The following is a 72,089-nucleotide window of genomic DNA, read 5'->3' as shown; positions in this document are numbered from 1 at the left end:
TATAGCAAATTATGCAACACTCTAAGTGCAATTTGTTATCTCTCTGATTGTGTAACCAGCCTTGCTCTGCTTTTATGGATATACCTTGATAGTAATATTGTTGGTATTCAACACATTAAAAAGAAGGAATTTTGAAGCATCTAACATTTTGGAATTATTGAAAGTCCTGGAAATCTGAAAATTATAGTCCAATCTGATCTTTTTCACTTATGAAATTCCTGGGACAGTTGAAGAATATAAAATAAAATAAAATAAAAACATTTCCTATGAAGAAATATAATTTATTTAGTATAAATTTGCATTTATCTTCTGCTTTACATTAATTTCATTTCTTATACATCTCTAAATGCTCTCTTTCAAGACAGTCACTTCTTATAACAAAGAATAAAAAAGAAGGGGTAAAGTTCAGTAAGACTAAAAAATAATTGAATTAAGAATATAATATATAATATTACATTTCCATTCTTGTCCACCTCTGCAAAAAAGGGAAGAAAATTCATTCTCATATATGCTTTACTAACATTTTATTACAATTAAACACATTTTACAATTTGCTTTTAAATAATATTAGGTATAGAACTAAAATCAGTGATCAAAATAAACCAGTCTATTTATTTAATATTAACTTTCATCTGTAGTCACAAGGATTTTGATGTCTTCCCTAGGGCTACATTGTCTCCAGTTTTAAGGACCTGAAAGCTGTATACATTGTCATTAATTTTTAAATACCTTGAAAGGTGTCTAACCAATACAAAACTAAATTAGATCTGGGGTTAGCTTCCTGGTGTTTTTATTTTCCCCATTAGAATGTTAGTAAATTGAGCACAGGGACTTTTTGTTTGTATTTGTATTCCCAATGCCTATTAAGAGTGCCTGGCACAAATAACAGCTTAATAAAGGCTTCATCTTGTTTTCCCAAAAGTTTAAATGATATATTTTGCTTCTATAATTTCAGAAGAATAAATGTTACAAACTTAGAAAGAATGTCATTTGAAAATTTCATTATTTAACTTTCTTGAAGATTTTTTTTAAACTTTTGAAGATCAAATTTTAATTTTAATTAGAAGGGACACCCTGTCATTATGTATTACATGTGCAACAATTTCTAGATGACTTCCTCATACTAATTGATAAGGAAGGAGATCTTGCTTGGCCACTTAGTTGACCAATCTCTCTCCACTAGTGTTATTCTCAGAGGGCCATGTCAAAGCATTATTGTATACATACACTTTGAATCATCTTTAATCTAAGATTATAAATGCAATACTTTCAATTCACCAAGCAGTGGATGAATAAGCATTTTTACAAAGTTTGAGAATTAACTAGAGGTGGGTTGTTGTTGTTTGTGCTTTGTTCTCAAATAGGGCCAATGACATCACAAGCATGATGTCTTCATTTGTATTAAATTCCATTTGAGTGAGGCAGAGCTACAAAAAGAAATCAGCCTTACTCTCTCCTCCAGAGTCATCAGAGTCTAGGAGTAAGACAAAGGTCATGACAATTAATTGGTTATAGTCCATATTGTAATGGGTGGCCTTGACATTGCTAAATTTAGGTCTTTTCCAGATGTCAGTTTGTCTAAGGCCACACCCACTCAATGACTTTGGGTTAGGGAAGAATTGTGTGAGAAAATAAGTATTAATAATGAATTCCTAAGGGATGTTAAGGGCTAAAATTCTAGCTAGACTGTCTAAAATCTAATGAGTGGTGGCCAATAAATTATAAGCTTTAGCAAGAGTTAGAATTTTAAGCATTTATTAAGGAGAATAAGAGTTTGGTAAAGAGAGAAGGAAAAGCTTAGATTCCTATCTATTAAAGGGAAAGCACATTTCTAGCTCCCTTCTCTGCTGGAGTCCTCAGGAAAGAGCCCCAGACCGAGTGCCAGTCTCTTCCTTCTTCTTCCCACTAGCCAACATCACTTCCTGATGCCAAAGAAAAGACTCCTGGTCTTGCCCTCAAAGACGGAATTCTTCTACAGTAAGTCTCCAGCAGGTGGCGTCATTCCAATCGTTACAGGGAGATCCACAGATCAGTTTCAATTCTTTCTCTCCCTCACCCCACAAAGTTCAGTTCCACAAAAATCTTGTTTGGGAAAATCCCAAGGAAACAAAAGGCATGTATATTGATTGTTTGTGTAGCTCAGTGAACTGATGGGATTAAACCACAGGTAGATATTGGACTTGCCTTTGCTTTCAAGAGGGTTTCTTCCATTAGGTAGCATTCATTTTACTTTGGATGACCCTCAAGGTATGGCAACTAATGGAATTGAATGATGCTAACCAATTAGCTTTGATCAATATATAATGATCTGCCTCTATGAAAAGAGGATAAAAGCCTTGACCACACAAGGTTTCCTCTTTCTTGGCTCCCCTGGCTCAGAAATCTGTTTCTTCGTGTGTGCTCTTCCTCTTAGGCCTTGAGATCACATACTGTCTCTCTGGGAGACAAAATTGGCCTGGAGCTTTTCTTCTGCCAGTGATAATTGTCACACAGTCAATTCTTTACTGTTATTTATCATATTAATTGATAATAAATACTTACAGTCAAAATGGGTATAATAGCCATTAATATATAAATATCAATTAAGTTAAAAATTAGCAAATAATTTTAGAAAACACAATAGAGACAACAAATGAATCAATTTACCATTCCAAAGGTATCAATCTAGGAGGGGAAGACCCTCAAGACAGTAGTGGTGTTGAATTTTAATAAGACACTTCAGGGGCAGCTAGATGGTGCAGTGGATAGAGCACCAGCCCTGGAATCAGGAGTACCTGAGTTCAAATCCGGCCTCAGACACTTATACTTACTAGCTGTGTGGCCCTGGGCAAGTCACTTAACCCCAATTGCCTCACTAAAAAAAAAAAAAAAAAAGAAAGAAAGAAAGAAAAAAAAAGACACTTCAGTAATTTTAAATTTGATTTAAAAACAAATTTCATTGCATTATTTTCAATTAAATTTGTTTCCAAATATCCAAAATTATATTTAGCAAAACTCGTGGAGTCTGAGTTTTATAGAAAGTTGGGAAGGGATAGAATTAAGAAACACACATACATGGGGCAGCTAGGTGGTACAGTGGATAAAGTGCTGGCCTTCGATTCAGGAGGACCTGAGTTCAAATTCAGCTTCAGACACTTGACACTAGCTGTGTGACCCTGGGCAAGTCACTTAACCCTCATTGCCCCACAAAAAAAAGAAAAAAAGAAAAAAAAAGAAATACACACACACATAGAGAGAGCTGCATTGAGAGAGAGAGAGAGAGAGAGAGAGAGAGAGAGAGAGAGAGAGAGAGAGAGAGATCCATTGCTCTGGTTGTTTCAATTACCACTAGAAAAATTTAAACATAGACAGGGGTAATTTAAATTTTGGTCAGATACAGAAGACTGTGATTAAAAACAGCACTTTAAGGTAACTGCTTCAGTAATATATTCAATTCTTTTCTTAACAGTTTAACAGAATGAGGTATATTGGAATGATCAGTGGACATGGAGCTAAGAAATCTCTGTATAGAAGGACTGAGTCTGCCACATATTAATTATGTGACTGTGGACAAGTCCTTTAGGCCTTTGGAATAGGTATCCCTCTTATAAAATAAAATTATTAGATCAAATTCATTCAAAACATATTTAACATATTAAGTACTTACATTCTACAATGCTTAGCACAGCACCTGACATATATTAAGAGCTTAATAAATGTTTATTGATTGATTCTTCAGTGTTCTTTGTAGAAACCTTTTGGGAACTTATCTGATCATACTAATTATTTGCCAAAGAATTTGTTGAGAAAAGAAAAAAAATATATAACTTCTAGTTAGGTGATGGCGCAGCATTACATTTTCAGAGACATTGGGATAGTTTTAGAATGATCAGGATGGGATATTCATTCTAAATAATGACATTCTTATTTATGTTTAATAATATGAGAGTATAATTGCTCTACTTTTTTTTTCTTAATGGAAAATGCAGAGACTGAATCAGCTCCTAAAGTAGCTTTTTTTTCACTGACAACAATATGGACACCTAATAAGTAAATACAAAAAATATACTAAGTTATTGCAACGTCAGTGGAAAAAAACATTGAGATGTTTCTAAATCAGAGGACCTGATTTCAAACTCTCTATATTATTTACTCTCTTTGTAACCTTGGGTAAGTAAGTAAATCTCTAAGATTCAGTTTCCTTATCTGTGAAATAAGTTTTTATGTTGAATGGTCTCTAAGGTCCCTTCCAGCTTTCAAAATGTAATTCTCTGTATTTAAAACTATATTTTAAAGGCAAAAACACTTTCCCTTTTTCCTAAAATATGATTGAAGCCAGTGTAATTCAGTTCAAATCAAGTCTGTTGAATTTGATTCAGTTTAGTTAAGTTCAACTAATATTTATTAAACATCAATTCAAACTATAGCACTGATAGGCTCTGGTAAAGATAAAAAGATTACATATTCCAATGTTTCTTTATGAAATCATGAAACTTATAATTTTGTGAGAAAACATACAATATGTATTGAAATAACAAAATATCTAATAAAAAATAGTGTAGATAATTTATTGTGACCTGCTGATTTTATGGGAATATCCTTAGTGATCCAATACAATTTCTATGGTCATACTAAGTTCAAGCCGAATGGTGAACATTGGAGAAACCATGTAATTTGAGTATCATTTGAAGTAATAGATGTGTTACCCAGAAGAGATATATTAAAGAGATGTGAATGGTATCTTATTTACTTGAACTATTGCTGTTGAGGGGTGGATAGAGACAGGAAGTAATTTTGTTCTTCCTGTATAACCAAAGAAAGCAGAACTAAGACCATTGGGCAGAAGTTACACAGCCACAGCTTTTGGCTCAATATGAGGAAGAATTTCATAACAAACCTGTTCATTCAAAAGGAATTGACATGGACCTAAAATCAACTGGAAGGGTTTTTTTCCTATGAAAAATAAAATTAAAGATGCAGCAGGTCCTTGGAACTCCTCCTGTAAAAAATGATTAATCTACCAGATAACAGGATAGCAGGAAGCCAAATATTAAGCACATGTGTCTCCTCCCTGACTAGAACAAGGAGACAGAAATAATACTAGAGGCCAGGATTATATCCAACCCAAAACCTGTAACCTTTGACTCCAGAGCTCAGGAAATGTAATACCAACTGTTTCAGTATCCCATGTCAAGCCCTCCTTCTCTCCCCGCTCCATCTATCCTATAAAGAAACTTTGCTTTGGGTCTGTCCTAGAAGGAAGTGCTTTTGAACCTTTCTTTCTGCAGGAGAGAATAGGTCACTGACTTTCCTCTCTGCCATTTCCCCTAGTACCAAATAAAAACTACTTACTTCTATTTGGACTGTGTGCAAAAGTGTAATTCTTTATTTAGGAATACCTAAGGACCACAACAACTCCCTCTCCCCCATATCAAAATGAATTACCTGGGGGCAGCTAGGTGGCGCAGTGGATAGAGCACCGGCCCTGGAGTCAGGAGTACCTGAGTTCAAATCCGGCCTCAGACACTTAACACTTACTAGCTGTGTGACCCTGGGCAAGTCACTTAACCCCAATTGCCTCACTAAAAAAAAAAAAAAATGAATTACCTGGCTGTAAAGGTAATCAATTTTCTGAAAAATAAAGGTTTTCAAACATAGATTGGATGACAAATTGTTCAGAACATCAATAATGCAATTAATCCATCAAAACTTGGTCAAACAAGGAGACTTATAAAGTTCTTTCTAATTCTAAGATATTAAAAGTTCTCTCCAAAATGAAAAAGAATACTCTATTAGAAAACTGACCTTCAAAATAGTAAAAACCCGGGTTCATGCCCTACCTTGAACACATATTGACTGTGACAAACACAATTGACTGAGAACTAGCTGAGCTACATCTAGCTTCCTTCCCAAGCCAATGGATTGCCTGGGCCTGACTCAACATTTTATTCTGGCTTCTCATTGAATTATAACTCCCTACTTCATCAAGAAAAATCCTCCTTTTCCTGAGAATCCCAAAGTTTCTTCCTGATCTTGAGCTTGTGCAAATGAACCTGAAAATGAACCTGTCTGGAGCTGTGAGAAACTTAATCTTCCTAAAGGCAATTTCAATGGTCTCTCTGTTCTGTGACCCCATACATATAAACCTTGTCCCCAGTACTCCTTCAGCATATCTGTCCTGATACCTATTTGGTAAATCTAAACTTTAATAGTCCCTTGATTCCTCAATATGTCTTTCCTATTATTTGGTCATCTTTGGTTTTGTTTCTCACAGGACAAATTTCTTCTGATTTCTACTACACCAATTGTCACTGCAGTCTCATAAGTCTTTGATTGGTTTCACTGTTACTGATTCCCTACATGTCTATCTTGGTTTATTTTCAGTCACTCATAGGGCAAAAGATTGTTAGTAAAGACATTTGTTCTGGTTACCTCGATAATTAGGGGGTAGAAGCAAATCAAGACATCCATTTTCACACATTGTAGATGCATGAAGAATTGCAACCAGAATTAAAAAGGAAGAGGAAAGTAGGATAAATTGCATTAGGGAAATTGATGAGTGGTTGTGAATTTTGAGATTCCTTCCAATTCTGTGATTCTATGACACTAAGCTTCGCTCATGTTTTATTTGTTGTTGTTTGTTTGTTTGTGTTTTTGTGTTGTTTTTTTGCACCAGTTTTTTTTTTTTTTGTAATTTATATGTCTGAAAAACTTTGAATCCCACATTCTCTGCATAATTAAAGTCGTAGTTTACTAATCAACGGAGAGCGGTGTGGTAGACATGAATAGGCTACAATATATTAAAAATGAACAATTGAACAGAAATAGCATTATACACACACATGCATTTTGGTCTAGACCAGGTATTCATTAGTAGATATGGAAATACCTTCTTCTGATGTAATACATGGCTTTCATTGGAGCTGTTAGTTTTAAAGGCTTAAGCAAGCTATTGTATGTCAGATGCAAGACTTTAACTCAGGTCTTCCCTGAGCTTTAGCCAACACCCTATACATTATACCACAACAAGTTACATAAAAGCATAAAATGTAATATTAGAGAAACATATGACTAGGAAAGGAGGTCACCTAGCAAGAACAAGGTCATATAGAAAGAGCAAGTAATATCATATTTTCATTGATCTATGTATCTTTAAATATTAACAGCTGGCATTTATATATTGCTGCAAAGTTTATATTTCACTTTAAAATGTTTTACATACATCATGTCATTTATTTGTCACAATAGACATAGATTCAATATTTTAATAAGCTTTTATTTAGCATTTTGTTACAATGCCAGGCATTGTGTTAAATGCTATGTATACAAAGAAAGACAAAAGAAATTGCCTGCTCTCAATTAGCTCACAGATTCTACAGACATTTTTTTCTCCTAATTTATAGGTAGAAAACTGAGACTCATAAAAGTCAAACAACTTGTCCTTGGTTATAACATATTAATAAGAGGCAAGAAATTGAGATGAGCTTTTTCAGCATTATTTATTCTATCATGTTTCCCACTATTTGTGTGGGTCAGTTTAGCCTAATTTTACTTTAATTCACATCTTTTCATTGGACAATTTGTAGGGAGAAAAAGTTACATACATGTCCACTGCATGTTGGATATATGTGTGTACTTAGTTTAAGCCTTATATAATTAAGTATATACTAATATTTAGAAGCATGTAATAATAATTTTTTTCTTTTAAAAGATAGATCAAGCTAAATTTACAGACAATGCATCATCTTAGAGTTGGATCCAAAATTAAGTGGTCATTTATTTCCATCTCTTTTTTTTTGTTGATGAAAAAACTAAGACACAAGTAAGTTGTGTCTTGTTGACATATAAACAGACTATATTTAGAAGTGACAGTCATTTTTAAATGCTTTTGAATTTTAACACTGAAAATATGTATAAAACATGGCACATTTTTTGCAAACCACGTAAAAAACCCATTGTTTAGGAGATACAAATAATAAAAACACCATAATTCAAGACCTTTGCTACAATTTAAGATACTCTTCATTAACTACTGTGATTTTTTTGAGTCAAAAATGGCTCTGTTTGCTTTGATCAGAGATACTGTAACATAATGTGAAGTAATACATTAACTTATAATGGAATTCCATTTCATCTATGTCACTGAATTGGAAAGAATAACTCATATTACAGAAACTTAGTTATCTTCATATGGGAAATGACTATGACCAATTTTATATTTAGGAAGCAGGATAATTCATTAGAAAATAATCAAATACTCTATATGATTAAGTGGGGAATAAAAAAAAAATAAATTGTTTACTCTGATTGGGGGGGGTTCTTGAATTCCTAAATTTAAGAAAGCAAAAACAGATATTAATCAAAACATTGAAAAAAAGATAAATAGCTTTCAGTCAGGAAGCAAGAAAACATCCATAAATACATAAAAAGAATAGCAATATATATTTAGCCCTTTTATACAAGTAAACAATACCTTTCATTACCCAGAGAAAGCTAGCATAAACAGTGGGCACTGAGTAGTAACCTAAAAATATGTTCAATGGAACTATATGCAGTCCAGATTTATTTGGCCAGGTGGACATTATATCATGAGCTATTAGATTGAATAAAAGAGAATTAACAAAGACATTGGTTGAGGTAAAAATCTCATTAATAGATAAAAGAGTGTATTTGGGAAAAATAAATATGACTTACAAAAGTGCTGCCACTAAAAATGTAAGTTCATTCCATATTAAGGGAAGACAAAGCTCACTATCCCAGAAGGTATAAATTATACTGCAAGACTTCTTGATTTTTTACTTTTGTATACATGATTGGCAGTTAGTGGCTTATTCAACAATGACAGAAGTTATAACTAAATAGAAATTACCCTAAGTAAAAACTATTATTAGCCATATTTGTCCCTACTATACCTCAGATATTTTTTCTTTAGTCCTCTATTCTTTTTTGTTTGTTTGTTTTTGTTTTTTTGTTTTGCTTTGTTTTGTTTTTGTTTTTGTTTTTGGTGGGACAAAGGGGGTTAAGTGACTTGCCCAGGGTTACACAGCTACTAAGTTTCAAGTGTGTGAGGCCAGATTTGAACTCAGGTATTCCTGAATCCAGGGCCAGTACTTTATCCACTGTGCCACCTAGATGCCCCCCTTTATTCTTTTTAATATTACTTCCTCTCCTTAGAGATGAAAGTATCCTGCTGTGGCAGAACCAATAAGGAAATAACTATAGAATTAACAAACAGGTTTTTAATTCCATTAAAGGCAAAGGGAGATGGAATGGGCACAGCTATAAACATCAAATGGGCTAAGAGAATATGGCACATTATGTGTATGTACCATATCTCACTTCATGTGTATGAAGACCCACCACTGTGGCACACCCTTCCCAAAGCCTGATTCTTTCTACACACCCCTGGAAAGACATGGATAAACCTGCCCATCTCTCACCATCTCTTTACTTTTCCTGATATGCCTGTACCTTGTAGTAAACTATCCTCTTCACTATCACTTTCCTACACACACACAATTTTTGTCTTAGTTGGGGCATAAATATCTGTGTGTTTGGGAGTATATTTGTGTATATGTAGATAGAAAAAGGGATAAATACACACACACATATATAATTCATACATACACATAAATATGTATTTATATATGTACATGTGTGTATATGTATGTGTGTGTACACACAGATATAGGCACATATCTAAGGGTATTGTGAGAGGACTGCTGAGACTGGGAAGGATGGAACACTAGAACAGAAGCAGGTCTCACATCAGATATGTGGTTCCATGTTTCTGTGCAGTTCTCAAGAGAGAAAATCAGGAAATGTGCATCATTTTTCTTTTTGCTTCAGTGCATTTGAAGTTCATGATCTCTCTTTCACTGTCAATTGTCCTTGATACTAAAATAGTTGTGCAAAGCATTCCCAGACTAAAATTTGCTATCTGGGCTTCAGAAGTACAGATATAAAAGTCTAGCTATTACCTGTTGTGAAAATAAAAAAGCATGGTGAAACAATAAGCTGCCAATGGTTAGTAGAGGAAATCCTGGCTCTACAAAAAAATGTAAAGAAATGACATTTCCTTATTGTCCATATCCTCTGAAGTACCACAACTACTCTTTAAGGGGTTAAAATGGTAAGAGGAAAAGGGGGGTACTGATAAAATGGAGGGTAAAAGCAGGGGAAAAAGTGGAAAGAAAAGGAAGCACTGCTTATAAAAGGGTGGGCAGATTGAGGGATGCAATGATCAGAAGCAAAACACTGGTGAGGAAGAATAGGGTGAAAGAAGAAAAAAAGAGCACAAAGGGGAAAAGAGGATGGAGGGAAATAAACAATTAATAATCTTAACTGTGAATTTTAATGGGATGAACTCTCCTATAAAATGGAAGCAAATATCAGAGTGAATTAACAATCAGAATCCTACAATAAATTGTTTACAAGAAACACATTTGAATCAGAGAGATGCATACGAAGTAAAAACAAAAGGTTGGAGCAGAATATATTATGCTTCAGCAGAAGTCAAAAAAGCAGCTGTAGCAATCCTCATGTCAGACAAAGCAAAAGCAAAAATAGATCTAATTAAAAGAGATAAGGAAGGAAACTACATCTTGCTAAAGGGTACCATAGATAATGAAGTAATATCAATACTAAAGGTATGTGCCAAGTGGTATAGCATCCAAATTCTTAGAGGAGAGGTTAAATGAGTTTAAAGAGGAAATATACAGCAAAACTATACTAGCGGGGGAACTGAACCTTCCCCTCTCAGAATTAGATAAATGTAACCACAATATAAATAACAAAGAAGTTAAAGAGCTGATTAGAATGTTAGAAAAGTTAGATATGATGGATGTCTGGAGAAAATTGAATGGAGATAGAAAGGAATATTCATTTTTCTCAGAAGTACAGAATTTCTATACATTACCAAGAAAGCTCAGCAGCAAGAGCTACTGTAGACAATATAAAATACTTTGGAGTCTATCTGCCAAGACAAAGAAGACACAATTGTGTCTATCAACACAATTACAAAACACATTTCACACAAATAAAATCAGATCTATTTGATTGCAAAAAATACCAATTATTCATGGGACTATTCCCAAAGGGCTATGGAACTGTTCATACCCTTTGACCCAGTAATACCACTACTAGGTCTGTATTTCAAAAAGATCATAGAAGAGGGAAAAGAACCCACATGTACAAAAATATTTATAGCAGCTCTCTTTGTGGTGGCAAAGAATTGGAATTCAAAGAAATACCCATCAGTTGGAGAATGGCTAAACAAGCTGTGGTATATGAATGTAATGGAATACTATTGTGCTGTAAGAAATAATGAGCAGGAGGATTTCAGAGAAACCTGCAAGGACTTACATGAGCTGATGCTGAATGAGAGGAGCAGAAGCAAAAGAACATTGTACACAGTAATGGCAAGACTGTGTGATGATCAACTCTGATAGACTTGGCTCTTCTCAGCAGTGCAATGATCTAAAACAATTCATGATAGGAAATGTTTTCCACATCCAGAAAAAAGAAGTGTTGATTCTGAATGCAGATTGAAATACCCTGTTTCTACTTTTTGGCTGATTTTTTCCTTCTTTTTTGAGTTTTTTCCCATGAGTTCTGAGTCTTTTTTCACAATAAAACTAATGCAGAAATATGTTTAATGTGAATGTGCATATATAACATATCAGATTGCTATCCATCTTGGGGAGGAGGGAGTAAAGGGATGGTGGGAGAAAAATTTGGAACTAAAAATCATATGAAAACAAATGTTGAAAACTATCCTCATACATAACCTGAAAATAATAACAAGACTTTTATTTAAAGCTTTTATTTAAAATTTTATTTAAAAATTCTTTTACTTCAACCTTCACCTGCTTCTGCTTTGCAGCTGCAAAAATATGGAAGCATATTGGGAAAAACATTAGACTTATATTACCTGTTTATCTCTTCATTAGAATATTTAAAATAGTTTAAATAGTTTGTTTATAAATATTTATTTGCATGTTGGTACTGCATTAGATTGTGAGCTCTTTGAAGGGAGGGAATGTTGTTTGCCTTTCCTCTTATCCCCAGTGCTTGGCACAATACCTCACAAATAATAGGCACTTGATAAATTATTATTTACTGACTGACTAAAATCTCAATTAAACTTAAAGAAAAACCTTCCTCATTTTCTGAAAGGAACAATTCCAGTGTAGCTCATCAATTATAATTTTATTTTTGTGAGAAAAAAACAAAACAAAACAAAACACAATCCATGTATGGATGAATTGTACCCTAACTACAATGAGTGTCTTTGTGTGTGGGGGGGAGGGGTCAAAGAATGTTTTTAAAAAAATCTATTGTACATTTGCCAGAGTATTGTCTTCTGATATGTTATCTAAAGCATGTGGGTTTTTATCTGCATTATGAGTTTCATGAACTCCTTTAGGCTAAGCTTGATACCTTATCTCTGCTTTTTAACACCAAAATTGTAAGAAAGAATAATCTGCATTTTTACCTCCAAATATGACAAGATTTGAAGTCACAAACTATTCAGTTTGAATCTCATTTTGGCTACTTCTGTGTAGCATAATATATCTATGGGATTCTTTTTTATTTATCAGTGAAATGAAAAATTTGGACAGATCGAAATCTTTCAGGATAACTTTAAAATATGTTTTTGAGAAAAACAAAATGAAACAGTTTGTAAGCTGATGACTTCTTATACTAAGAACCAGTGGAAATTAGATTAAGAACTATTTTTTTTATAAAGTATGAACTTTTAAACCTGAGCATAAAAAAGAGATAAAAATAATTTCCCTCATATTTAAAGGAAAGAAATACATCTAGGCATATCTTTAAAATTTCTGTATCAACATTCCATAACTTCACTAATAATTTGAGAACACTGATGAGTATTTATGACTGTATTAATGGCCACCTTCTCCAAAATTAATTATTCATTACTTTGAATCAGCTTTCCTGATGGGAAAAATAAATAGACTGGTCTTTTAGGTCATTTTCACATAAACATATTTCCAAAATTAATTTTGGGAATTAACCAAGTTCTTACAATCTCCAATGATAAAAACATCACTGATAATCCCTCTGGCATTTATTCTTATTCATGATAAGTATGTTGTTCAAATTAGGACTATATGGAAATAGGTGGTGGAAGTCCTTAGGTATTCCTTTGTAAAGAACTACTCTCTTGCACACAGTCCAATTGGAATTAAAATGGTCTTTTATTGGGCACTAGAGAAAGTGGCCAAGAGGGAAGTTGAAGCCTTTGCCTCAAGGAAAAGAGATGGCTTAGAAATATTCTCCAATAACTGAAGAAAGGCCAAAGCTTTTTAAAGAGGATAGATGGGGTGACCACCTGACAATGGAAAGTTCCTTTTGGGTGTGGGGTGGGAAAAGCTTGAATGAGGGGTAGTAGTCCTGACTTCTGGAGTTATCTCTGTCCCCTGGCACTGCTCCAGGTAGTAGCCATGCCTAACTGACTTTCCCGCTGTAGAATTTTATCTCAAGTGTGTCTGTCCTGATATATATTTTGCCAGTTTAAATTTTAATAGTCTCTTAATTCTTTGATTTGTCCTAAGCACCATGTCACTATATTTACTTCTTTTTGCCACACAAAGAGGTACAGATATTTTCTGTGAAACACTCTCTCTCCCTCTCTCTCTCATCTATCTACACAAAACATATTTGTATATATGTATATGTGTATGTCTGTGCTTGCACATGTACTTGTATATGTATGTGTGTGCATGTGCATGTGTATGTGAATGTGTATGTGTGTATGTGTGTGAACAGATATTTTGTGATATATATCATCAAGAATTGTAATGTTTCTATGATATATATGTATATACACATGTATGCACAAATATATATTTAAGAAATGACCAAATAGCTACATGTCCATTTAAGATTCTCTTGTAGTTTTTAAAAGCCTCTGTGCATCATTTTTTCCCTCACAAATAGATAAAGTGATATCCAGCTTTGATCATTTGTTTTTGTTGTTGTTTGCATGCATGTTTTACTTTCCACTCATACTTCAAGAAAATAAAAGCTCCATGAAGTCATTGATAATGTATTCTTTTATCTATTTTAAAATATTTTTATTTAAATTTTGAATTCCAAATTTTATCCCTCCTTCCCACCCTGCCCTGATTCCTCCTTGAGGGAGTGAGCAATCATATATAGGTTATATATTTTCAATTATGTAAAACATTATGATATTAGTCCTTTTTTATAGGAAAACTTGAATAAAAGAAAAAGAAATGAAAGAAAATGAAAAATAGCAGGCTTCAGTCTGTGTTCAATAAATATCAGTTCTTTCTTTGGAGATGAATAGAATATTTCTTCATTAGTCCTTGGGCATTGTCTTTAAGCATTGTATTGCTGAGAATAGTTGTCATTTACAGTTCTCCATCAAACAATATTGTCACTGCTCACAACATTCTCCTCATTCTTCTCAATTCACTATACATCACATTCATAAGAGTCTATCCAGGCCTTTATGAAATCATCTTGCTTTGTCATTTCTTATAGCACAATAATATTCTGTCACAATCATGTACCACAGCTTATTTAGCCATCCTCCAACTGATGGGCATTCTTTGATTTCTAGTTTTTAGGCACCACAAAAAGATCTGCTAGAAATATTTTAGTACATCTCTTTTTCAGGATGTCTTGGGGATATAATCCTAGCAGGGGTGTAGCTGAATCAAAGGGTATGCACAGTTTTATAGCCCTTTCAGCATAGTACCAAATTGCTCTCCAGAATGATTGGATAAGTTCACAACTCCACCAACTGTGGATTAACATCCCAGTTTTCCCACATACCTTCCAATATCCAATATTTTCCATTTTTGTTATATTTTACTCTCTGATAGTGTGAGCTGATACCTCAGAGTTGCTTTAATTTGTATTTCTCTGTTTAATAGTGATCTAGAGAATTTTTATCATATGACTAGAGATAAGTATGATTTCTTCATCTGAAAACTGTCCATTGATATCCCTTGACAACTTAATAATTGGGGAATGACTTGTAATTTTGTAAATTTGACTCAGTTCTCTTTATCTTTATCAGAGATTCTTATTTCAAATATTTGTTCCCAGTTTTCTGCTTCTTTTATAATATTGGTTACATTAGTTTTGTTTTTACAAAACCTTTTAAAATTTTATATAATCAAAATAAATAATTTTATATTTTGCTTTGCTCTCTATATCTCCTTTGGTCCTAAATTTTTTCTCTGTCCATAAATATGACAGATAAATTATTTCATGTTCTCTTGATATACCCATTGGTCTATACCTAGTTTCTGCCATACTGTTTTATAGTTTTCCAAGGAGTTTTTGTCAAATAATGAGTTTTTGTTCCAAAATCTTAGATTTTTAGCTTTATCATATAATATATTACTAGAGTCACTTACTATAGTGTAATTTGTACCTATTCTATTCCACTGATCCACCTATATTACTAAGATAGTACTGGGTAGTTTTGATAATTACCACTTTCTAATACAGTTTGAGATCTATTACTGTTAGACCACCATCTTTCACATTAATTTATTCATTCCCTTGATGTCCTTGAGATTTTATATTTCCAGATGAATTCTAATATTATTTTTTGTAGATCTGTAAAACATTTGTGATAGTTTGATTGGTATAGCACTAAAATAAATAAACTTAGGATTATCATTTTTATTATATTGGCTTGGCCTACCCATGAACAAGTAATATTTTTCTAATTGTTTAGCTCTAATTTTATTTGTGTGAAAATTTTTTTTATAGTTCTGGTCATAAAGTGACTGGGTTTGTCTTGACAGGTAGACCCCCAAGTATTTTATATTGTCCACAGTTATTTTATTTATTTAATTATTCAATTAATTTTATTTTTTTATTTTTTTGGTGAGTAAATTGGGGTTAAGTGACTTGCCCAGGGTCACACAGCTAGTAAGTGTTAAGTGTCTGAGGCCGGATATGAACTCAGGTCCTCCTGACTCCAGTGCTGGTGCTCTATACACTGTGCCACCTAGCTGCCCCTCACAGTTATTTCAAATGGAATTTCCCTTTCTGCCTGTTGTTGCTGGACTTTACTGGTGATAAATAGAAATGCTGATAATTTGTGTGGGTTCATTTTGTATCCTGCAACTTTGCTAAAGTTGTTAATATTTTCAAGTAATTTTTTCATTGATTATCTAGGGTTTTCTAAGTATAAAATCACATCATCTGCAAAGAGTGACTTTTGTTTCTTGATTACCTTTTCTAGTTCCTTTAATATCTTCTTCTTCTCTTATTGCCATATCTAACATTTCTAGCACAATATTAAATAAGAGAGGTGATAATGGCCATGCTTGCTTTGCTCCTGATTGTATTGGGAAGACTTCTATCATATCCCCATTAGAGATAATGCTTACTGATGATTTTAGTTAAATATTACTTATCATTTTAATGTAAGCTCTATTTATCCCTACATTCTCTAGTGTTTTTTTAATAGAAATGGGTGCTCTATTTTGTCAAAGGCCTTTTCTGCATCTTTTCAGAAAATCATATAATTTCTGTTGGGTTTGTTATTGGTATGGTCAATTATATTCATTGTTTTCCTAATATTGAACCAGCCCTGCGTTCCTGATATAAATCCTAACTGGTCATAGTATATGATCCCTGTGATATATTGCTGTGATCTTTTTGCTAACATTTTATTCTAAAATTTTGCAGCAATATTCATTTGGGAGCTTGGTTTATAATATTATCTCTCTATTTTGGCTCTTTCTTGCATGGGTATCACCACCATATTTGTCTCATAAGAGGAATTTGGTAGGATGCCTTCTTCATCTATTTTCTCAAAAAATTTATATAGTATTGGGATTAAATATTCTTTAATTGTTTATTAGAATTCACTTGGGAATCCATTTGGTCCTGGGTAGATTTCAAAGGAATTTTATTGATGGCTTGTTGAATTTCTTTTTCTAAAATTGGGTTACTTAAGTATTTTATATCTTCTTCTATTAATTTGGATAATTTATATTTTTGTAGATATTCATGCATCTCATTTAGATAGTCAAATTTATTGACATATATTTGGGCAAAATAATTCTTGAAAATGGTCTTACTTCTCTCTTCTTTGGTGGTGAGTTCAGCTCTTCCATGTTTGAAAATAATAATTTGTTTTTCTTCTTTCCTTTTTTCCATCAAATTCATAGTTTATTTATTTTATTGTTTTATTCATAAGATCAACTTCATTTTTATTAATTCAATGGTTGTCTTACATTAAATTTTGCTAATTTTTCCTTTGATTTTAATGATTTCCAATTTGGTGTTTAATTAGGGATTTTTAATTGATTAATTTCATAGTTTTATTTTAGTTGCATGCCTAATTCATTGGTCTGCTTTTTCTTCATTTTATTGATGCAAACAGTTATGGATATGAATTTTCCCCTAAGTACAGATTTGGTTGCATTCCATAAAATTTGATATGTTGTCTTATCATTTTCATTTTCTTGAATAAAATCATTGATTGTTTCTAGGATTTGTTCTTTGACTCCCTTGTTTTTTAGGACCAGATTATTTAAATTACAGTTGAATTTTAATCTCATTTACAATTGTCCATTATTGAATGTAATTTTTATTGAATTATGATCTGAAAAAAATGTGTTTACTATTGCTATTTTTCTGCATCTGGTTGTGAAGTTTCCATGCCCTAATACATGTTCAATTTTTGTTTAGGTTCCATGTATTACTGAGAGGAATGTATATTCCTTTCTATTCCCATTCAAATGTTTCCAGAGATCTATCATATTTAGCTTTTCCAGAATTTTCTTCATTTCCTTAACTTCTTTCTTGTTTATTTTTTGGTTAGATTTATCTAATTCTGAGAGGGGAAGGTTAAAGACCCCATGAGCATACTTTTATTATCTACTTCCTCTTGTAACTCATTCAACTTCTCCTTCAAAAATTTAAATTCTATGCTATTTTGTTCATATATGTTAAGTATTGAGATGTGTGAGAAAATAATTATTAACAATGATTTTCTAGGAGAAACCCAGACTTGTTAGTGTTAGCCACTCTCTTCCCTTCCCTGGAAACCAACCTGGGATGAACTTTCAGCTTAACAAAAGGATCACAGTTTGACATTTCTAGTTAGGGGAAGAAGCATACTCCTTGGTTGGAATTTGATATCTAGACACCCCCCAAAACCCATTCCCCAATCATGTCAATCAGTGGAGCTAAATGATAATAACCAAGTAGCTTTAGATCAATGTGGGGTAATCCATCTCTAGCAGAAAGAGGATAAAATCCCAGGGGACATGATGGTCATACTCTTACTCTCTTACCCTGGGCTCTCTCTCCCTGGTCCCCTTCCTGAGAATCTTTCTCTCTCCATGATGGGTATGTAATTAAGGGGAATTCAGGCAGACACATAGTCCATACTTTAGTAATATGTAATCTTAATTAATAAAAAAATGCTTACTGCTAAATCTGGTGAAATAGTCTTTAATTTATAAGTAGCAATATTTAAAAAATCCCTAGCCTAGACCCAAAATATTTTAAATAACACATATGACTTCATTGTTGATGGTACCTTGCAGCAAGATATAGTTTCCTTCTTTACCTCTTTTAATTAGAACTAATTTTGCTTTTGCTTTGTCTGAAATCATGATGGCTACCCCTGCTTTCTTTGCTTTGGCATAATAGATTTTGTTCCACTCCCTTATGTTTACCCTGTGTGTATCTCTCTGCTTCAAATATGTTTCTTATAAATGAAATGTTGTAGGAGTTGGGATTTTAATCCATTCTGCTGTCCACTTCTGTTTAATGGGTGAGTTCATCCCATTCACATTTATAGTTATGATAACTGTTTATTTCCCTCCATGCTAATTTTTGCCTTCCCCCCCCCACACACAGTTGCCCTCACAATTTCCCTCCTCATAAGTGTTTTACTTCCAATAACTGCCTTCCCCAATACCCCCTCCCTTGTGTCAGTCCTCAGTCTCCTTCTATGGTTTCCATTCCCTTTTTACTTCCTTATATTTTAAGATAGATTTCTATATTTTCTCCTTGATCTGTGAGCTTTGATGTTCAGTTATGATGTACTGGGGAGTTTTCATTTTGGGATCTCTTTCAGGTGGTGATCATTGGATTCTTTCAATTTCTTTTTTGCCCTTTGGTTCTAATATATCAGGGCAATCCAGTCTTTTTTTTTAATCATGACTTTCAGGTAGCCCAGTAATTCTTATATTATCTCTCCTGAATGTATTTTCTAGGTCAGTTGTTTTTCCAATGGGAAATTTCACATTTTCTTCTCTCTCTCTCTCTCTCTCTCTCTCTCTCTCTCTCTCTCTCTCTCCTTTTTGATTTGATTTGATTTTTAGTTTTGTCGATTCTTGATGTCTCAAAGAGTCATTAGTTTCCATGTGATTAATTCTAATTTTGACAGAATTATTTTCTTCAGTGATCTTCTTTACTTCCTTTTTCATTTGGCTAATTCTGTTTTTTTAGGGAGTTATTTTCCTCAGTAAATTTTTATATATCTTTTCCTCATGTTATTGACTCTTTTTTCATGGTTCTCTTGAATTAATCTCATTGTTTTTTTTTTTCCAATTTTCCTTCCAGTTTTCTAATTTGCTTAAAAAAATTAAATTTTTCCAAGAATTCTCTTCTATCCTGAGACCAATTTACATTTTTCTCTGAAGCTTCACCTGTAACTATTTTTTTTTTATTATTGTCTTCTTCTAAGTTTATGCATTGGTCTGCCCTATCACTAGAATAACTTTCTTTGGTCACAACTTTGTTGTTGGTGGTGGTGGTGATGTCCTATTTTTATGTCATTTTCATCAATTGGTGTTTTTATGAGAGAATTGGGCTTTATGCCTGCATTGTCCCAAGTTTTTGTGATGAGGCTCTGGCTCTTAATGGTGGCTTTCATTGGTCTTCAGGGCTTAGCCCATTGCTTTTTCTGTAGAGTAAGCTTTTATTCTGGCTGTTATTGGAGGGTTGGTCCTTCCTTTTGGCCTCCCATTTGTATGGACTAGCCTTTTCCAGGGATGACACTCTCCTGCTGGATTGCTATAGTTAACAGAGTCTTTCAGGTGGATGGCCCTAGAGGAAGGATCATGTTGCTCATATGTCCCAGGGTTGGTGACCTGCTGCTGGGTTGCTCTGTTAACAGTGCTTCCCTGTTAGCTGGCCCTGGAAGAATAATTTCATTGCAAATCTTTCCTTGGTTTGAGACCCTGTTGCTGGGTTTATATGGTAACAGAGTTACTCTGCTAGCAGACCTTGGACATATAATTTTGTTGTAGATCTACCTGAGAGTTGGAGCCCACTTTTGCTGATTTGCTATGGAAAAAGAGTCTCTCTGTTGGTACACCCCAGAGGCAGGAACTTTCTACTGCTCAGCTTTGGGTGTGGTCAGCACTGGGGACAAGGCCTCCCTTGTGGTCTGTCTTAGAGGGGGGTGGCATGTGAGGGTCCCTGCTATGCTGTCCAGACTGCTCAATTGCCTAGGGGGATGCTGGTTTTCAGGAAGAGGCACCCACTGGTAGATTGCTCCAAGCTCAGAGCCCTGCTTCAGCTTCCCTGCTGTGAGACTGGGTAGCTGCTGATGCTGCTGCTCTTGGACTTCACTTCCCTTCCATCCAGGGAAGACAGACTTTTCCAGCTAGATTGGTAGGCTGCTTCCCTGTTTCTGGAAGGATTCAGAGGCAGTTTTCTATTGATTTGGAGGGAAATTTTAGAAGAGCTTCAGAGGGTTCCTTCCTCCCTCTGCTACCTTTGCACCTAAAGTCTTACAAGTTTGATCATTTGTAACCTAATTGGATATGTCTAGTATATATTTGACTCAAGGAATTTATCTTCTGGTTGTTCCATTCTATCCTTCTTTGACTTTGAAAGCAATGAATGCTAAGCAAAGATACCTTCAGAATGAATAGCATATATTGCATCGTTGATGTGATTTCCTTGGCCTATGTATCTCCTGGCTGAAGCTGTTATGAGACCTCATGTTAAAAGACCTCATGATATCCATAAATAGGACCTAAATTTCATCATCCAAATTCTAAAGTTTCGAGAGTGTATGTCAACTTCTTGATATAGAAGCATTATAGAGAGAAATTCTACTAGCCAAAGCACAGTTTTGTATGAGATCCTCTCTTGTCAGGTTTAATAAATATACATCTGAGAAATGAGGGAATGGGTCAAGGAGCTTCCTATAAGTAGAATTATCTGTTTTTTAAGAAAAATGGTTGTTTTTGAACAGCTATTGCTCTTTTCTGGATCATGGCTCATAAATAAAATTGTGCACCAGAGCTTTGGACAATATTGTGTCTTTGATAATTTTGGGAAGATGAATGGCTGTCAAGGACACTGTAGGTGTCGTACTGAGAAGTGAAAGCAGGTGCAACAAAGGGACTGTTATTGTTTCATGCTGCCCTTATGACAGTCCACAGGAAGCAAATGCTTAACTTCTTTTTTTTTGTTCTTTTGGTTTTTTGGTTTTTGTTTTTTTGTTTTGCGGGGCAATGGGGGTTAAGTAACTTGCCCAGGGTCATACAGCTACTAAGTGTCAAGTGTCTGAGGCCGGATTTGAATTCAGGTACTCCTGAATCCAGGGCTGGCACTTTAACCACTGAGCCATCTAGCTGCCCCAAATGCTTAACTCCTTTACAAAATTTCCTTAGTCTACTAGAAATGTCCACTTACTGAACTTTTTCTGCCCATGTTTCACTACATCTTCAATTACAGGTTAAACTTCATATGAATGAGGACTATGATAGCAAATGAAAAATGTTTTGCTTTGTTTTGTTTTGTTTTTTCCATGGGCTTGCTTCTCCATATTTTAAAAGTCCCTTTTCTGTGTTCTCCCTTGGGCTAAAAATATTAATTTCATAGGTGACTGAAGGTAGATGGTTTGTGTAAAACCTCATTTTCATTTCTTTAAACTCGTCAGTCTAAATTCTCAAAAGATTCACTCTCAGTGCCACCCTTCCTTCCCGCCTATGTATGTTAAGAAAATGTAGCTACAGTGCCTCAGCCTCTAAAGCTAGGTCTACCACTAGTTCCCTTAGACTAGAATTATTCAAAATATTTGTTATTATGAGTTTAGTTGTATTTTATATCCTCATATATTAATGCGTGGGGTATTAACTCTTTTTGGAATACTATAGGGGTAAAATAAATAGATTTTATATATATATATATATATATATATCACATACTCTTGAAAGTTATTTGTGCATAAAATTCTATTGCTAATAGAAATTTTCTTTATGAGGCAACAATCAACTATACACAAAATCAATAATCCTGAAGGGCATTCATGAGCTATTATTATAATACTGCTGCTTATTAGCAATTAAGCTATAAATTCTGTAATAATATAACAAGTCCATGACTTTCATTGGTTGAATGGTAGAATCAGTTCTCATTCCCTAACCATTGCTAACCACCGAAGCATTCTTGCTTTAGCATGTCTCAGCATATGATACTAGTAAGCCATGTTGAGTACAGAATTAGCCTAATAATCATGGGATAAGTGAGAGGATAAGACTAAATTAGAATTTTTAGTATATTCAAGTTCTAAATAGTTCAATGTTCCATATAGAAGGTTTAGTATAAGGAAGGGTAGAATATCTTAAGAACTAGCATTTATATCATGTTTTGTGGTTTGCAAAGTGGTTTCTAAATTTTATATTGTTTGACCCACAGAACAATCTTGAGAGGTAGATGATATTATTTCTCTCATTTTAAAAATGAGGAAACAAACAGAAAAGCCAAGCAACTTGTCAAAGTTTGCATGACGAGTAAGAAACTAAGGCTGAATTTTAAATCAAGTATTCCTAACTCCATTGTTCTTTTCACTAGGCCACCTAGTTGCTCCATATCATTTATTATGTTTTTAGACGGTGAGGCAATATGTTTATCATGGATAGAAACTGTAGAATTCAGTAATTTGTACTTGAGACAATATATCCTTTCTAATTAATCAGATAATTTCAGATAATCATTTATAGAAAAACAAATGAATGAATGAATAAATAACTCTCATTTTCAATTTCCTACTATACAAAGCTATGAGTAGGGTAAGATAAGAAGGGTTTCATCAATATGACTGATATTTAGAGGGTAATGAACATTTTTATACTTCTTCCACAGTTGTAAACTGAGCTTAGAACATAGGTAGCTAGTTAGATACCTAGTTTGTTTATGTAGTTAGTTTTCTGGTTGAAGACCTCTAATTTCATTATAATAAGTATTTTCTAGTCAGAAAATCCCCTCTGCCTTTGCAGATCAGCAAATATTGCGTAACTTATAATTTTAGAGTACTACCATGTACACTGATAGGATAAGTGATTTGACCAGGCCCACATACACTATATGAAATATTGCAGACATGAATCTTACTTTGCCTAATTCTGAGATTGGCTTTCTAACTGCTAGACCATAATCCCTAACTTGTACCTTGTTAGCAACCACAATAATCAAGGGATCATTCTGATCTAATCATTTGGACTATTAGCAAATGTGGTAGATCAGGCTTGACTCAGGCCACTTTGGTAGGTTGGACTGAAGATTGGAATGAATTAAGAGACTATTCAACAATTAACAAAAAAAGTTTACTCAATGATAGCATGGAAAGGATACTCAGGAAATAAATTATACTTTTTTAAGTAGATATAATCCTTACATCATCTGATTTATTTGATTTAATGTGTTTAATCATAAGGGTGTGTTAAATCAAAAGAGTATAATAACTAGATGGAGGTGGTATAGCCATCAAATCCTAAGGGACACAGATTCCTCAAGTGTTTGCTATCTCTTGCCATAGTCAAAATATTTGGCCCTAGTTCCCTGGAACATTCAAGTTGATGAGGCAGATGACCTATTTTGTAAGATAAAATGAGACCTTTCCTCAGTGTCAAGATGTTAGGGTTGGGCCTGAAAGCACCTGTTACTATTAGATATTTGGACAAAATGAAATATTTGTTAGTCATTGAATAGATTTTTAAGGAATTTACATAGATGTCACATGGAAAGAATAAAAATAAGGATATGCTAGCACTAAGAATCAACTTTGATAGCTGAGGTCTTACTAAAACTCTTATGGCAATATGGCCAGTAGATTAGAAATATGGTAACTTGTGTAGGCTCAAGAAACCTACCAAGTCTGTTAGTACTAGATTGCATGTAGATGTAAATATTCATGCCTTAAGAGGAAAAGGAAACTGTATCAAGGGAGGAAGGAGCTAATTAGGCATGAGGGACAATTTTAAATACATATCAGGGAGCAAGATGTAAGAAGCATGGAAAAGGAAAAAAGAGCTAAGTTAGGAAGGGATTTCAGTGCAAAATTAGAGGATTTTGTATTTGTTCCTAGAGATTATGGGGAGTCCCTGAAGTTTATTTGGCACAGGGTGATTAGGGGAACTGAGAGTGTAGGTGTGAGCCATAGTTGAACCTGAATTTTGGGAAAATCTCATTGGTGGATAAATGGTCGAGGGGATGAAGTGAGTAGAGACTTGGTAAGCAGCAGGTTCTTTAAATAGTCCAAGTAAGACATTATATATGCCTGCCACTAGTAATGGCAGTGTCTGAAGAGAGAAAGGAGAGTATTTGAAAAATGTTGCAATAGTGAAATTGAAAGGACTTGTCAAGAGACAGAATATGGGTTAGAGGGGTGTGAAAAATAGTGAACAGTCAAGGGTGGTGTTTAAATTATGATCCTGATGGACAGAAAGAATGGTATTTTTCTCAACAGTAATAGGGCTTTTAGTATGAGGGGAGGATTTAGAGGGAAAAATTACAAGTTCAGTTTTAGACGTGTTGAGTACAATATATCTACTGAACATTGAATTCAAGATGTTGAAAAGTGGTTGGATATGTTAGATTGAAGGTTAGCAAAATGTTAGTATGGAATAGACAGATTTAAGCATCATCAACACTAAGATAGTACAAGGGAACTGATGAGATCACCAAGTGAAATAGCATAGAGGGAAAAGAGAAGAAGGCCCAGGGTAGAATACTGTGGAACACCTATGATTGCAGAGTGAAATCTGGATGAGGAGTCAGTAAAGGAGAGTGGGAAGGAGTAGCCAGACAGGTAAGAGAGCCAGAAGAGAGTGATGCCCTGGAAATCTAGAGAGAAGAAATTAAAAAAGGAGAGGGTGATCCACATTGTCAAAGACTGGAGAATTAAAGGAGAGTGAGTATTGAGAAAAGGCCTTTGGATTTGGCAACTAAGAAATCATTGGTAACTTTGGAGAAAAAAGAATTGGTAGAATGGTAAAGTCAGAAGCCAGACCAAAAGGGGCAAAGGAGAAAGTGAGAGGAGAGAAAGAGGAAGGACTTTTATAAATGAACTTTGCAAGGAGTTAAGTGGAAAAGGGCATAAGAGATAGGGGATATTAGTTAATGAGGATAGAAGGATCAAGTGAAGGCTTTTTGGGGATGGGTGAGACATGGTTATATTTGTAGGGAGTAGGGAACGAGACAGCAAACAAGAAATGTTTAAATGGTTGGTGGGTTGGTTGTTGTCCTTTGTTCTCAAAGAGGACCAAATGACACCACTGAATTGGGATCAAGGTACAATGTGTCTGACTATAGCTGATCAGACAAATATGATCTTAGAAGGCTCCACTACTGCTTGGCCACAAATAGAGCACATGAACATTTGGAATGCTGATGTCTTTAAGTGTGCACATTTCTTTTTAGCTTTTGCAATTCTCTTTTGTTCATAGAATACATTGCCTTCTTTGAAGCATACAAGCCATGCTTCGCCAAAGAACCATTTAATTTCCAATTAAATATGTGTATATGTAATATATATAAATGTATATATGTGTATAGTGTGTGTACATATGTATATATTTGTTCGAAACAATTTTTATTATTTGCAGTTTTTGCTTAGATCTTCAGCAGCTTATCTTCTAGGAGCAGACTCATGAATTTATTATAACACCAACTCTTATGGTTCCCTCTGCCTAAAACTGGGTAGGTTACATCTCATATTTCTTCTAGGAGTCTCCAGTACCTTTAACACATTTGGAAGTGTTTAGTCTCTCTGTTATTGGCTCTAGCCACCAAGCCTGGTTTTTCCCTCAATTTTAGGGGGTGTCCCACTATGCCCTTGTTCTATTTAGCCACTTAACAATTGAATTAGCTTTTATAAAGATACATTTAAATAAAAAGTATAATTATAAAAGTATGTGGAGCTTAATGTTTCCCTAAATATAAATTTAAGCTCTGTAAAGAGGCATGGCATTGGGGACAGCTAGGTAGCGCAGTGGATAAAGCACCAGCCCTGGATTCAGGAGTACCTGAGTTCAAATCCGGCCTCAGACACTTGACACTTACTAGCTGTGTGACCCTGGGCAAGTCACTTAACCCCCATAGCCCCGCAAAAAAGAAAAAAAAGGCATGACAGTAACTTCATAGATGAATTCAGTCCCCTAGAGCATAGTCCCAAGCTCCAAGTTCAAAACTCCCCTCAGTCTCAAGTTCTATGCAACCTCATGGAACACGACACCTTCTTTGTTATGGAGTAAGCCATGCTGGGTAGTCCTGTGCCAGTATTTCCCATGTCTCAGAAATGATTCCAAAATTCTTCAGAGAGACCTTGAGAGTATCCTTGTATCACTTCTTATGAGTCCCATGTGAGTTCTACATGAAATTGTCTTGCAGACAGACAAATGTTTGACATTTGAACAGCTTGGAAAGCCCATTGTAGTTGCACTCCCTGCACTAGAGTTTGGATGCTTAGCAGTTCAGCTCAAGAAAGGACATTGGTGTCTATACCTTAATTTGTCAAGTGATCTTCAGAATCTTCCTAAGAAAATTCAAATGGATTCAGTTTCCTGGCATGACACTGCTTTACTTTCCAAGTTTCATAAGTATACATCAGTGAGTTCAGTAAAATGGCTCATTAGGACCTTAGTTTGGCAGGCAGTATAATAACTCTTATCTCTTTCATTTTTCTTTGAAGGCTGCCAAACTAGCTAGCTAGCTCTGGTGATTTGTGTGTAAACCTCATCATCTACGTGTACATCCCTGGAAAGTATATTGCCAGGGTAAGAGAACTTATCCACAGCATTCAAAGTTTTTTCATTTGCCATAATACATGGTTCCACATATGGGTGGTGTGGTGCTGGCTCGTGGAGAACCTCTGTTTTCATCATGTTAGTTTTAGGTCAAAATTAACAGAAGCAACAGAGAACTGATCCATGCTTTGTTGCTTGTTAGTATCAGAGAGTGCATTGAATGCACAATCATTTCTGAACAAAAAGTCACACATCAAAACTCTTTATACTTTCATCTTAGTTTGCAGTATTTAAATAATTTTCTCTCAGTATTGTAGCTGATCTTAATGCCTTTTTCATTTCTGTTAAAAACACCCAACTTGGGACAGCTAGGTGGTAAAATTGATAGAGCACTCGTCCTGGAGTCAGGAGGACCTGAGTTCAAATCCAGCCTCAGACACTTGACACTTACTAGCTGTGTGACCCCAGGCAAGTCACTTAACCCCATTTGCTTCACCCCCAAAAAGAAAAGAAATGAAAAGCACCCCAACAACATTGCTAAAAACATCATGCCAAAATCATAGGAGCAAACACACAGTACTGTTTCCCTCCACTGATGACTGGGAAAGCAAGAGAACATTATCCATTATCCAGAATATTCCTGAGCATGTAGTCATGAAATTAGCATACAATAATGACAGACTTCTCCAGACAAACAAATTCCACCATGATCTTCCACAAGCCCCCAAAACTGAGAGTATCAAAGTCCTTGTTCAGGTAGATAACCATTGTGAACAGAGTTTTGTTTTAACCCTGGCAGTTCTCCTTGAGTTGTTGAGCACAAAAAACTATTTCAATCATCCCTTGGCCCTTTCTAAGTCACCATGTCTCTTAGGTAGATGAATATCTTCCCGGTGAAGGATCAGACTATTAAGGAGAACTTTTGCAAGAATCTTGCTGGCTATGACTATGAGAGAATCCCTTCACCCCATGATCATCAAAGGACAACCTATTTTCCCTTCCTTTATAGATATGAACAAAGCAGGTATCTTTGATCTCCTGAGGAATAACTTCTTCTTGCCATATAATTAGGAAGATTTAAGTTAGCTTTTATATGAGCAATGGACCACCTATTTTGTAAATCTCACCTGGAATAGAATTAGAGTAACAAATTTTTTATAGGAGAGAAATTTAATGACATTCAAAATTTCTTCTTCAGTTGCAATTGATAGGGTAGTGATGACATAGGAGGTAATGTGTTGAACAAAAGAGGATGGAATGGTTTTGCTTGAGCAGGTAGAGGCATTAGTCTTAGTAAAGAGTAAAGCAACCTCATCATGGGAGAAAGGAGTAAAGGAGGAGATTGTGGCAGAAGAGATGAATGATGTGAGATATGTTGTTTGTCCTCCATTCTAAATAGGACCATTACATCAGAGTGATACCATGACTTGCAGTGAATTGAATTTAAGTGAGGGAGGGCTGTGCAAAGCCATCAGACTCTCTCCTCTAGAATGTTCTGGTTCTAGTGGCAAGATATTTATCAGGATGACTAGACATGGCCATGAATATTTAAGGCAATTGGGGTTAAGTGACTTGGCCAGGGTAACAAGCTAGTAATTGTCTGAGGTGAGAGTTAACTCAGGTCCTCTCAACTTCAGGGACAGTGTTCTACACTCTACACCACTTTGCTGCCCCCAATGTGATGTGACATAAGGAAGAAGAGAAGAAGCTCACAGTTAATGGCTATAAAATTTACTGTAAAATATGAGACAAGTTTCATAGCTGAGAGAGTGAAAGAAGAGAAAGACATGAGTTTTTGAAGAGGAAAGAAAAAGTTTAAAAGAATCTCTTTAAACAATAGGACGCAGATAATATGTCAGGAATAGTAGAATTGGTGGGAGCAGTAAGTAGCTAATTGTGGTGATGTAACATAAATTTCTTGTGGACCAGTCAGAATATGTGTGTAACTTTCTAAGTTTTTATTCAGTAGCATATGTGTAGGAATGAAAGTAGAGAATAGTAAGAAGGATCTTAGTCATTACAATGCACAATCAATCAAATAAGGATGCTAAGGATGCAAGAAGGGAGAGTATAATAGTCTCTTGTTTTGCGCAAAAATCAAAGGGATTAGGGAAAGGAAGAAAGAGCATTGAGTGCTGGGAAAATGGTCTGGGGAGAATTGAGGGGTCAAGAGATTGGATATCATGGTATAGATGAAGAGTAGATTTAGGTAAGACAAGACAGAGGGAGATGGGAAGACCCATTAGATAATGGTTGCGTAAGGGGATTTTGGAATTCTGGAATATAGAAGGTGGTACCTTTGTGGGGGATATCAATATCAAGGGTATGACCACCTTTGGTTGTGGCTAAGGTGGTGTTGAGGAGTAGCTCATGGGAAGTGAAGGTATTTGAGTAAGAAAAAATATATATGTTGAAGTTCTCTAGTATGAGGTCAGGAGTTGGGGAAAGAGAAAAATTATGAACCATGTAGAGAACTTATTTAGGAAGCAAAGGATCTGTAGATAATAGCTACAAGGAATGTGATTGGGTGGTAGATATTAATATCATGATCCTCAAGGAAAGAGAAATTACTGCATGATAGAGAGAATTTAGAAGTCATAATGGAAAGCAAGACGTAATCAACTCCCCTACTTTGACCACTACCAATATAAAAACCAATAGCATCACCAGCACCAATTTCATTACTAATGAGGTATTCAGCACTGATACAAATACCAATACAAACAACAACACTGATAGCAACACCAACATAAGCATTAATAATATGAGTAACAGAAATCCCAGAAATAACACCGACCAACACTATCACCAATACTATCATTTTCACTCTCACTACCACTAGCCCCAGATTTAATGCTAACAGGATGCTCAGGGGATGAATTCACTGCCAGGATACTCATACTACCTCACAGAATTATTATATCCCCCACCAACATTTAAGACTTTAAAACACCTTGAGGTTGAAATATACTTTTAAATACTCCCCCTACCCCCCTAAAAAGTCAATGAAGTCCTCACAAACAAAGCATTTACTTTAGCTAAAATATTCCACGGAGTAGTCAGAGAATTTTAAAGCTGTGTTTTCCTCTGTCAGGAGTTGCATTTACATAAACTGCCTCTACCCCAGCCTGCTGAAGTGTCTCATTGTTATTCTTCAACTTTTATTCTTCTTTAACCATCTTTAATAACTTCCTTGCTACATCTTCTGCTGAATCCCTCTGCTTTTGCTCTAGCCTATGTACTTCTGTCTAGAACTATCCATTCTAATTCAAGTGCAAGCCTTTTAGATAAATGAGGTTTATTTAGCCCTGCCTTCTCTTAAGTCCAATCTCCTTTCATGCTTCAGCAATAGCCATATGTTTTCTTCATTATGATTCTTTGCCAAGGTTCCTCTCACATGAACTTTAGCATTTGAACATTTTTTATTTTCTTTAAATTCATTAGCCTAAATCTCAGGTAGATGCTAATCAAGTGCTATATTGTTACCACAACCTCAAATAAGCAAGAATTATGGAGATAGAAGAGTAAGTCTCATAATTACATTAATGTCTCTAGGTAAGATTTCACACTTAATGTCTTTGGACCTGAATTGGTTGTTGGCTAGCCCTTCTTCAGTCACCAGGCCTCCAACCACTTTAATCTTTTGGCTAACACATTAGAGATGAATTTCTCAATTTGTTATCTTATTTATTTATTTATTATCAAACTATAGAAAATTTTCCAAATGAGTAGAAAAAGAACATTATTGATTGAAAAGAAAATAATTTATTATAGAAATCTTGAGAATATCACTCAAATAATTTGCATAATAATTTGTATACTATTTTGCCTAAAATACTGAAATAAACTCCATGTATTATTCAAGCATTAAGACAACATTATATTTTTTGGTTCCATACCTTGAATTCACTTATATTTTCTTCATTTATGTCCAATTATTTTATCTTACCTTTATTCCTTTCATTTTCCATACTCAACTTTCGAGGTGGAGTTAAATAATAGCAATAAAATAATGAGAAAAAATTTTAAAATGAGATCTAACTTGGAGGAGGAAAAAAATGTCATGGCTAAAAATCATTTCAAAAATTTCATAAGACTGGTCATAAAAAGAAACCACCTCGGCCTCTTGTTATTTAAAACAATGACTAAACTTGACTGTGCCCCAAATAGTAATGCCTCCTTTATCCAATATCATCAGGAAGAGAGATATTCCATATAAGTTAATCTTTAATTAAAGGAAACTTATTCATTTTTGCTTTGTTGTGATGCCCTTTAAAATTCACTATTAATGATATTTTTCCTAATATGATTTGTACTATCATTTGACTTTTTGTAGAGAATGATGTATATTACAAATTTTGTTGACTCATGGTCATCATTCAATCAATAGTTATACCATTCTATAATTTAATTCATGGCCCTCACTAATTTAATTCATAGCCCTAGGTTTTAGAGACTTTGAAAGATGTCCAAAATTCATAGAGGTTATTAAACCCTAGGCTACACTTCTCACAATCATTAAGCACTGCTTAGGTTTGGAAATGTGAGTTGTTCTAGTACTTTTGAGAAAGGCACTTCCACTAAATTTTGGTAATCTAGATTGGAGAAGTACAAAGACATAAGTAAGATATTGGGGCAGCTAGGTGGTACAGTGGGTAGAGCACTGGCCCTGAAGTCAGGAGAACCTGACACCTCAGACATTTACTAGATGTATGAACTTGGGCAATACATTTCACCCCAATTGCCTTAAACATCCGGGGCTATCTCTACTCATATTTCTATATATCTTGCCACTGGACCCAGATGGCTCTGAAGAAGGGACTGACCTGGTGACCTTACACAGCCCTCCCTCACTTAAATCCAATTCAGTGCAAGTTATAATACCTCTCCAATTACATGGTTCTCTTCAAGAATGAAGGACAAGCAACAAGCATGATATAAACAGATGTGTGTGAGAGAATGGAAATTAAAAGGAGAAAAGATAGGTGAATGGCTTGAATGGATAGCCACTGAGACCACATCATATTTGGAGTAGTGACAGAGGTGATATCCATAATAGCTCTGTTCTTAGTTTCTGAGGGCCTGATCATGGAGAAATTCCTACCATAAGTTTAAATCTCAAACCTAGTTAAGATCAGCTTAGAATAAAGTGAAGGCCAGAGAAAGAGTCAAGCTTGTCAATGAACATGATTGAAACTTTTCTCTCCTGTGTTTGAATGCTTGTCTTCATTTAAATTTTAGCTAATGCTGCTTATAAATTATATGACCATTAGTAGTGATTTTTTCTAAGCCTACAGATTCATGATTTGAGATTATGAGGGATAATAGCATTCCATGGTAAAAGAGATTTTCTTAGTTTTGTTCCAGATTTGAGGTCAAGTTGATTGGAGAAAGAGTTTCTGTAATTTTGTTAACTTACTAATAATATTCCAAAACATACACACTAAATTGAAATTGGAGAGAAATAAATGCATTGCAAAAAGGTGATATGTATCTTTTCCTCACAAAGATATAAATTATATTTTAGGATAACGAATTAATATTTGGAAATTAATTTAGAGGCCTTGACCTACAACTTCCTTATTTTATGGAAAAGGAACTGAGGAGCAAAGTGTCATAAAAGAAGTAATTTAGTAAAGCCATAATTTAAATCCATGTCTTCTGAATCCAGTCTCAGAAATCATTGGAGATATCATTCTAATCCTATTAAGTGGCTATAAACTTACACATTTCTGTTCATGTGCCTGCTTTGTAAAATAATTCTACTTATTCCTACATAATTGACCTGATATCACTCTGGCTGTCATCTGCCATAGTGTCTGCAATAAAGACCCCTTTCAACTTTGTTGTTTCAAAGCTGCTGTCTACTAAAAACTGGATCTATCAATTTTGTTGGAATTCTTTGTAAAATAAGAATGAAGTTTCCTTTTGGGGTCTCTTTCAGGAGGTGATCAGTGGATTCTTTCAATGATGATTTTATCCTCTGATTCTACAATATCAGGGTAGTTCTCCTTGATAATTTCCTGGAATATAGTGGCTAGACTCTTTTCTTGATCATGGCTTTCAGGTATTCCAATAATTCTTATATTATCTCTCCTAGATCTATTTTCCAGGTCAGGTGTTTTTCCAATGAATGATTTCACATTCAATCTTTTGATTCTGCTTGACACATTGGTGTCTCATGGAGTCATTAGCTTCTATCTGCCCAATTTTACTTTTTAAAGCTTTATTTTCCTCAGTAAGCTTTTGCTTTTGCTATTCCATTTGGCCATTTTTTCTTCCATTTGACCAATTGTAATTTTTAAGGAATGGTTTTCTTCAGTCAATTTTTGTGTTTCTTTTTCCTGCGAAATTAATTTCTCTCATTTCTTTTCCTATTTTTTCCTTCTACTTCTCTCATTTGGTTTTTAAATGCCTTTTTGAGCTGTTCCAAGGCTTTTTGGTCTTGAGACAAGATCATTTTCCCATGTGAGGCTTCACTTGTAGGCATTTTGACAAACTCATCTGAGTTTGCCTTTTTGTCTTTCCTCTCACCATAGAATCTATCGATGGTAAAGGTCATTTTTTGTTTCTAACATATTACAGCCTATTTTTAAACTTATAAAGTTGAAGTCTGCTGCTGTGGTGCAGGGATCACTGTTGCAAGTTTCTTACTGCTTTCAGCTGTGCAGCTCTCATCAGTGCCAAGCTGTGCTGAGCTGCTCTCCCTTTTTGGCCAAGTGAGATAGACCTTTCCTGAAGTCTTCTAAATTATCTCAAGTAAGATTTTGTCTCTCTGTCTTTTTGTAGGTTCTGTAGTTCTGGAATCTGTTTACAAGCTTGATTTAATGTTGTTTTTGAGCGAAACACAGGAGAGCTCCAGCAACTTCCTGGCTTTTCTCTGCCATCTTGTCTCTTCTCAATCAGATTTCTATTTGTCTAGAATAAAATCCTTTCCTCAGATTAGAGCTATAATTTTAATCATCTGTGTTGTTATTTCTGAACTTTAACATTATCTGATGCAATATATGCAAAATAATGTAATGAGCTATTTGAGGTAGAACTTAGTAGAAAGATAACTTTCAAGTATTTTCATCTAATACTCCTTTAAAAATATCCCATGTACCTAACTGCGAGTGAATGAGTTGTTTTATCTACATGTCTTTTGTCCTACCTCAAGTCATTAGCCAATAGCCTCTGGATTATTATTATTATTATTATTATTATTATTATTATTATTATTATTATTATTATTATATTTTGGCCAAATCATTAAGTAACAGGAGACAGACTATCATAATTGAATTACCCTGAAACAAGAAAACCTACTCCAAATTTTTGGCCTCTGTATTGAGGTCATGTGGTCAATAGACAATTACTCTAGGTTACTTGTATATATAGCAAATTCTTTATCATTTCTGTCTCTTTACTTGTGAGTTGGACTACTCAAAAGGGAAAAAAATGTTATCATTGAAGCTAGTTACATTTATTTTTAGTTAGTTGTGGGAAGATCCATGAAAAAATAAATCAAATGCCCTTATTCCTCCCAAATATATGGACGATTACTGTGAAGGCTTTAATTTATGTTCATTTGACATGGAGCATGTAATTTTAAAATCAGTGCACAGTTTAGGGACTAGATTTGAAGGCTGAAAGATCAATTTTCAACCCCCTTCTTTGACATCACTTACTATGTGACCAATGGTAACTCACTTAATTAACTTCATTGAGCCTCAGTTTCACATGCAATGGGATTAATAATATCTATAATAAATTCATGGCATGTTTGTTGTGAGCATCAAATTATTTAATCTGTGTAAAGTGCTATATAAGTGGTAGCTATCATCAATTCTGTCATTTCAATAAGTTTTATTTATAATATCAACATTTAAATAAAGTGACTGCCATTTTAAACAAATTATTCATATTTTTATAATTGGATGAACTGTAATCTCTTTGATGAGGACATTCCTTGCATTGGGGTGAACTATAACCCACCCACACTTTTTCCAAGATCCATATGTTCAACACATATCTCAAACTTATGATACCTAAGAGTAGTCCCATCTCATTTGCCCCAAAACACATCTATCTTTCTGTTTTTCCTAGTTCTGGAATATGCATTACTATCCTTATAGTCACCCAGGTTTTCTAACTTAGTGTTATCCTCAATTACTTAAGTATATCTTATAAATAAAATCAAATACCTTTTCTTGCTATTTCTGTTCACATGATATTTCTCACATCTGTTCCTCTCTATCCATATTTTTTGTAGTTGAGAGCCTTAGCACTTCAATGTTCTTTTAGAGTAGCCTCCAAATTGCCTTGTCTGAATCAAATCTATTCCCACTCCAATCTGTCTTCTATGCAGATGCTGAAGTGATTTTCCAAAAATGCATTTTTGAATCTTTTACTCCTCTAATCAATAATCTCATATGCCCTGTATTAATTTAGAGTCAAATATAAATTCATCTGTTTGATGTTTAACAACATCATCTGAATCTTATAGTCATTATTCATTATTCTTTTTACCTCACTTGAGCTTCCAGTCAAACAGATCTTCTTTCTGTTCTTCACTAAAAATACTCTATATTATCTTATCTCTGTATGTATTAACTGGATCTCACTCATGCTTGGAATGTATTTCTTCTTCATTAGGTTCCTATGTTACCTTCAGAACTCTTACACAGCATTTCCTACATGAACTCTTTCCACACATACCACAACTTGCTAATTCCCCACTCACCCAAAATTACTTTCATTAGTGAATATATCATGTACGTATGTTTGTATGCAAGCATCCATTTATATGCTATAATATTGTGTATATATTTGTGTGTTCATATAGGTATACATCTATATTTATAGATTTATGCATTTATGAGTATAAATATATGCATAATGAAATGTGCATATGTTAACATATAGATATTTAAATGTGCATATATGCATCTGTGTTGTTTAAATCATGTGTCTCCTACAGTTCTTGAAAAATAGATTATTAATAAATGCTTATTGATTGATTCTACCTCAATACTTCTCAATCTGCACTTTTCCTCCACTCATTTAGTTTAGGCCTTCATCCCTTTTGATCTGGCTTATTAAAATAGCCTCCTACTGGGACTCCCTGACTCAAATTTCTCCATAAATAAAGCATTCATAAAGGAAATATCAAATCATATCCATTGCTCAATAAATAGTAATTGCTCCCTATTACTTCTAGAATGAAATATAAATACCTTTTTTTCCCATTTGGCATTCAAAACCCTTTACACTGAACCTTTATAAGCTACCTTTTTATTCTTGTTATAGCCTTCATGCCCCTTCGTGAATTCTCATGTCTAGCCACACTGTCTTTTTGGCTATTCCCCACACAGCACACTTCTATTCCCCATTTCAGTGTCTTTGCTTAGTTAGGTATTTCTCCATGCCTGAATATATTCTTTTCTCTCTTCTACAGCTTAAAAACCTTGAATTCTGTCAAAGCTCAACCCATATGCCAGTTCTTACATGCAGTCTTTCCTGATTCTCCAAAATGCTAGTACTTAACCCCAAATTTACTTTGAATTTATTATGTATATATTTTTGTATTTTATTATATTTGTATTTTTTCTATTGATAGAATGTAATTTCCTTTAGGGCAACAATAATTTTATTGCTTCTTCCATTGCATCTTTTGTGCTTTAAATAGTTTGACAAATAATAGAAGCTCAGTAACGGTTTGTTCCTGGATTGATTATAATTTGACTAGAGATAATAAATCTGCATTTGCTTGATTTGTTCCTGAATAGCTTTGTAACCTTTTTTCTGAGTTTTTTTATTGCAGAGGGCTCTAGTATTTCAAAAATTCACAAGTTATTAACATAATTTCAAATACAAATAATAACATATGGATGACCATAATATCTATAATATATCCATCTTCAATTTGGAGTTTGCATAAAAGACACTCCATGATAAGGACATAAATAAATATACATCACCCTCTTATACATCTCATTTTATATTTATTATCAAAAGATTATGGGACAACGTTAATTCTATCCTTTGTTTTGATTCAAGAACTTTATATGGTCTTAACAGATTTAAGGAAAACATTTTTTCTCTTTTAAAGTGAAACCTGAATGCTATATTTTGCTCGATAGACAAACTCATACATACATAAATATTTATATTCAAATTTATATTTATATGAATACTCATGTTAGTATATATAATCATGTACTTTTATGTATGCACATAAAACAATTTATTAACTTGCAAATATTTTGCATTTTCTCTACCTTTTAATTTTCATCCTTTATGCTCGCAATACTTCTATAGATACTTTTGTTTTATGATATAAATATATAAACTGCCTTGCAAAAATTATAGCAATATATAAGTGCTAGATATTATTATTGTGGAAATAAGAAAACAGGTTAATTTACATTATATTGATCATTTATTTTGTTAGTAATACCATCTGTTTTTTTTTATTTCAGGCATTTATTATCATTTCCCATTTCAAATATAATGAGAATTTACTTAATTCCCTCAAAATTATTCTGCCCTCACACAGATTTCCTACATGCATACTAAGTCTGACACAATTAACCTTCTTTTTCACTTCTTTAATGTTATTACCACTTCATAAGATAATAAGATCATAGATTAACAGTTGGAATTGGCTAATAGCATCATAGATTTACAGTTGGAAATGACCTTAGACTCAAGTACAATTCCCTAATTTTACTGATGAGAAAACTAAGGACCAATGAAATTAATGGACTTGCCCATGGTCAAAAGGTCTTAATTGTCTAAGGTAGTAATTGAATCTATGTGTTCCCAATTACAAGTCCAGCACCATGCCCACTTAACCTGACTTCCCCTAAAAACCCTAGAGTAAGTCACATTGAAATCAATTTCCTCTTGCTGTACAGTCAAGTAATCTACCACTAATCTATAATTCCCTCTCCCCCATTTAGAACAATGTGGACAGTGATATTACAATCCAAATGCACCTGTTGTACTTTCATTGATGAAGGTCCCCCCCCCCATAGATTCCATGTACTTATTGTTCTCTTCCAGATTTGCTATTTAAATAATCTTTAGATGATCTGCATTAATTGGGTTTTATGTTAAGCTCTTTGCAAAATTCTTCATCCCTCCAAGATTTCTTTCCACTTTATGAAATAATGTTAAAGACTATAATCTTCCACCCCACTAATTTTGCAAATTAATTTGTATTGTAAACTGGTATTTCCCATTTATGCCACGTCTCTATTCTTGACAAGGGAATCACATCTAAAACTTCTCTTTCTGTCTCTGTCTCTGTCTCTGTCTCTGTCTCTGTCTCTATCTCTGTCTTTCTGTCTCTGTCTCTGGCTCTGTCTTTGTCTCTCTCTCTCTCTCTCTCTGGCTGTCTGTCTGTTTCTATGTCTCTCTGTCTGTGTGTATGTGTCTCTGTCTCTGTCTCTCTGCATATATGTTTGTGCTCTTTTGTCTTTTTGTTGGCTGTTCCTTAATATCATTTAACTTCTATAGAGAATGGGAGTAGTATAGATTATCTTTTATTCATTATTATATATTTATTAAGTTTTTGAATTTGTAATATGAAACTTTTGATATATCTGTCAGTATTTATAATAATAATAACTCATAATTTTATGTAACTAATTTTTTAAATGTTCAGTAGAATTCCCAGTTACCATAGTAAATTTTAATTGTATGAATTAGTTGCACCATGGCTAGAGAAGGTGAGCTTTTATATAATGTTGTTCATCATACTGTCTTATCATAGCTTTCTCATGTAGAGAATTTTAGGTTGTTCTAGGTGAACAGGCATATCATAAGTTGTTCTTTCAAGGACAGTCATTACTCTCCTCCAAGATCCCTCAGTATGAATTCTGTACTCTCAATAATCATTGACATTGTCTAGTTCACATCTTTCCTGTCAGACCGCAGCTATAGCTAATTAGGTTCTCTGCTACAGGCATAATTTTTCTTCTCAAATAAATAATTCCCTTTAGAATTTCTGCCTATGTGAAATGTCACAGGTAAAAGTTGTTAACTCTATGATCATTAGAATTTATTTCATCATCTTGAATACACGTAATTTAATAACTTAAAAATGAGTTTAAGTAAAATCAATCAATGAAAATGATTTAATTTTTTAAAAATAGATACAATAAAATCTTAGACTTCCAAAACTGAAAGGAACCTTGGACAGAATGTTTCATACTTAACAGAAGTTAGTGAAAACCTTGCAGTGAAATCAATAAGTCCCTAAAGAGGTGTAGAGAAGCCATCAGATGCGATTGATATAATTTCAGAGAAGCAGTGACAGCCTGAACCATGTAACTAGAATCATTATCTGATGCCACTAATATTGGAAGATAAGGCAAGTATGGAAGATTTCCCATCATCTTCAAGTACCTTTAGGGCTATTTCTAGTTACAGTGCTAAGGGCTGGGACATACAATTGCTGAGTATTTACAGAGCTGCCACATTAGATGAGAACTGATTTTGATGCTGCCTGTACTCAGGAATAAATCTCAGCTGTATTTCCAACCCTTAGAATTCCCTGAGGTTACTCAATAATGATCCAATAATTTGGGTCATTTTGGGGGGTTTCTATAACATCCATAAAAGTGGCTGAGAACACAAGATTCTAGAAAATCACATATCACTGAAGAAAAAATGGGGCCTCAGTAATGCAAGTCTTTCTTATAGTCATCGTAATGGCTTTTCCAGTTACCCAGTCTTGGGGTCATTTGCCTTCTTGAATCTCTGCTTCTAGGAATGGATAGATAGATAGATAGATAGATAGATAGATAGATAGATAGATAGATAGATAGATAGATAGATAGATAGATAGATAGATAGATGGATAGATATAATTTGAAACGATATTATGAAAATTGCAAGGGCTAAATGTGGTCAGATACAAAGAAAAATTCACATGCAGTAAATTTTAGATTCTTTAAATAAGCAATTTTACTGATATCTAATCCATGACAAAAGGAAGAAAAACCTAAGTGTAGGTCTGTGTGTGGAACAGATAAACTTCTCCATGAGTTCTTTACTTTTCAGTCCTAAATCTATCAGTTCAATATTCCATGATTCTATGTGTAAATCATTTCAATGCTAGGGAAATTCTGACCTGATTAGACATCATTTTCTACCTCTGCACAGCTTTGACCTTGTTCTGATATCACCCAAAAGTAACTTCTACTGTGTATAATGACACCACTTGAAGCATGACCTGTTGGTAACCCTGTATGTCAATGTCTGCTGCTTGTGGAGGGATATTATGTTTCCCAAATGAAATAAATATTGGATTCTCCTTTTCACTAGGGAAAATTCCAAGTACTCCCTTGAGTAAACCTTGAAAAAAAAAGTTAAAAAAAATCTCAAAAACCTATTAAATTAGTTATCTTCTCCATTATTCCCATCTAATGAGATCATTTGAGGGCCACAACTTTTCTATTTCCATATTTTTCTGCCTTGAGCCACTCTCATGAAACAGGAATGGCATAACCCACATTAACTAACAAAGTTCCCTTTTAGTCAAGGGAATGGGAAAGTAACATGGAATCTCCAATAGTAATGGTCTATCATAGATGCCAGATAACTGGTGCTTGTTTTGCATACCCAGGCTTAAAAACCTTCTGTTTTGGAAGTCCTTTCTATTTATAGAAGGAAATAGGTAAAATTTCAAGAGAGTAAGAAATCATATTTCAGTTTTGATCTGTACTGGTTGAAGGTTTCTCAAATTGATGAATTAACAGATTGGATTAGCAGACTATAAATGTAAAGTCCCAAATGGACTTAAAAGTATATTGCACCAAGTACAAGATGGAGAATATTTGACTGGGCAAGTTTTGTGGGAAAAAGATATATGACTTTTAGGATACTCTAGAATATATACCTCTTCTCTTTGTATTCTTTTCCTTTCATTTAGTGGGGGGAAAGACACATGGTTTTGTTTACATGCTCTCCCCCTGGGCAGCTAGGAACACAGAAATGTATTTCTATTTGGTTTCTCTCCTTTTTCCTTTCCATTCCCTTTTTTGAGTTGAGGGGAGAAATTTTTCAATCAAGCCACAGGCATATTTAAGCACCTACTCTCTTCTAGACTTTTAACAAAGTGCTAGTATAAAAGGACAATAAGGAAACTGTTATTGATCTGACGGAGATTACATTCTACTGTGGTAAACTCAAGGTATACAGAGGAATGTGTACAAAACACATATAATGGAAATAATTTGTCATAAACATAAATTAAATTGCTAGCTACTGTTAAGGCCTATTTGCTAAGAATCTAGCTTTATACTGAGGAAGACCTAGATTCAAGTGCAACCTCTGAGAAAGACTGACAGTGTGGTTCAGAACAAGGTATGATGAGGCATAGTTCAGAGAAAACTAGCTCTTGAATCAGAGAACCTGCATTCAAATCCTGCCTCTGATGCTTACTACTTTGTGAACTCAGGCAAGTGACTGAATCTCCCTAAATCTCATTTTGCACATATGTAAAATGGGAGGGAAAGGAGAGTTTACTAGTCTTTGAAGTCCCATCTACCTCTAATCCTATGACACCACTTCACCCCTTTGTGCCCCCAGGATAACTTTTTAAGACTAAATTGCAGAATAGTGGTAAATCTGTATGGGCAGAGGGAATTTCCTCACCATGAATTTCCTCCACAAATGAAATAATAGGTCTGGGCTGTCCCCACTAAACATGTATGTGCACATGTATGTGCACGTACATGTATATTGTGTGTATTATGTGTATATATTCACATATTTAAATGGAAATCTTGATGAAACTGCTACATATGATCTTGAGAAATGGAAAAGAAAGCTGAATAAAACCTAACATAACTCACATTTATATATGCACCTTATTTTTGACCTAATTAGGTTTTCTTGATGGACTTAAATTTATTTTGATATCATCAGTATTTAAAAATTCTGTGTTGTGCCAGCTGGCTCAAATTAGACCTATTCCTTCCCTTAGCTTGAAATGTTGGTAGCATAGTAGTTATCTCCTCCACAATAAGAGATACAATACACGTGGGCATTTTATCAGAGGTGAAGAATTTTCAGAAGTAGTAGGAACTGGAATAAAAATTATAAATTAAGCTCACAGGAGAAGGAGCTTATTAAAGAGTTAATATTGCTTTCTCTTCAACTGTCTGTAAGGTGCTCAGTTCTTCTTTGGAAGCTAAGGCCACGTTGGGGTGAATCCTCACTTCAGCCAGCAACTAGCACCACTACAAACAAGTCTCTCCTCATTGATCTCCCAAAATGGCCATCTCTGAGCTCACTTGCCTCTGCTCTCCTCCTTCATGATGATGAGGTTACAGTCACGGAGGATAAAATTAATGCCCTCATTAAAACAACAGGTGTAAATGTTGAACCATTCTGACCTGGATTATTTGCAAAGGCCCTGAACAATGTAAACATTTCAAGTCTCATCCACAATGTAGGAGTTGGTGGATCTGCCCCAGCAGCTAGTGGTGCTGCCCCTGTTGGAGGTACTGTTCCTGCTAGCACAGCTGCCCCAGCTGAGTAGAGGAAGTAAGAGGAAGCAAAAAAAGGAGAATCCGAGGAGACTGTTGATGGCATGGGCTTTGGTCTGTTTGACTAAATATATATTTTTTGAAACATTAAATAAAAAGCTTAACTAAAAAAAGAGTTAATATTTTGCATGAGGTCATTAAGCAAGAGGAAGGTATGAAAAGGGAAAAATTACTCCTATGAAAATATTCAAAATTATTAGATATTTCCTTCCTCTTCTCATCTCAATTTCAAATGTGGTGGGGCATATTTGTTTCCTTTTTTCTCTTGGTCTAATGCATTTATTTTTTAAATTTATATTCAATAGATATTTATGAATAGAATTTTTCCAAAATAAATGTAAAAACAAAATTTTAACATCATTTTTTTAAAAACTTCGTGTTCCAATTTCTCTTCCCCCTCTTCATTCACATCCCCCACCCACAAGAACTCAAGCAATTCAAAATAAGTTATATATGAGTAGTCATGGAAAAATTCCCATATTAGCTAGTTGTGAGAGAAAACAATCAAAAAAATCCAAAACTTCAGATTAAGGAATTCCCCCAAAAAATAAATGTGTTTTCATCTGTTTTCAGATACTATCAGTTCTTTCTCTGCAGATGGGCTGCAATCTTCATAAGTCCTTCAGGGTCATATTGGATCATTGCCTTGCTGAAAATAACCACATGCTTCCCAGCAGATCATCCCCCACTATTGCTGTTATTTTGTATACAGTACATTTCATTCTGCTTCAGTTCATGTAGGTCTTTTCAGGTTTTTCTTATAGTATCCCGTTCATCATAACCTGTATATAGTACCTTCAGCTTGATAGATAATTTTCTTCATAAAAGCCCAGCAAAGTAGGTGCCATATGTTTTGCCATTATAATCAATCATCATAACTATTTCCCTCCATCCCACTCCCTTGCCATGGCATTTACTCTCTCTTCTTTTTACCTATTCCTCCTCAGAAGTGTTTTACTTCTGCCTATCCTCTCCCTCACTCTGCACTCCCTTTTTTTCCCTTTCCTTCCTTATCCTCTTTCCCTCCTATTTTCCTGAAGGGTTAAATAGATTGCTCCTCCCAATTGGTTATGATAGCTATTACCTCCATGAGCCCAATCCAATGAGATCAGAGTCCCTGAGCTAATTCTGTGTTCTAAATTGTTCTTCCTCCCTCCCTCTTCAACCCTCCCTATGAGATCAAGCAATTCAATATGTCATACTGGTGCAGTAATTCAGAACATCTTCATCTTCCTTGAAAGTGTTTTGCTTTTTACTCCTCTCTCCCCCAATCTGTCCTTTCTTCCTTCTCTTCTTCCCTCCTCCCCTTTTATCCCTCCCCCTTCCCCTCAGGGCAAAAATATATTACTATACCTAATTGAGCACGTATATTAGTCCTTCTTTGAGCCAATTCTGATGATATTAAGGTTCACTCACTCCCTAACTCCTTCCCCCTCTTCTACTCTCCTCCATAAGATTTTTCTCATTTCCTTCATGTGGACTACCTCTCCCCAGACCATCTCTCCCCTCCTCCCTCCCCCAGTTTATTCCTCCTACACCTCAACCCTATTTTAATGATGTCATCATGGATTAGTTAGGTGGCATAGTGGACAAAGCATTAGCCCTGGACCCAGGAGGCTCCAAGCCCAAATCTAAACCCAGACATAAGACACCCCACCCTGTCTGCCCTACAAAGAACAAGATATCATCCCTTCATATTCAGTTCAGCCCTGTCTTCTGTGAATTTCTTACTGAGATAGTTCTTATGATTTCAAAGTATTATCTTCCCATGTAGGAATGTAAATGGTTTGATCTTTTAATATCCCTCATGAAGTCTTTTTCCTGTTTACCTTTTTATGCTTCTCCAGGGTCTTGTATTTGAAAGTCAAATTTTCTATTCAGTTCAGGTCTTTTCATCACAAATGCTTGAAATACCTCTTTCTCATTGAAATCCCATTTTTGCCTCTGAAAGATTATATGCAGTTTTTCTGGGTACATGATTTTTGCCTGAAGTCCCAGTTCCTATGCCCTCTGAAATATCATATTCCATGCCCTTCAGTCCTTTAATGTAGAAGCTGCTAGATCTTGGTTTATCCTTATTGGAATTCCACAGTATTTGAATTCCTTTTTTCTAGCTGCTTGCAGTATTTTCTCCTTCGCTTGTTAGGTATGGAATTTGGCTATAATATTCCTGGAGGTTTTCCTTTTGGCATCTATTTCAGGAAGTGATTGGTGGATTCTTTCAATTTCTATTTTAGCTTCTGCTTCGAGAATATCAGGGCAATTTTCCCTCACAATCTCTTGGAGGATGGTGTCTAAGCTTTTGTTTTGGTCATGGTTTTCAGGCAATTCAATGATTTTCAAATTATCTCTCCTTGATTTATTTCTAGGTCAGCTGTTTTTCCAATGAGATATTTCACATTGCCCTCTATTTTTTCAATCAATTGGATTTTCTTTATTGAGTCGTGGTTTCTCATGAGTTCACTAGCTTCCATTTGTTCATTCCTAATTCTTAGGCAGTTATTTTCATCAGACAGTTTTTTAATCTCCTTTTCCACTTGGCTTTTCAAACTGTTGACTTTTTTCTCATGACTCTCCTGCATTGCTCTCATTTCCCTTTCCATTCTTTCCTCCTTTTCTCTACATCTTCTTTCTATTTCTCCTACTTTCTCTTCAAAGTCCCTTTTGAGAGCTTCCATGGCCTGAGACCAGTTCATATTTTTCTTGGAAGCTTTGGATGTTGGAGCTTTGAACCTGTTATTAGCTTCTTCTTCTGAGGTTGTATTCTGGTCTACCTTACCTCCAAAGAAGTCTTCAATGGTCTTCTGCTTTCTCTGCCTACTCATCCTGGCTTACTATTTCTTGCCTTTTAACTCCTTCTTAAAGTGTGGTTCTGCTTCCAGAACACACTCTTAAAGCTACAGCATGGCCTGGGGGATGTTTGAGCTTCTTCTCAGCCTGCCTGGCCTCACTTTCATTTGATTTTAAACTCTCCACTGTGGGAGGGGGGGCTGCTTCTTGACTCCACTCCTGTTCTCAGCTTCAGAGGGTTCAAGGTGTTTTGGGTTGAGGGGGGTCAGGTTTTAGTCTCACCTGGCCTGTTCTCAGGTCCGGAGATAACCTCAGGCCTATTTCCTAAGCAACCAACCAGCAACGCTTTATGTGGTGTGGTTCTCAGCTTCTGATGAGACAGTTCCCTTGCTCCCCTCCCACACCTGGGCTTTCCACCCATCAGGATTACTTCCTGGTTCCCCACTGGGGTGGGACAGTCAAATCCTTCCACCCAGTACACTGGAACCACTGCACTAACCGCCCCACCCCTTGGGCCATCCGTTCAGCCCAACTGTGTGCTCGGTTCCAGAAGACGCCGGTGATGCAGAGGATTCAGAGGAACTGGGGCAAATTCCTCGAGCGAGTGCCTGGTGTTTCAGCCAGACTGCAGGGTTAGGCTTTATTTGTGGCCCAGCACAGGCCCCTGAAATCTATCTATGGCTGGAGAAAACTCTCAGCCCATATTTTTGTGTTTTTTACCCTGAGGGTTTTTATTGCTATTTTGGGGGCGATTGTATCAGGAGTCCTGTGCATTTAATGTCTTTCCTCTGCCATCTTGGCTCTGCCTCATATTTGTTTCTTTTTTAACTAAAAATTAAAATTAATTTTTTCTTGGCAGACAAAAAAATTATACATATGTGAATAGGGTATTTTGCACATGGTTAATTGTGCTCTCTTTGTTAACTTACCCCTAATTCTTTTTTTAAAAATTGTATAAGTCAATAAAGGCAGCATGGTATCATGGAAAAGACTTTCAGTCAAAAGACTTTAATTTCAATATCATCTCTGCTAATTGTGTACCTTTTGACTGAGTAAATATAGTCACCTCTTAAAATCTTAGCATACTCATATGTAAAATGGGTTTAATAATAATGCTTGAGCTATTCACTTTATAGGGTAGTTGTGCAGGTAAAATGATGTGATATATTTAAACAAGTTTGCAACTCTTTAAGGGTTAAATAAATGAAAGAAGCATAGAACTTCATTAGACATCTAGTTCAACCCATAACAGGAAAAAAAGAGATACTCATTACAACACACCCAAAACATAATCATTTGTCCTTTGCTTGAAGATGTACAGTGAAGATGAATTCAATCTTCCCTGAAACCCATTACACTTTTGAATAGCTCTAATTGTTATAATAGATTAGATTAATTGAAGATAGGTAGGTAGCACAGTATATAGAGTGCTGGATCTGCATTCAGGAAAATATGACTTCACATGCACTGTTAAGTATTTGCTATGTAACCTTGGGCAAGTCACTTAATCTATTTCTGTCTCAGATTCCTCAAATATAAAATGGGCATAATAATAACATCTACATGACAGAGTGGTTGGAAGATAAAAATTCAATTAAATCAAATATTTATAAATTGTTTTTCACAGAGTTTGGCAGATTTCATTGTTCTTCAGTTGTTCTTAGTCATGTCTGACTCTTTTTGACCCCATTTGGGTTTTCTTGGCAAAGATACTGGAGTCGTTTGTTTGAGGCCAATTTTGAACACAGGAAGATGAATTTTTCTGGTTGTAGGCCAGGCACTCTATCCACTGAACCATCTAGCTGCCCCTATCTGGCACACAGTAGACATTTAAAAATGCTTGTTTTCTTACTTACCTAAGAGCTTTTCATTGATATACATACCCCAATCACAAGCCAACAATTTTTTCTTTCCAAAATCCAACTGTTACTCCTAATTTTGACCTCTGAGGTCAACCAGAAAAACAATTAGCCCTTGTCCATATAATGAACTTTCAAATAATTAAAGAAGTTATCAAATACATCCCTATATTTTCTCTTTTGGAAGATAAATAACACTGTCATTCTTTTTTGGAATATAGCAGCTTATATATTCACCCAAAGAATATTGGTGGAGTAACCAGTTACATATGCTTATAGCATTCAGATATTTTACTATCCATACTTAGTTTTTCTGTTTTTCTTCAGATGAGGTGAGAAGGGAGGTCAGTGAGCTTAAGTGACTTTTGTGAGCCTACACAGTAGAAATCAAAATATATACCTTTTTCTAAACAACACCTAGATAATGGAATTCAATTATTTTTAATGGGATAAGAGAAAATTAAAAACAAACAGTTCAGTCCTGTTTCTTAAATAACTTAACCAATCATTAAATTAAAATAATGTGGAGATTGAAAAATTTAAGTTTAGTTACTAAAACCAAGGTTATTAAGAATGTGAATGGGCCAAGATGGGAGAGGAAAGGCAGTAAAAGCTCAGACTTCCTGATACAATTACTCCAAAAAAACTCCAAATATACCCAGAAAAAAACTCCATGTGGAGCAGAACCCATAAAAAGATGGCTGAGATAATTTTCATAATAGAGGGAGAAAGGCAGGAAGTAGAGTCCCCACAATCATGCTGACACAAGCAGGTTGCTCCAGAGAAACTTACCCCTGAGCCTCCAAACCAGCTGCAGTGCTTACATGTTTTGGAACCAAGCTCATGGTCTGGCAAGAGGGCTGAAAGGCTGGATGGACAAGTCTATAGGGGTATATGCAGAAGCGAAGGTGGGATTTGGATATTCTACCTCAGCAGGGAACCAGGAAGAAATGTTGAGTGGTGGTAGCCCAGGTGTGGGAGGGGTACAGGCTTGTCTGAGCTAACAACCAACAGCACACAAAGTTTTGCATCCTGGTTAATTAGCAAGTGGGCATGGGGTTTATTTAGACCAGAGAAAAGGCCAGGCATGTGAAGAAACTGCCCCTCATTAAATCATAACTCCTGGGACCCCCTGAGGCTTGGGACAGTATAACTTGGAAGCAGAACCCCATGCTAAGAAGCACTTAAAAGTCAAGTAAAAGACAGTCAAGAGAAGCAGGCAGAGAAAGTTGTGAAGCATAGAAAGCTTCCTTAGTGACAAGTTGGATTAAGGTACACCCTCAGAAGAGGAGAGCAATGTCAGGGCCCCTACATATAAAGATTCCAAGAAAAATATGAATTGGTCTCAGGTCATAGAAGAGCTCAAAAAGCAATTAGAAGATAAAGTTAGAGGGAGGAGGAAAAAATGGAAAGAGAAATGAGGGTGATGCAGTAAAGTCATGAGAAAAAAGTAAACAGCTTGAAAAGCCAAATGTAAAAGGAGATACAAAAGCTCTTGGGTGAAAATAATTGCCTAAGAATCAGGATTGAACAAATGGAAGCTAGTGACTTTGTGAGAAACCAAGATACAATTAAACAAATGCATATGAATAAAAAAAGTAGAAGGCGATGTGAAAAATATTCTTGGAAAAAACTACTGACCTGGAAAATAGATCCAGGAGAGATCATTTGAAAATTATTAGTCTATCTGAAAACCTTGATCAAAATAAGAACTTAGACATCATCTTCCAAAAGATTTTCAGGGAAAATTTCCATCATATTCTAGAAACAGAAGCTAAAATAGAAATTGAATTAATCCACCAATCACCTCCTGAGATCCCAAAAGGAAAATCTCCAGGAATAATATAGCCAAATTCCAGAGCTCCCAGGTCAAGAAGAAAATATTGCAAGCAGTCAGAAAGAAGAGATCCAAAAACTATGGAACAATGGTAACAATAGCTCAGGATCTAGCAGCTTCTACATTAAAGGACTGGAGGGCATGGAATATGATATTCCAGAGGGTAAAGACATTGGCTTTACAACCAAAAATCACCTACCCAGCAAAACTGATTATAATCTTCCAGGGGAAAAATAGGACTTCAATGAAAAAGAGGACTTTCAGGTATTTGTGATGAAAAGACCTGAACTGAATAGAAAATTTGACTTTCAAATGCAAGATCCTAGAGAAGCATAAAAAAGATAAACAGAAAAAAGAAATCATGGAAGATGTTAAAAGGTTAAACTGTTTACATTCCTGAATGGGAAAATGATATGTTTAAATCATAAGAGCCTTCTGTGTATTACAGCAGATGATAACAGTAAATTTAGACAGGGCACAGGCAGGAATTGACTATGAAGGGATGATAACTGTAAATCATTTACTTTTTGATTTTCTTTTTTGGGGGTGGTGGGGGGTGGTCAGGGTTGATGAGTGTCTTGTGTCTGAGGCCAGATTTGGGCTTGGATACTCCTGGATCGAGGGTGAGTGCTTTTTCCACTGTGTCACCAAGCTGACCGATGAGGCCATCTTCAAAATAATGTTAAGGGGTAAGAGGAATGTGCTGGAAGAAAGGGAAAGGGAGAAGTGGAATGGGGTGAAATAGCTCAATTAAAAGAAACAAGAAAATTTATGGAGTGGAAGAGAAGATGTGGAAGCAGCGGAGTGAGTGAACCTTACTCTCATCAGAATTACCTCAAAGGCCTTAATATCATCAAAGTTGGCTCAAGAAGGGAATAGCATACACACTCAATTAGGTGCAGTAATCTACCTAACCTTACAAGAAAGTAGGAGGGGAAGGGGATAAGGAGGGAAGGGTGAAAGAAGGGAGGGCAGACCAGGGTCAGGGGACAGTCAGAAGTAAAACACTTTTGAGGAAAAATAGAGTGTAAGAAGATGGAAAATATTGTAAATATCATGGGAATGGCATAGGATGGAAGGACATAGTTATGGGGATTGATTAATGATTAATTGATGATAATGGCAAAACATATGATACATACTTTGCTGGGCTATTTTGAATAAAATTATTTGTCAAGTTTAAGGTCCTGTATAAAAGTCATCTGTTACTATTGTTGTAAAAATCAACCTCATGGAGGACCTGAGTTCAATGCTGGCCTCAGACACTTAATACTTACTAGCTGTGTGACCTTAGACAAGTCACTTAACCCCAGTTGCCTCACTAAAAAACAAAAAGAAAAAAAAAGACTTGGAGGGACCTGCAGAAACTAATGCAAAATGAAACCTACTATACACAAAAGAACAGTATTATTGTGAGATGATCTGTTGAGAATGACTTGGTTATTTTCAGTAATGCAAAGATCCAAGACAATTTCGAAGGTCTTATGAAAAATGCAATCCATCTCCAGAGAGAGAACTGAGGGGATTTGAATTCAGATTGAAACATAATTTGTTTGCTTAATTACTTTATAGGAAACAAAAAAAAAATTGATGAATAGGATGCTATTAGAAAAACCTGGAAAGGCCTATATGAACTGAAGCAGAGTGAAATGTACTGTATACAAAATAGCAATAGCGTAAGTTGATCAGCTGTGAAGGAATTGGTTATTTTCAGCAATACAATAACCCAATATAACTCTGACAGACTTGTGAAAATTGCAATCTATCTACAGAGAAAGAACTGATGGTATCTTAAAAAAAAATTGTGGCATAATTTTTTGATAGTTCCTTAATCTGAAATTTTGTTTTTGTCTGCTTTCTTTCACAACCTGGCTAATATGGAGATGTTTTGCGTGACTACTCATGTATAACTTACATTGAATTGCTTGAGTTCTTGGCAGGGTGGGAAGAATAAGGGAGGAACAGAAGTTGGAAGACAAAGTTTTTAAAAATTGATGTTAAAATTTGTTTTTAAATGTAATTTGGAAAATAAAATTCTAAACAAAAACAAACAAAAATGTATGTGATTGGGAAAAAAAATATCACAAGACTATTAAGGCATTTATGTCATGAACCCTAGATGTCAATTGTCTCCCATTAAAGTTTTATTGGCAAGGGAATCATCCTATATCTTTTGGTCTGTATTTGCTTAACTCTGCTGGGATAATCTGATGTATTTTTGTTTTGGTTTGTTCGTAGAACAACCCAGAACTTGTTGACTATGGACCTATATCATTTCTCTATTTTGTTGATAATAATTTGCTGAGGCAAGAAAAAATAGAGGTATGTCCTTTGGCAATGGAAACATTGGAGATTTGCACTGTAGCTGTTTCTTCATGATGGAACAATTGTAATCAGAGCTACAAACCAGATTAATTTACATTCCTCAGAAAACTGCTCCAAACATTTGGATTGAGAGCTATAAGCAGGAGTAATTTTTACCAGACAACTTTGTATATAAGAAGAAGGGATGAAAAGTTAGAACCCAGGGCAGAATAAAAGTAAAATAAGGAGGGACAGCTGGGTGGTGCAGTGGATAAAGCACGGGCCCTGGATTCAGGAGTACTTGAGTTCAAATCTGGCCTCAGGCACTTGACACTTACTAGCTGTGTGACCCTGAGAAAGTCATTTAACCTCCATTGCACCACAAAAAAAAGAAAAGCAATATAAGGATCTTCAAATGTTCATTTAATAAATAATATGCATTCAGTTCAGTGTCAACAGAGAAGTATTATAAAGTTCCTAATTAATTTAGAAAATTTTATGTTACGTAATTGAAGGTAAAGCGAGCATTTTTTAATAGAAACAGAACATTTTAATAGAAATGAGCAATCAACTATAAATGCAGTAAATAAAATAGGAATAACTAATAATCTCACCATCTATATTAATAATGCTTCACTTTTCTATGATTAGTATATAAAAATACTTAAATGCTCCGAAATGCAAAAGACATGAGAATTAAAAAGAACCTACCACAACGAATAATGATATGAATTATAGTATTCATTTTCCATATAAATGAAAGTAATCAATTTAGGTATTCCTCATACTTTGATTAATTGAAGATAGAAGGCATTTAATCCTTAGGTTCTTTAATGAATGAAAATAACATTTAATTATGAGTAGAATGATATATAATTCTAGAAAGTCAAAAGATTATTTATTGCATAAATATATGCACATACGTATATGTGTATATGAAATTGTATATATTAACACTGACATTAAAATATTTAACATGCAATTAAATATGCTTTTTAATTGCATTTTATTTATACAAATGCAAATAGCATTAAGAGTCTACAATTTCTGTCATTTTTTCAGGATATTGATTGAGTGAAGATGGTCAGATACATGGCATGACTTTTTTTTCTTTTTTTTCTTTTGTGAGGCAATTGGGGTTAAGTGACTTGCCCAGGGTCACACAGCTAGTAAGTGTTAAGCGTCTGAGGCCGGATTTGAACTCAGGTACTCCTGACTCCAGGGCCAGTGCTCTATGCACTGCGCCACCTAGCTGCCCCATGGCATGACATTTTATCCATGATTGGCAATGATAAATACTGCTAAGATGTTATCCTTTTATTTTTATTTTTATTTTTTCCCTATAAACTTTTTATTATTTTCCAGTTACATTTAGAAAAAGTTTTCAATATTTGTTTTTATATGATTTATAGTTTCAAATATTACTCCCTCCCTCCCCCCTTCCCAAGACAGCAAGTAATCTGATATAGATTATATATGTACAATCACATTAAACATTTCTACATTAGTCATATTATGAGAGAAGAATCAGCACAAAAATGAAAAACAACAACAATAAAACAATAGAAATAGTATGCTCAGACTCCATCCAGATTCCACAGGTTGTTTTTTAGGTTTTTTTTGTTTTGTTTTGTTTTGTTTTGTTTGTGGGGGGTTACTTCTTTTATTTTTTCCGGATTTGGAGAGCATTGTCTATCATGAGTCCTTTGGAACTATCTTGGATAATGGTATTGATAAGAAGAATCAAGTCTATCACAGTTGATCAACATATAATGTCTTTGATACTATGTACAATGTTCTCCTGGTTTTGCTCATTTCACTCAGCATCACTTCATGCAAGCCCTTCTAGATTTCTCTGATATCTGCCTGCTCATCATTTCTTACAGCACAATAATATTCCATTACATTCATATAATACAACTTGTTCAGCCATTCCTCAATTTATGGGCAACCCCACAATTTCCAGTTCTTTGCCACCACAAAAAGATTAATTTAAATATTTTTGTACATGTGGGTTCTTTTCCCTTTTTTATGATCTCTTTGGGAAAAAAGACCTAATAGTGGTATTGCTGGGTCAAAGGGTATGCACAGCTTTGTAGCCCTTTGGGCATAGTTCCAAAATGCTCTCCAGAATGATTGGATCAGTTTATATCTCCACCAACAATGTATTAGTGTTCCAATTTTTCCACAACTTCTCCAACATTTATTATTTTCCTATTTTGTCATATTAGCCAGTAAGATGTTATCCTTTTGGCTAATATGTTCAATGATACATATAAAGAGAAAAAATGACACTGGTTTAGAATTACTGCTGAGTATATGATGAAATAAACGAATTATTGCATTGGCTAAAGCTTGCTATTTTATTTCAGTGTTTTCTACTAGAGGGTCCATTAAATATTACAGACTTTCCTCAAATTCTCTTTACTGCTTAGATATTGATGGGATATGGAAACTGTCCATTGTTTATTCAATGTCCCTGTCCTATGACTGGACAGTCCTTTTCCAATTGTGCATTTCTCTGATGAAAGGTTTACATGACATTTCTTGCAAAAGTCATTCAGAGGTAATGTGATTTAGCCCTCTCATGTCCTCCAAATACTCTTCCTTTATTCTTATGGGAACCCACAACTTTAATAATAATTTTGATCTTGGTTTTCCATGATTCTTAATTCATAAAATATCTCAGGAATATTTTTTTAAATATTGACCTTAACTTTTTTTTTTACATATAAGTATTTTATTTTTTCCGTTACATGTAAAGATAGTTCTCAACTTTTGTTTATACAAGCTTTACAATTTCAGATTTTTCTCCCTCCCTCCCCTCACTCCCCCCTCCCCTAGACAGCAGGTAATCTGATATAGGTTATATCTATATATCATATCCATATACATATAGATAAATAGATATATACACACACATATATATATACACATAATAACATTAATCCTATGTCTGCATTAATCCTGTTACAAGAGAAAAAATCAGAGCAGTGATGCAAAACCTCAAAATAGAAAAAAAAAAAACAGCACCCAAAACAAAAGAAACAGTATGGTTCAATCAGCGTCTATACTCCACAGTTCTTTTTTTTTTTTTCTTGGATTTGGAGATCCTCTTCTATCATGAGTTCCCTGGAACTCTTCTGTACCATTGCATTGGTGAGAAGAATATAGTCCATCACAGTAGGTCAACACTCAATGTTGATGATACTGTGTACAATGTTCTTCTGGTTCTGCTCATCTCACTCATCATCAGCTCACGAAAGACCCTCCAGGTTTCTCTGAACTCCTCCTGCTCATCATTTCTTACAGCACAATAGTATTCCATTGTATTCATATACCACAACTTGTCCAGCCATTCCCCAATTGATGGGCACCCCCTCAACTTCCAATTCCTTGCTACCACGTAAAGAGCAGCTATAAATATTTTTGTACATGTGGGTCCCTTTCCCCCTTCCATGATTTCTTTGGGCAAAAGACCTAAAAGTGGAATTGCTGGGTCAAAGGGTATGCACAGCTTTATCGCCCTTTGGGCATAATTCCAAATTGCTCTCCATAATGGTTGGATCAGTTCACAGCTCCACCAACAATCCATTAGTGTTCCAATTTTCCCACAGCTTCTCCAACATTTATTATCTTCCTTTTTTGTCATTTTAGCCAATCTGATAGGTGTCAGATGGTACCTCAGAGTTGTTTTAATTTGCATCTCTCTAATCATTAGAGATTTAGAGCATTTTTTCATATGGGAATAGATAGCTTTGGTTTCTTCATCAGAAAACTGCCTGTTCATATCCTTTGACCATTTCTCAATTGGGGAATGACTTGGATTCTTATAAATTTGATTTAATTCCCTATATATTTTAGAGATGAGGCCTTTATCAGAAGTACTGGCCTCAAAAATTTTTTCCCAGCTTTCTGCCTCCCTTCTAATTTTGGATGCCTTGCTTCTGTTTGTACAAATTTTTTTTAATTTAATATAATCAAAATCATCCATTTCTAATTTTATAATATACTCTATCTCTTGTTTGGTCAAAAACTGTTTTTCTTTCGAAAGATCTGATAGGTACACTATTCCTTTCTCTCCTAATTTACCTATGGTATCACCTCTTATATCTAAATCATGTATCCATTTTGACCTTATTTTAGTATAAGGTGTAAGATGTTGGTCGATGCCTAGTTTCTGCCATACTATCTTCCAGTTTTCCCAGCAGTTTTTGTCAAATACTGAGTTCCTATCCCAGAAGCTGGAGTCTTTGGGTTTATCAAACATTACATTACTAGTGTCATTTACTACTGCATTTCCTGAGCCTAGCCTATTCCATTGATCTACCTCTCTATTTTTTAGCCAGTACCAGATAGTTTTGATGACTGCCACTTTATAGTAAAGCTCCAGGTTTGGTACCGCTAACCCACCTTCCTGTGAGTTTTTTTGACATTAACTTTTAACAATAGCTTGGAGACATTAAAAGCAACTTAAAATTTCCCAAGATGCATGTGATTCAACTCTTCCTCTAGTATGTTGCATAGTGTCATTTGTTATTCCATAATGATGTCATATTTAGAGTAATAACAATTAAGAAAATATATCAAGGTAGTTTAAAAATTTAAGTTATTCTTAGTCTTAGAGCAACTGTTTTACTTTCTTCCACTCCAATGGTTTTGGTGCAGAAGTGGAAGGAGTTCACACAAATCTCAGGTTCATATTGTAGTTTTCTTTTTTTCCCCCTAGGTTACCATGATCGAAGAATTCATCACCTGGTAGCCAATCTACTGATGTATTGAGGTTCTCTGCATTTAGACAGACTCACACTTTAAAAGCCAATAAAATCTGTCTCTTGAACTGTACTCAATTTATAGAAGTCATTTTCAATGTTTGTATTGAGCTAGATTTTTTTCTTCACAAAATCATGCTCTCTATAGATTTGATTAACTCTCTCTCTCTCTTAATCTCTCTCTCTGTCTCTGTCTCGCTGTCTCTCTCTATCTCTCTGTCTCTGTGTGTGTGTCTCTCTCTGTGTCTCTCTCCTCTCCTCTCCTCTCCTCTCCTCTCCTCTCCTCTCCTCTCCTCTCCTCTCCTCTCCTCTCCTCTCCTCTCCTCTCCTCTCCTCTCCTCTCCTTTCCTCTCCTCTCCTCGTCTTTCCTCTCCTCTCCTCTCCTTTCCTCTCCCTCTTTCTCAAAACCAAAACCAAAAATAAAAAGCAAAAGATTCCCTAAGCACTCTATCAAAGCCTTGAGTTTAACCAAGAGGATTCAGGCAGTCAAACATTCTATTGTCCGTTGCTTAGAACTCCTGAGAGTTGTTAGTTGTCAATATGTGCAGAGCATTAATTGTATCCTTACTCTCTTCCCAGAATAGCTTGTTAACAAAGCTGATGGATAATTTGGATATACTGTTTTTAATAGAATTTTACCCTTAATAGAGCAATGAAAAGCACTATCCATCCAAGTCATTAATTTGTGTAGGCAGTAGAGTATAGAAATTCTGAGGTGGGAGGGTGAGTGACAAAGACTACATTTTTATGTATCTTTTTTCTTCTGTAAACATGTTTCAGAAGCATCATTTATCCTTTCCTGAAGTAATTCTCAAAAGAAGACATTCACTGGTACACAAGGGAAACCATTCTGATTATGCACAGCTCTAATTAGTAGAAATTTAATTTGCCATGCTGGTCAGACATCTACTTTTATGTAATTAAACTTTGTCATTTATTTTTCTCTTCTGGACCTACATAGAATAAATCTCATTTCTCTTATAAATAAAAAAAAAATTGAAGATAGACATGAAATGGCATCTTGGTCTTGTCGCTTTATATTTTCACTTTCTTTAAAAATTTCTTATACCATAAGATTTCTAGAAATGTTTCCATCTTTTTTAACTTTCTCTAGACACAATATAGTTTGTCAGAGTCTCCCTTAAACTATCCTGTTCAGAAATGAACATCATACTCAATATATGTTCCTAGGTTTACATAATACATTTGTAAATATAGGCATTATTCTTCTCTTAATAAATTCTAATTGAAACTACCACTTGATACCAGTGATTCCAGATTCCAGAGGGATATTAATCAATTTCCCTTGATGTCTACCCTAATTTAAATGGAAAAAAATTCTTTGTTATTACATGAAATTACTGAAATCATATCATCACTTAATGATTAATTATTTAAGTGTTTTAAAACCTTTTAATGCCCATCAGGAATATTTTCATGCTTAGATATCAGTAGTTGTATTTATGAAATTTTAACTTTATATAATCAAAATTACCTATTTTATTTTCTGTGATCTTCCCTGTCACTTTCTTAATCATTAACTCTTACTCTAACCATAGATTGGAAAACAAATTTATCATTGTTTCTCGAATTTGTTTCTGCCACTATTTATTATTGTCATATATCCATTTATACTACATTTTGGTATATGGTATGAGTGATTGGAAAATATTAAATGGTCCTACTCATCATTTCTTATAGCACAATAATATTCCATCACAATCATATGCCAGAGCTTATTTAGCCATTTCTGAATTGATGAACATTTCCTTGATTTCCAGTTCTTAGCCACCACAAAATGAGCTGCTATAAACATTTTTATACAAATAATTATTTTTTCTCTTTTTTGGAATGTCTTTGGGATATAAACCTAGCAAAGTACCATATAGTTTTGATAATTATTAATTTATTGTATATTTTTAGAGCTAGTATTGCTAGATTCCCTTTCTTCCCTTCTTTCTTCGCCTTTTTTCCTCACCAGAGAAATTTCATAATTATTTATTTTAGCTCCATAAAGTAATCATTTACTAGTTTGATTGCTATGACACTGAATAAGTAAGTTAATTTAGATAGTACATTACATTTACTCTGTCCTTCTATAAACAAATAATATTTCTCCATTTATTTAGGTCTATATTTCTTTCCTTTAAAAAATATTTTGTAGAGGCAGTATGTGGCACAGTAGATAAAGCACCAGCCCTGGATACAGGAAGACCTCAGTTTACATCTGGCCTCTGACACTTGAAACTTACTACCTGTGTGACCCTGGGTGAGTCACTAAACCCTCATTGCCCTGCAAAAAAAGGTAGTCTGTAGTTGTTATTTATAAAATTCCTCTGTCTTTATTAGTAATCTAAAATGGTGGTCCTTTATGTAGTTATATTTTGTATCCTAAAATTTTGCTATAGTTACTGCTTCATTTTTTATTTGACTCTGTACTGTTGCCTAAGTAAAGCCCCAAATCACCTACAAGGAGAGGTGATTGGCCATCTTCTTTGCCTATGAAAATTACTGGATTTCTTTGTCTTATTGCTATAGCTAGAATTTCTTCCAGCTCTTGCATGTGCAGCAACCACCCCTTTAAAACATTTCTGCAGAAGGACTATATCAGGTTGAAGGTAAGTGACAGGTCTCAAAGCTTTCAGTGAGTTAGGTGGATGTCTACACCAAGTACGTGAAGGCTTTCCCCAGAGGAATGGGCAGATAAGAACACTTTGTTCCAATGGCTGTGAAGGCGTCTAGAACAGGCATTATGGGGTGCTGAGAGCTTGGTCAGGCATCCAAAACACCAAGGTCATACAATGAATCCCAGGCCATTGCCAGGCATCTTTACTATTATCCCGTCACCAGACTTTGATAACTCAGGAAGAGGGAGTCTTTGTGCCACTTTATGCCACTCTGCCTCACTTAAATCCAATTTCCATGCAAGTCAAATATGAGAAATTATTGAATAAATGTAATTTTCCTCTTATAATAAGTTGTATACATCAAAAATTAAAAGCTATCTTTATTTTGGGGGTAACAATTTAGTGCTATTTTCAATATGATGCTATCTGTCCTTCATTTTCAGAGGACCAATGACTTGTACATAAATTGCATTTGCTTGTTAGGATTTGCTTTTAAACCTATGAGGTCTCTGCTTTGTTTTTGTTTTTACCTTCCTGACATGCACTTTGGTGAGATCTTTATGGCTTGTTCACTTTCTATAATTGAGAGGTTTATATTATCTATTATTCTTTATTTTTAAAAATCAACTGACAATAACATAAACAACAAAGAATATATCAAAGATACAAAAAATGTTCTGGAGAAAATGCAGCCCTGATTCCTATTAAAAAATAAAAAAAAAAAAACAGGGGCAGCTAGATGGCGCAGTGGATAGAGCACCAGCCCTGGAGTCAGGAGTACCTGAGTTCAAATCCAGCCTCAGACACTTAACACTTACTAGCTGTGTGACCCTGGGCAAGTCACTTAACCCCAATTGCCTCACTAAAAAAAAATAAACAAATAAAAAACAAATAAAAAACAAACATTAGTTCTAATTGGTCTACTTTTAAAAGTTGCACATTGCATTATTATACTATTACAACTTTACTTTGTAATGTGGAATTTTTTATTTCAGTGTAAAAGCAAAACAGACAATCTATTTTGGTCAATAATGTATGCTGATAGTTTAGATTTGTTCTTGACATGGGACTGTCTGTGATGTGCCAGAGGCTACTGTACCTTATGTCAGTTTATTACTAAAGGAGCTTACTCTAGGTTCCTCACCACAAAGACCCTCTACAATTTCCACCCTGATCTGTGGCTGTGGTTAGAATTTGTGGCCTTGGGATGGATATGTGTCCCACTGTGGTCTTAGATTTACTTACTACTGCTGGACCATGTGTTTTTAGATTTTTGTTGAAGTAGTTGTGTGGGGAGGTAAGCTATTTTGATTTGTTCTATTTCACCTACTAATTGGTCATTTTATAGGTTTTCAATGAGGTTTAAATCATGAAAGTTCTCAATCAATGTCACCATGTTAACTCCATTTATAAAGTTAATTATAACATTTAGCATGGTTGCAGTTTTCTATTTCCATTGGCAAATTTCTATAATACTTTAATATTTCATTATTAGATTCACATTTAATTTTTGTCTTCAATTGTGCATTGTTATATATAATTTTCATTATGTTATAGTTAGTAAATATATATTCAATTCTTTGCTGTAGACTGCTCCTCTTAGTCTTTCACCTATTGGTGAATACTTATAATCGTCCTTTTTAGGAAAAATCCAGACCAGTGATTCCTGATTCTCCAGACTAAGCCACCATGCACTTGATCAGGTACTTCAGATCCCATGCCTGACCCTTGCTCCCCTTTTATGTATTGTCCATTGCCATTAGAATTTAAGTTCCTTTGGTTTTCGGTTGCATTTGCATCTCCAGAGCTTAGCACATGGTTTCTTACATGTTAAAACAATAATTTTTTTCTTGGCTGACAGAATGTAATTCTAGAACAATTCTACTTCTCAATTTATTAATATTTATATCAGTTATCATCATTCCATCAATGGGGAGAAAAAAATCCAAAACCACTGGAAGTAAAAATACTACATTCATTTGTCTAAAGTCTGATTAAGATGCCCAAATATTATAGGATAACTTAATAGTTTTGTTACAGCATTGAAGAAAAAAAATGAGTTTCTTCAGTAAAAAGTACTTTTTTCTCATTTTAGTAGTCCAATCTTTGTTTTGTCTTCTTGATGAAAAAGGGTTTTTTTGTTTTGTTTTGTTTTTTACTTTGTGTTTTTTCTTCATAGAGGTAATAAATAGGTATTACATTATGGATCTTCTTGCTGATTGTTCTCTCCTAATTTCATAAAGCCTCCTCTACACTTTAGACTGTGAGAAAATTATTACCATGCCCCCCACCTCACAGAGAGAGCCTGGCTGACCTTCCTAACATCAGCCCAGCATCAGTAAGTTACCTCACAAAACCCCTTGTTCCTGCCAGAGGATCTGAATTCAGACCTCAGCACATTCTATTCATGGATCACCTTCAAGTCATGCCAACCAAAGGACTTGAATGCTACCAGCCAATCAGCTTGGAGTAGTGTGTAGGGACCACCTATCTTCCTCCAACCTGCAGGGAGCTTCTGCTCTCACAGGCATAGGAATTTCCTTTTTTGGGGCCTGAGAATTGTAGGTGAAGGGGACTTTTTCCTCTTCTCTCTCTCTTAGATCCTAGCTAGGCTTTCCTATCTTTCAGAGGCACATGTTCTCTCTTTATTAATATCTAATATACTTTAATAAATGCTTAATGCCCAAAACTGGTACAGTAGCCTCTAAATTCTAAGTAACAAATATATTAGAAAGCCCAGTTACTTTTCCTTACACTTGGACAGAAAGAGGAAAGCACCATGCATTTAATTTTAAATATCACAAGAGCAAACCACAACAAACCCTCCAGTAACAAGGCATCTTTTAAACTATTACTTGTTTTCTGAATTTAAATTTGCCCAGTTATTTATCAATGATTTTTTTTCCTTTTGGGGCATTGTTTGTTTACTTTGGTTTTGAATGTAATTCCTTTGCTCTGAGGTATTGTCCTATCTTTGAGTGTATACATCATTTAAAAAAATAAAGCATACTAAATCACACTATTCTATGTGAAATTAATATTTTAGTGGAAAAGGGTTTCTCTTCCATTAACAAATAAAATGAACTAACTTTAAATTGTCCGTTTCACCTTTATCTTCTTTTAATGACTATTTTGGTGCATTTTTCATAATGTAAAATTAATATATACTACATGCATATAATTTATAAAGAGAAACAGTTTTACTGATGATGTGTGTTGTCAAAATAATTTGGTACATACTGGCCTAGAAGACTGCAACTTTAAATGACTGTCCATGGTCACACAGGTCCTGTCTTGTTCTAAGCCAAGCTGCTTCTCAGCAATATTTTATATAGTATGAAAGATGTATTGCAGCATATACCCTTTGTTTTATTCCCCCCCCCCACTTTGAAACAACTGAGAAATATATCTGCATGTATGTATGGTTATATGTATATATGTAATTATATTCCAAATGTATTATCTGAGGCTTCCAAGATGATTAAGATGTCTAGTCTAGGTGGTACAATGGAAAGAGCCCAATGGATTTAGATGAATTTTGCCTCAGACATTTACTAGTTTTGTGACCTAAGACACTTAACCTTTCTCATCTTCAGTTTCCTAACCTATAAAATAGAGATACATAAAGGACCTGTCTCCCAGGATTATTGTGAAAATTAAAAGTAAAGAAATCAAAATATGATTTTGTAAATGATTAGTATTGTTGTTGTTGTTGTTATAGCTCCACTGTACACTTGATTACATCTCATGTCATTTGGGGTAGAAAAGAAGTCCTCAAAGAAGAAGTATTGATAAAGTCAATACTATAAGAAAAACATAAGGACTCCTTCTGGCAAACCAGGAGTAAAGACTAGTCATTTCACAACTGAGCTTCTGGCATTTAGACTTAGCAACCAAATCCCTATTTGGAGCTTTTCTCTCATGTCTATATTCCACCACTAGCCATCCCATCATCTTCATATCAGATAAAGCAAGTCAAACTGGCTAAATTAATTTAGGTATGTTTATATGTTCCCATATCCAATAACATTCATTAAGTTGTATGAGTCATTGATATTTCTTTTTTTTTGCTTTATTTTACAGGTTTTATTTGTATCTATGTTTATATTTTATATTAATAATATCTGGGTGCCTATGATAAATGGTGTTCAACCAAGTCCAGGGCCTGAGAGACTTGAAGCCCATTTGTAAAAGCTATATTCTGTACAAAGAAGAAAGAAGTTTTCCTGAGAGAGAAAGGAACTGACTGTGTGAAAGTGAATGGCTTACTGAAGAAGACAGTATTTGCATTGATCCTTAAGTAAGCAAGGACTTAAAAGAGACAAAGATGAGAGAGAAAAGGATTTCAGAAATGGAAGATAACCAATGAAAAGGCACAAGAGATTGAACTCTTGTTTAAGGAAAAACAGATAGGCCAGTTTGGATAAACTGTTGAATGCATGGAAAGAGTACAAGAATTCTAGAAAGAGAAGAAGAGGCTACATTTTTAGGAGTTTTAAAAGTAAATTTTTCTAGAGACAATAGAGAGCCATTTAAGTTTGTTACATAGTTGAATGGCGTGGTCATACCTGTATTTTAGGAAAACCACTTGGAGAGATACTGGAAGAGAGATTTTGGAGTGTTAATTGAATTGAAGTAGGGAAATGAGTTAAAATCCTATTGTAATTGTCTTAGAGAAAGTTAAAGAGGACATGAACTAAATTAGTGAGTATATGAGCAGAGAAGAAGGAATGTACTTAAGATATGTTATGAAAACTGATATGATAAATGTTGACTATTGATTATGTATGTGTGATAAATGAGAATGAAATGTCAAAGATAGCATTGATGTTGCAAACCTAGAAGTATAGTGGTGAATACATTAATAGATTATTTTGATAAGGAATGGAACCATGGAAAGTCTGTACTATTATTATCCCCATTTTATGATAAGAAAACTTAGGCAGACGGAGGTTAAGTATAAGAATACCAGAAAGATAAGAAGAGGTTAGATTTTAAATAATTTTAAATGTCAAATGGAAGAGTTCATTTTTTTTCCCTAGGTCAAATAGTGACACATAGTGAGTGTGTAATACTAAATTTAAACCCAACTCCATGTTTAGCATGTTATCCATTCTGCAATCTAGCCACCTTTAATGATGAGGTCAGTAGACCTATTGCAGAAGGTTTAGAAAAATTAGAAGCTGTGACTTTGAGCAAATTTATTTTTTTAAGGACTTTAACAGAAAAGAGAAGGTAAATATAGTATGAGCTAGAAAACATAGTATGATTTATTAAGAGGTGTTATTGCTTTTATTGTTTTAAGGTTGGGGATGACTTAGGGATGTGAGCTGACACCAGGAAAAGTGCCAGCAGACAAGGGAATATTGAATATTCAAGAGGGGAAGGAAAGAGGTAATAGTGGGCAGCAATCTGATGGATAATATAGGAGGAAGGAAATAGAATAAAAGGTTTATGTAGACTCTAGAGGGATTATCCTTCATATGAAGGATTATGTCTTCTTCAGAGACCATGGGGTAATATTGTTCTTAGTAGGAGATTATGTTGTAGAGGAAAAGGAACTCTTTTTTAAGGGCTTTTAAGTTACTAATTTTGCATTCAATTATTCTACTATTTTCATTGAAATTATTTAGTTTGTCTTCATCTTGGATTATACATTTCTAAATATATATTTAGTAATAATCTACCCTACAGGTAGTTGTTGCTATGATCCTTAGCTATTAAAAACTATATTAAAAACATCATTGAATACATTCAGAAAGCAACATGTTCCTAGGCCATTATTAAGTTAATTATATATGGCTTTTATTTTTGTCATATAAACCCTAAATTAGTTTACATAAATTTAGAAGTTGCTATATTGTGTATCTTGGCTTGCTTCAGGCAAAATAAATATGTTTCCTTGGGTTCTTTTAAAATTGGACCATCTGCAGCATCTTTAAAAATAATATATCTTTTTCCCTGCCCAAAATGACATTCACAGTAGGAATTCAGATGCTCTGATAGTATCATAGAGAGTAACAGTGAGCAGGGTATAATAGTGGCCTTCGTGAAAAAGAATTAAATGGTCCATCCCCCTGCAAGAGCTTTTCTCAGCATGAAAAAAACATAATTAGGGGAAATATGACAAACTAAAAGTTTTGGCAACTAACTTGTTATTTTCTGTCACTGTCTATTCTAAGCAACTGTAATGGTCAAACTAATGTGAATGGTACAAAATCAACACAATAAAAAAAAATGGTGGCATGCTGTGGATATACCTTTTCCTGGTTGTCTACAAATTCAACTACCTTTATTTTAAATGAAGGTTGACCCTTCAAGTACTATAATAAGAAAAAAGGTAACCACATAGTACTGAAACACACCCTATAAGATATTAGTTTTTTTTTTTTAAATAAAGATCTAGACCATCCAAGTGACACTGTAGAAAATTACTCCTTATTTCCTCTGTCTTTTATTGAGATATGGGTGACTAGGGCAGGACAACAGAATAAACACTATAATTGTCTCTTATGTTTTCTGTCTATTTGAAGGAGGGTTTTAAGAATTACTGTTATTTGCAAAGGTTTGCTTTATTGTGCCTCTCTGGATAGGCAATATATACAGATAGATATAAAATCATGATACAAATGATAGCATTAATAGATTTTTTAAATATCTGAGAATTAGTACCCTAGAAATCATTTCTAGCCATACAAAATGTATTTATTAAATATCCAAAAATTCCATAATTAGTTACAAATTGGTGGACTAAATAAATTTTTTTACTATTTTTCAATGTTGCCCAATGAAAGGATTTCACAAAGTGATATGGATTTGGAAATATATTCAAAATCTGGAAACTGGGAATTGTAATTACAACTCAATCTCTAATTTGATATAACTTAGAAATTTCAGAGATTTGCCTTAGGAAGTCATCTGTAAAAGGAGGGACTTGGTCTATAATAGGTATTCTTAGCCTAGGGTCCATGAGGTCTGTGTAAAGATTCAAAGGATTCCTTAAATGGAGAAATGTATCATTATTTTCACTAACATCTAGTGAAATTTAACCCTTCCTTCTAGATGGACAATGAAGTGGCCACAGAATTGAATAAGAAGGGAGCAGAAACAAACAAACAAAAAAAACAAATGAAAGGAATTGTTCAGTGCTTTCAGTTATTACGAAGCCCTAACATTAAACAAATAATAATAATAAATGCCAATATATTCGTTGTGTTGATATAGAATTACAAATCACAGAGCACTATAATTTCTAAAGAATCAAAGTGTATGGTGACCCACAGACACATGGAGAGATATGGTAGTAATAAGTAGTTAGCATTAGCAATGATAGCATGCTGAGAGGAATAATGTTAAGAGAAAACAAGTGGTGCTGGAGGAAACAATAGATAAATTATAGCTCTGGTAACCACGAAATATTCAAGGACTTAGAAAAAAGTGTCATATATTAAGTAGATCACCTAGGAAGGACTTATGGGAGGATATGGGAAAGAAGTGCCCAGTTTAAAAGGACATTGATAGGATGGCTAGGTGGTACAGTGGGTAAAGTCCTGGCCCTGGATTCCAGAGAACCTGAGTTCAAATCTGACCTCAGACACTTGACACTTACTAGCTGTGTGACCCTGGGCAAGTCGTTTAACCCTCATTGCCCTGCAAAAAAAAAAAAAAAAAAAAAAAAAAAAAAAAAAAAAAAAAGGACGTGGATGAAATGCTGTTTACATTCTATCTTTTATTTGATGTTCACCTCAATACAAGTATTTTTCTCTCAGCCCTCTCCTTATTTCCCACCTGGCTGTACTCACTTCAGACTTATTTGTCTTCTACATTATGACCTGGTGCCAGGTACCTTCCTTTGCCTCCCCTTTTCAATATTCTTTTGTGTGTTGTTTTTTCCCTTTACATTATAAGATTCCTGAGGGTAGGGGGCTATCTTTTTTCTTTGTATTTTTAATACCCAGTGCTTAACACAATGTCTGGCACATAATAGTTGCTTAACAAATGTTTATTTACTACTGATTATGCCCCTTTTATTTCTTTTTTGCGGGGTAATGGGGGTTAAGTGACTTGCTGAGGGTCACACAGCTAGTAAGTGTCAAGTGTCTGGGGTTGGATTTGAAATCAGGTACTCCTGAATCCAGGGCCGGTGCTTAATCCACTGTACCACCTAGCTGCCCCCCCTTTTATTTCTCATGAAACCATGATTGATGCAATTAATAGATGGCAGATCCAAGTCTTATCGCAAAGCTAAAACATTTTCCTACCATAGTATAACAGTTTTCCAGTAAAGTATTCTATGCTATTACCTCAACATTTATCTTGGAAATCTTTCATTTTCTTCCATATTTCACAATAATTAGGTGGTGCTCCTGACCTCCCAGAATTAGTATCATCAGATTTTTCTTTTTGTTTGCTTGTTTGATTGATTTTATCTCCCTCTTCTTTCCATCCTCCTTTCTCCGCCCCCCCCCCAACTTCACCAAGACAGAGTCTTAGTAAAAGGCTTGTAGAAACCTCATTATTTGACAAAAACTGCTGGGAAAACTGGAAAACAGTATGGAAGAAACTAGGTATAGACCAACATCTCACACCATATACTAAAGTAACTTCAAAATGGGTACATGATTTACACTTAAAGGATTGTACCATAAGCAAATTAAGAGAGTATGGAATCATTTACCTGTCAGACTTATGGGAAGAGGAAGAATTTAGTACCAAAGAAGATATAGAGAGTAAAACAAATATAAAATAGATCATTTTGATTAAATAAAACTTAAAAGTTTTTACACAAAGAAAACTAACGTAACCAAGATTACAAGGGAAGAAGAAAACTTGAAAGAAACAGACCTCATGGACCCTAGGCTAAGAATAAGTCCCTCCTTTTACAGATGACTTTTTATTTTTTTGGTGAGGAAATTGGGGTTAAGTGACTTGCCTAGGGTCACACAGCTAGTAAGTGTTAAGTGTTTGAGGCCGGATTTGAACTCAGGTCCTCCTGAATCCAGGGCCAGTGCTCTATCCACTGCACCCCCTAGTTGCCTCTACAGATGACTTTCTAAGGCAACTCTGAAATTTGTAAGTTATATAAAAATTAGAGATAGAGTTTTAATTAAAATTCCCAGTTTCCAAATTTTGAATAGTATTTACAAATCTATATCAGTTTGTGAAATCCTTTCATTGGACAACATTGAAACAAATATCTCTGATAAAAGCCTAATTTCTCAAATATATAGAGAACCAAGCCAAATTAATAAAAGTACAAGTCATTCCCCAATTGATAAATATTCAAAGAATATGAACAGGCAGTTTTCAGACAAAGAAATTAAAGCTATCTATAATCATATGAAAAAAATGCTCTGGATCATTATTGATCAGAGAAATGAAAATTAAAACAACTCTGATGTATCTCCTCATACCATCAGAGTGGTGTTGGAGCAGATATGGGAAAACAGAGATACTAATCCACTCTTGCCAGAGTTGTGAAAAGATCCAATCATTCTGGAGAGCAATTTGGAAGTATGCCCAAAGGGGTATGGAAATGTATATACCCTTTAATCCAGCAATACCACTGGTATTATTTGGTTTATATCCCAAAGACATCCCCCAAAAGAGAAAAAGACCTATTTGTACAAAGATATTTCTAGCAGCTCTTTTTGTGGTGGCTAAGAATTGGAAATCAAAGGAATGCCCATAAATTGGGGAATGGCTTAAAAAGCTATGGTATATGATTGTGATGAAATATTATAGTGCTATAAGAAATTACTAGCAGGATGATTTAAGAAAGTCCTAGAAAGACTTATATGAACTGATGTATACTGAAGTGAGGAGAACCAAGAGAACATTGTGAATAAGGAAATCAATATTTTTGATGAAGAACTGTGAAAAACTTAACTATTCTCAACAATATCTAAGACAATTCCAAAGGACTATTGATGAAATATACCATCCACTTCCAAAGAAAGAACCGATAATGATGTAACACAGACGGAAACATGCTATTTTTCATTGTCTTTCATTTTCTTTCTTTTATTCAAGTTTTCTTATACAAAGTGATGAATATGGTAATGTCTTACATAATCATACATTTATAACCTATATATAATTGCTTTCTGCCTCAGGGAGAGTGTAGGGGAGAGAGACAAAGATAAATAAAAATTGGACCTCAAAAACTATTAATAAAAATATTTATTACTTTTTTAAAAATAAAAGAAATCATTCATATTGGGGTATTAATTTCTGAACAAATGCTTAATTTTTAAGGTTAATGATAAAAATGTGTTGCTGATTCTGAGGGTATTTCCTTTAATTAGACACATTTTCCCCAGTGCAAATTATTACAACTACTAATTTTGGTATTTCAATCATCTGTGTGGGATACTGTTTTCAGGTGCTAAGGTATTTTCTTGTAATCTTGAACTCACATTCTATGAGTGGCAACCTATTAATAAGGGTCAACTTAATTAGAGTATTTTCCCTGCATTAATTATTATACATTGCATATATATGCATTTGTGCATATATAAAATATTTAATATATAATTGTATATGTGTATATAAATATGTCCATACAAACAGTGCATCTATATACATATATACATATGTGAGTATACACATACACATGTGTACACACATAAAACCTCATTGAAACATAAGACATTTGCCTTGTGACATTGTGGTTAATTTAACTTTTGAGTAAAAAGTCGAAGTAAATTGGGGGTTTGATGCTTTCTCTCTGACAAAAAATGAAAACAAATCATTCATATTGGTGTATTAATTGCTGAATAAAAGGTTAATTTTTACAGTTAATGATAAAGATGTGTTGCTGATCCCAAGGGCAATTCCTTTAAATAGATTAATTTTCCCCCAGTGTAAATTATTACAACCAAAGGAACTACTAATTTTGGTATTTCAGTCATCTGTGTGGAATGGTGTTTGCAGGGGCTAAGGTGATCAGTCATCCTGATATATATCTTGCTTTGGAGGAGAGAGTAAGATTGGTGACCTCGAACAGTCCTCCCTCAATTAAATCCAATTCAGTGCAAGTAATGACATCACCAGGTATCATGGTCCTCTTTGAGAACTAAGGACAAATGCCAACAAATCACACTGGCAATACTCTACTTAAAAGCCTCATCTCCTCTTGTCTGTACTCTTCCAATAGCTCTTAATTATCTACCAGCTTTTCTCTCCTTTGTTTCATCTTCTATAAAGTAGTCAAATTTATTTTTCTTCTTTTTTATTTAATATTTTATTTTCCCCAGTTACATATAAAAACAATTCTTAACATCCATTTTAAAAATTTTGATTACCAAATTCTCTCCTTTCTCCCTCCCCCCACTCCTTTCAGAAGGCAAGGAAATTAATATAGGTTATACATGTGTAGTCATTTTTTTTTCATGATTTTCTTGCATCACTCTCATTTCTCTTCCCAATTTTTCCTCTGCTTCTCTTACTTTATTTTCAGTCATTTTTGAGTGCTTCCATGTCCTGAGACCAATTTACTTTTTTCTTGGAGTCTTTAGATTTAGGGGCTTTAGCTTTGTTATTTTCTTCTGATTGTGTGTTTTGATCTTCCTTATCACCATAGTAACTTTATGTGCTCAGAATTTTTCTGTTGTTTGCTCTTTTTCTTAGTCTACTTCTTCACTTTTAAATTTTTGTTAAAGTACAGCTCTGTGTCCAGGTGGAAGGTGTACTATCCCAAACTTCAAGGGATTTTTGCACCTATTTTCAGAGATATTTCTAGGGACCTGCAAGTTTTCAGTTCTTCCAAAGTGATATGATGTAAAGAGTGGTGTGTTTACTACTATCCTGGTCTGTGAGCAACAACAAGCCCTCTTTTCTGCCTTAGAAATATAAGGAAGGTCCCTGCTTCACTGAGGACACAAGTTCTGGTGTGCTAGTGCTCCTCCCTGCCCTGGGATTGCCACCCAGGACTAAATCCTGGATTTGAGTAGGAGCAAAGCAACAGAGTCTTCCTCAGTGTCAGCCAGAAACCCTTGTAAAATCTTTTAGGTTTTTTTGTTTTGTTTTGTTTTTGTGGGTGTTTTTTTGTTTGTTTTGCAGTTCAATGAGGGTTAAGTGATTGCCCAGGGTCACACAGCTTTATCCACTGTGCCACCTAGCTGCCTCTAACCCCTGTAATCTTCTGATTAGTTCTTCAACCCTTTTACCATCTGTGGGCTGAGAGTTCCAGAAGCAGCTGCTGCTGCTGCTGATTCAGTAGTTAACAAGACCTACTCCTGGTTTGTTGGGGCCCATCTGCACTGACACAGCCTGCTGTGAACTGTACTCCATTTTCACCCTGGTATAACAGACATTTCCCAATACCTTTTAAGTTGTCTTTGGCCGGAAAATTATTTCATCCTGGACTTTTGTGGATTATTCTGCTACAGGAATTGTTTTATGACATTATTTAAATATATTTGGATGGGTTTTGGGGAGAGCTCAGGTGAATCTCTGCTTTTCCTCCTCCATCTTGGCTCCATTCCCAAAGTTATTTTTCTAAAGTATGACTGACCATATCACTCCCTTACTCAGTAAATGCCAGTGGCCCCTTACTGTATTTTTGAGAAAAAAACAAAAAACAAAAAACTGAGTATATCTTTCTCTCTTCCTCTTAATAATTGTATTTTAAAATATTAGTTTACATATTTATTTGCTAGTATCACAGAGCATGTGTAAAATTTTAAATAAGGACACACACATCAGGAGTGCATATTTTTTTAAAAAATTGTTTAAATATGAGATCAAAAATCTTTGAAGTATGCTATCCTATAATATAGACACTATGCATGGTAAGACATTTTACATAATAACTTAGGGTTTCTTTGAAAAATCAGCAGATTATTTAATTGTAAATATCACAGATATCTCTACATTTAAAAAGACTTTGTTATTCATTAGTAGTTCAAGTTATAGTCAACATTATTTTAAGACGTGAAACTATACTTGATTATAAAGGATAGCAAAAAAGAAAGTGCCAAGGCATATATCCTTCTAGAGAAACTTCAGATTTTAAATGAGACAGACAATTGTTTCAGAGCTTACAAAACTGCCAAGAGGCATTAGTGAGAATTACATGCCACTGCATTTTAAAAAAAAAATTAAAATGTTTCCCACTCCCACATGTTGAATGTCATTGAGTAGAAAGAGAAATTTCCTAGCTAACGGAATAAATCCATTGTGGAAACTCTGATTTTTCATACATTGATTAGAATGAAAAAAAATTGTAAGTATTAGCATCAACACTGAAATATTGGGAGAAAGTCATTGAAACATGTAAAATTGAAACTTTTAAATGAATTTACTTCCTCCTACTTGTTGGGTATGAAGAAAGCAGAAAACCTTTAATAT

This window comes from Dromiciops gliroides, chromosome 3, assembly GCF_019393635.1.
Source record: "Dromiciops gliroides isolate mDroGli1 chromosome 3, mDroGli1.pri, whole genome shotgun sequence".
Classification (NCBI taxonomy): Eukaryota; Metazoa; Chordata; class Mammalia; order Microbiotheria; family Microbiotheriidae; genus Dromiciops; species Dromiciops gliroides.
Note: the sequence above shows the minus strand (reverse complement) of the source record.